At 41.2% G+C, this 72,089-nt stretch overlaps 1 protein-coding gene and 1 long non-coding RNA gene across 2 annotated transcripts; one reads left to right on the forward strand and one right to left on the reverse strand.

Moving 5' to 3' along the window:
* Positions 1-18,447: 18,447 nt before the first annotated feature.
* Positions 18,448-19,122, reverse strand: LOC124545568. The gene has a single exon (XM_047124516.1). It carries the CDS (start codon positions 19,120-19,122, stop codon positions 18,448-18,450), a length of 675 nt encoding a protein of 224 aa, XP_046980472.1.
* Positions 19,123-27,432: 8,310 nt separating this feature from the next.
* On the forward strand, positions 27,433-55,642 carry LOC124545971. Its single transcript, XR_006967644.1, has 3 exons — positions 27,433-27,562; positions 43,678-44,223; positions 54,753-55,642. It is a non-coding gene; the product is annotated as an uncharacterized LOC124545971 (long non-coding RNA).
* Positions 55,643-72,089: the final 16,447 nt, after the last annotated feature.

The following is a 72,089-nucleotide window of genomic DNA, read 5'->3' on the forward strand; positions in this document are numbered from 1 at the left end:
CACTGTGCTGCATTATTTAGGACGAGTCTGCATGTCTGTACTGAAATTATTTCGGTAAATTAGGAGTTGTTTGCGTGTCTGCAGACTGTGTATTGTGACCCCAAGCACATCAGGGCGACTGTTTTGTGTCAGTGTCATAAATATACTCCACCCCTAAATAAAATGTTCCAAAATAAATAGAGTGCACTCCTTCCTTACTCTCCCCAGCAGTCCAGCGCAGGCTGAGTCATTTTCGCGCCATTTTCCCCCTACAGACCACCACCTGAGATTAGGTCACAAGAGGGATGACAGTACCCTCTGGCGGCAGTAATGTGCACTAGGTCAGCTGGAGTCTAGATCTCGTGGTGGAGACATTGCTTGCAAAGTGAAAACTTATGTCCATCATAGACAGAGTCGTTTTCCCGCCATTTGCCCCCACCATCTTGGATGACATCATGTTCCATGCACGTTAATACACGTTAGTGCATGTTAGTACGCGTTAGTGCTCGTTAGTACAGTTTAGTACACGTTAGTACATGTCAGTGTACGTTAACCTGACAGCATGGGCTGGTAAGGGGACATGGCGGTCTTTTACTATTTCCTTCCAAGTCCAGGTGGGCATGTTATTCGCTAAATTCATTCCATGTTAGCACTCTCTGGCGGTGTCAATATGTACTAAGCCTCATGGTGAGCACAATGTATGCCGCCATCTTGAATAACGGTAGTCGCGTCATCAGATGACTTCATGGACGACAGCGCCCTCTGGTGTTGGTACTGTGTACTAAGTCAGTTGGAGTCTGGGGCTCATGGTGAATACATTGTATGCCGCCATCTTGGATTACGGTACCTGCGTCATCAGCTGATGTCACAGTAGCGCCTTCTGGCGGTGGCGCTGTGTACTAAGTCAGTTGGAGTCCCGAACTCGTGGTGAACACACTGGATGGCTGTACTGCATGAAAATGATTAAATAAAGACTTATGTCCAAGTCCTTTTCCCACGAATCCTTAGGAGGAGGTGGCGGTCGGGAGACTGAGATTAGTACAAGCGTCCTTCATTTCACCCCATTTTCTTAGCTTAGTAAAGATATTCGAATTGACCTTTGTTTACCACCAAAATCCAAACTTGGTGCCAGTTCATAGGAAGAAGTGACGGTTGGATGATCTAGGTTAGTGGAGATAGGCCAAGTGACCTATGTTCCCGCGATTTTCTTAGGTTAGTTGAGATAACTGTGGTGTGATGCAGTATCCTGTTGGAATTTGAACTTCCCGCCGGTTTTCTGGGGGAGGGGAAGGGGTTAGGTTAGTGGAGGTAGCCCAATTGACCTTCTTCCTGCCAAAATTCAAACTTCCCGCCTAAATCCACCATATTAAATGGCGTCATGGCCGCCATCTTGGATGACGTCATCTCCGCCATCTTGGATACATCTGGCAACAATTGAAAGTGAGGCCATACCCCCTTGTTCCTATACTGGTTTGTCTTTATACATGTGATATAGTGTCTGAGTGGTACAGCATTTTTCATGCACTGATGCTTCGCTGAAGTACTCCATTAGACCCTCCCACTGATTAAGTACACGTTCAGAGAGGGGCTCAATTGAGATCCATAGTGTTCTCGAGATTTTTAGTATCTTCAAGGGATCCTCAATATAATGTGTATTATACAGATCATTGTAGGTCTTTTGTCCTATCGAGGGGCGGTGAAACCAATTTGTATTTCTGAAAAAACGAATTTCAATTGGGCTGGTAATTCTTCTTTCCTAGCATGACAAAGGGCCAATTGGGAAGAGTGACGGGGATTAGGTGTGGAATTTCTTACTTAAAGAGAGCCATTAACTCTGTTGTCTATTCTGATCATAACAGATGCATTATCTGTTCCTACACCACTCATTTTCTGATAATTCAGTTCAAAGTTAGTTAATATACTGTAGCTTTCACATCTTCAACAATTGTTTTGCGTCACCTGAGTCAATCTCTAGCAGTTTCAAAAATGTTAAAACTACATACCCCTTTGTATTCTAAGAAGCACAAAATACAAACACCTAGCCTTTTCGTCATAGTAATGTCGATGCTCTCGTTCACAAGTATGCTATACAAACTGTCACCAATATCAACAAAACATCAAAGTAAAGTGTGTATATACTACTTTTTTTTACACTTTGTGAGTAGGGTTGCCAACTCGAGCCAAATACCGGACAACTCACAAGTGTGTTATTATTATTATTCACATTACACAATACATACATTATAGCTGTAACAACAGGAAGTATGCATTTATTAAACACTATAATCACTGTTAATATTGCGAATCCAGCGATTTCTGCAAACCTCTAGTTTCATTGCTAGTTATATTTTTAAGTTATACTTCTTTTCTGACTTCACAGCTTTAATAAGTTCTTTCACATTGTCAGAGGTGACAAACTTAGCAAATTTGGCAAATTTTATACGGTAGTTAAAATTCACAAATAGTTCGGCTTTCACCATTTCCACTTTCAGACTGTTTCTTTCATTGCTCCAGACATTTAGCATCACACTGAAAATCCGCTCTACGAACGGATTGGGACCGATGACCTCGCTGTTTGGTCCCTTCCCCCAAATTAACCAATTAAACAACAAACGCATTGGACAATGGCAGTGCTAGAACATGTTTAACGGCTTTCACCAAATTATGTGCTTTGCATCTCTTAAAATGTCACCCGTTTATCTGAAATGTCTGGTAAGACCTTAATGAACGACAAGTAGTCAATCAGTGCCATAACTCAGAAAATAGTTCTTCATCATTTACGTTTAAATAATCTGTAAGTTTCATTACGTTCTCAATTACAAACGGCTTTTAAAGGTTTAACTGAGAGCTAAGCTTGAAAACTGAATCTTCACTGAAGACAAACCATTTTTCGACATATTCCAGAATCAACTTGCTGACCTTCTCTGCCAAATTTTGCTTGTTCATGTTTTGGACATTTATCATGTCTTCCAATACCTTGAACCTGAAGAAATTGTCTTTCTGTCTATTAATAATTTCTGTATGCAACTTCAGGAATGTAGAATGTATTTCAGTTATCTGTATATTATCACTTTCGATGTGTTTTATGGTTGTATTAAATAAATGCATAACATTGTGGACAAAATAAATATAGATCTCTGGGAGTGTTACTTGATCGTCCACTTCACTCTTGTTTTCATGGGCTACGAATATCCAAATAAGTTTGGCAGTATTTTCTTCACCCTGGCTTCGAATATACGACTTCAACAATGGCCAGTTTTGGAGAAATCTATCTAAAGCAGAAAAAGAGAGTCAAAAGGCGTGCAGGCACATGCCGGAGTAATGTGGAGCACACAGACTGCATGAACTCAAAAAAGTTCTTCAGCTCACTCAGCTTCTTCGCACTTGAAGAAAACTCATTAAATACCTTAATCACTAACGATTCAATATCGTATGGCGTCCATATTTCGCATTACTGCGCAATATATGCATGTGACAATGTCCTGCAGTGATACTTCAAACATTTTTTTCATCTCCACGTAAGCAAATTGGTTTCTCCCGTAATTGACGGAATGGTTGTGCGCGCCATAAGCAACTACAGTATTTGCGATCTTGAAAGACCAGTCTTTATGATGCTACCTTTAAGCTTCTTGGCCATAGAAGTTGATGTTTCGTCAGCGTCTTCGCAAAAATGTATGACAGCAGAAGTCGTTCCCGTTTCTTGGTCGATGTACCGGTAACAACTAGAAATAATTTCATATTGCCTTTATTTGAAGCATGACTTGCAATCGAGAATGGAGTTGTACCAACTTTTTTTTCAGAATTTGTTGCAGAGAATGTAGAGCCAACACATTCTTTACTATAGCTTTGGCTTTAGTCCGTCCACATTGAATTTTGGATGATAGTTTCGAATCTTGAAACAAAAAGTGAGGTAGGAGAGTATTTCCATAGTCTTGAGAAAGGTGACGGATAATATTTCGCCCCATATGTTGATATTAGCTGCGTTGCTGACACTTACTCTTGCTGACTGGTTCCCACTGGTACGAAATACTTTTGAACGGTGGCATTTCCTAACACATCCCGCACCTATATGAAGATGGTATCTGTTTTTTTCGGACACGTCCTAAAGAACAGATACCATCTTCATATAGTTAAAGCTAACCGGCCGTTGACCTTCTTCTGTGCGGATGCACACGTATTGTCCGAACTCTTATGGGATTCGGTAAGATTGTCTGCAGGGAGTAATGAGTGTAATGGGTAGGGGCACTACGAATGTAGTGTGTGGACATTAAGTTGGGAATGTGGGTCTCAGAGGGAGCGTGCGAGGGATAAGTCCCTGCAGTGGCCCTATCCTCTGTCCCTCGGTGGCTCAGGTGGATAGAGCGTCTACCATGTAAGCAGGAGATCCAGGGTTCGAGTTCCGGTCGGGGCACACATTTTCAACTGTCCCCGCTGATTTATACCGCCTGTCGGCAGCGTAGGGTCTTGATTTAATTATCATTCATCTCGCACCTTATCAAAATGAGTCTTGGTACTAGCATAATGCTTTACCGCTTTCACTGAGTCGTACTTCACTGTAAAACTTACACGGCCTGTTTTACAATATCCAATATACAGTGGTGGAAATATTTATTGCATCACCTCTTACAATTAACAGTTTTTGTTACAGTCATTGATTAACTGAGCTAAATTTGCCTGATTTCTCTTGATTTCTATCAGAAATGAATATACACAATTATTTTTGTCAATTTTTTTTTTACTCTTCATTTCTGTTTCTATAAAAATGTTTGTTTTTTATTATTTAACCACTTTCTTGAAAAATGAATGTAAGTGAATATGTCAGTCATTCTGAAAAATGAATACTAATGTTAAAAGGAACACTGCTTATTAATGTTGTAACCTAACACTGATGGATTTTAGTGTTTGTATTGCCTCATATGAACACGCTGTTGCATTTAATACTTCGTTGCTCCACCACGCGCCTGAATCACCGCTTGGCATCGTGAACGCATTGAAAGAATTAACTTCCTAATGTACTCCTCACTAAGTTCATGAAACCACACACACGCAAGGGTCTCCAACAGCTCCCCTTTATTTCGTGGCTCCTTTTTGGTGATAGCATTTCCCATAACCTTCCAACAGTTCTCAGTAGGATCGAGATCAGGGCTGTTTCCAGGGCACTCTAATACTCGAACCCCATTTCTTCGAAGGAAAGATTTTACCTGGCATGTAGAAGTACGTGATAATTGACCAAGAAAGTAATCTGCTTCGTGTCTGGTACAAATATTGGTCAGAGGATTCACCTTCAAAGCTCTGTGGCAAGGAGCGGAGTCATCCTGAAAAATGCAATTGGAAACATCTCCAAGCTGATCTCTAATGGTTGGTATAAGCTTCCTTTCAATAATGTAGGCATCTGCGTTGACAGTGCCATTGATGAATTCCAGACGGCCCACTCCGTGACTGGAAATGCACCCTCGGATCATCTGTCCTTGTGGGTGTTTGACTGTATGTGTTGTGCATGATGGCAAAAATTCTTCACCTTTTCTTCGACGCAGGTCTTAATTTCAGCCGGGACGCGCCGGAATGCGTTCGGCATCTCCCAGAGACCCCTTTTTTTCTTTTTTTTTTCTTTTACAGTTCAGCACCGGAGATTTGAAATAGTACGCGTGTATTAAATCATAACGTAACTATAAGTTACAAGTTACAAGTGAACGCGACAATGGGCCGCCAACGTGTTGTGACGGGCAGGAGATACTGTGTGTGTGTGTGTGTGTGTGTGTGTGTGTGTGTATACGCACGTACAGTATACCCAAGATACGTTGAGTATCATTTTAAAGTTGTGATCTGTACATATCGCCTTTTGTTTACGACTGCCAACAACCTTAGCGATGTAGTAGCAAGGCGACGTCTCATGTTACGTGTGTCAATGACAAATAAATAACGAAAGCCGTGTTTGAATGTGAACGTCTGTATAATGTGCTTTCACGAAATCATTTTATACCGTGTCGTAATTTATGTCACAACTACTAATCAGATTTGTGTATGGAGCACGCATGACTAAAAGTTGGCAGCATTTCGGGCCGATACGTCCCTTTGTCCACGGCACTCTTGACCTTTCAATCTCTATCTGCCCGCACCCTTGTTAGAATATGGTTGACGCTAAACAGTAGAGGGGAGCCCCCACAGGGGGCAAATTTGAACTACCTATGCAGAACGGAGGTGTATGTGTTTGACCCCTAAGTCTGTCTGCCCCAACATAGTTCTCAAAAGAAAGTTCCAATTTTAAAGCCGGTTTTTTATTTGAAAGCTGGTTTAATCGGAACGGTTCTTAGCTATATTTCTCAAAGTCTGTTCAGCCGTTTAAATTTCATCAGGTATATGAAGTAAAAATGTTTTCCGCCGGCGTGCTCTCTTGAAATACGTTACGTAGTCCATAAGAACTACATGACGTTATGTAGTACCAGACTGTAGAGCTCAAAAAGATGTACCTAAATAAAAGATTACGGTTGAACGATAATGCTGATTTTTGTCTTCTGAAGTCACCTGTTTCAGCACCCACAAAGTAAAAAATGTGTGATTGTGACTCTCGCCGAATTTTTGTGGTTCTTTTTGAGGTCTACAATTCATTACCAAATCAAATGATTTTGCTCTAATAGTTTAAGCAGCGTACTGCAAGAGAGCGCTTTCTTGCGACTTGACTTACAATTATAGCCACAGCTTATTTCTTGTGCTACCTAAAGTAGCTAAATATATACTAATAGAAAGTAAATGAATAAATCTACGAGTTAAATAAAGAAACATGTAAATCGCGTAAGTGGTTCTCGAGTTATAACTGCCTATCTGCATGTCTGTTTGTGAAATCAGTCTTTGTAGTCCACGATTCAGACAGATCGTGTCTACGGCTTTTTCAATTTGAGTCAATTTACCTTGGTAGCCATCGCTGCCTCACAGAGAAGCCAACAAACAATCCAACGGGCACTTTTGGTATTCACGTTCAACAAGCATTGTTTCGGTTTGTTTGTAGTGTTTATTTACACATTGTGACTGCGAGTGGACACGAGAGTTTAATAGTTGTGTATACCTCTACAAAAATTAGTGACTTCTTTAAACCTAAGAGTTAGTGAGAGCAATGAAAACCGCAGTTTAGATGTAGAACCCACGACTTCAACTGTGGCTGGAGAAGAAGATGCAAACAGCAAAGCAGACGATCCTTCTCCTACGTCGTCGTCGCTAAATGAAAATTTCTGTAAGCTGGTGGATACGGATACGGACAAAATATCCATACACAGTAATGATAATTGTAATGATGATGAAAAGCCAGATTCTTGGTCTATCGAACAATGTACAGATTATAAAGCTAAAAACCCGTGGTTAATTATTAAAAAAAGCTAGGATGACAAGTTTGTAGAAGTGTATCTACACTACGTGCTGAAAAAACGAAAGGGTTAAAACTGAGTGAGCAATGGGTTTTAGGAACTGTAAGCTCATATGGGACAAATAAAAAAGATCAACTAACGTCTCTTAGGAAAAAACTATTTGATCACCGCACATCTCAAGCACACGATTTAGCGAACAAAATCCAGACTAACGCAGAAAAACGTCACATTCAGAACTCAGTTGTTTCCATGTTAAAGGAAGAACACGTTGTTTCTGAGCGTGTATTTCGCACAGCTTATAAGCAAGCAAAGTTAAATAGGCCGTTTCATGAGTTTGAGACAGAAATTGATCTCCAAATTAAAAATGGTTTGGATATGGGACGAATTCTACATTCAAATGTTGCTTGCTCTAATATAGTGCTTCATATTTCTGACCAGATGACATCAGATCTAATAAATAATTTAATAAAGATGACTCCAAATTTTCGCTTCTTTTGGATGAAGCCACTTCTCTTTCAAACAAAAATGCTTTGATTGTATACCTTAGAACCTTGTTAAAAGGAATGGAAAATCCCATGACAATTTTTGACGATTTTTGAGCTAAATGACACAGCAGCATCTGGTACCTTAAAAGAACTTTTAAAGCAGTTGGAATCACTAGGTCTATGCTATGGCTTTTTGAAAGACTATTTAATCGCTTTGACTTGCGATGGAGCTTCTGTCATGTTAGGAAAAAAGTCTGGCCTCGCAAAGCAGGTGATGGAAATGTTTCCAAACTTATTCATCTGGCATTGTTTGAATCATCGTTTAGAACTCGACGTGCACGACACGATAGAAGAACTGGCGCGAATTAATCACTTTAAAATATTCATGGATAAAGTTAGAAATATCTTCAGCAGCTCTCCGAAAAACAGCAGGGAGCTGGCAGTTGTTGCTAAAGGTTTGAAGCAAGAAATTTTAAAAATCGGTCGTGTCTTGACACTCGTTGGGTGGCCTCCAGTATATTGGCAATAAACGTTGTATGGAAAGATTACAGGGATCTGTACAATCACTTTTTAGAAGTATCAGAGGACACGAAACGTGACTCAAAACAACGGCCTACTTAGAAACGGCTTTGTAATACATTGTCATCCACATCTTTTGTCTCCAACCTAGCTGTAATGTATGATGTCTTAGAAGAGTTGGCCGATCTGTCCCTACAGTTTCAAAGATCTGTGCTATAGACAGAGAAAGCATTTCTTTTGTTATGCTCGGGAAGCAAGATACTGAAATATTTGAATTACATGGCCTTTTCCATAACTTGTTTTCGTTTAGAACAAAAACCGGTTGGTGCGTTTTTTATGGTCAGGCATATTGCAACTTAACTGCATTACAGTTTTGTTATAGAACTAATTTTATTTAAAGTAATTTCTGTGGGGTCATAATAGCCTGTGTTCTGTGTTTAGAATAATGTATATTCAATGGCGCGAGCAGAACGAAAGGTAATGTTTATTGAGCGATTTGGTAGATAGTACTGACAAAGTTGAATACAATGTTTTGACGTCGCGCAGCGTCACAACAGCAGTTAGGCCTACATTACGTATAGATCCAGAATTACTTTCCAAATTACAATGCTTAACAAGTTTCACTGGCATTTTCAAGCGCGCTTCATGTTTTAGTTTGATTACAGAGAAATAATCAGCAGATGCAGAAAGAAAGAGACGGAAATGACGTTCTGAGGTAACTGCAAAAGGCCTCCCCACGCGACACCACCGAGAAGCGGTTCTCTGCGCGCCCGAGCATTCAAAAGGCACGGATCAACACGCCACCACTGGCAACGAGTGCTGCTGCTCCTGTGAGCGGTCTGAATGCCGCACGACCAGCTTTTATGCTGCCGCCATTGTTACTACTATGCTAGGGTGTCCATTCGTCCCGTTTTTCCCGGGACAGTCCCGTTTTTTACCAAAATGTCCCGCTGTCCCGAAAGTTTTTTTGGGGACGCTCAAATGTCCCGTTTCTTTTATGATTCCGCTTGGCTAGAGTATTTTACGCTACTGGTTGTTTGACTTGCTATTAACTGCGCAATTATTTACGCTAGGAAGCGTGTGATGACTTTCAGCATACCCCAAACATGTACCGAACAGCCGGCCGGTGTGGCCGCGCGGTTCTAGGCGCTTCAGCCTGGAACCGCGTGACCGCTACGGTCGCAGGTTCGAATCCTGCCTCGGGCATGGATGTGTGTGATGTCCTTAGGTTAGGTTTAATTAGTTCTAAGTTCTAGGGGACTGATGACCACAGATGTTAAGTCCCATAGTGCTCAGAGCCATTTTTGTACCGAACTGTCAAAAATCGCAAGTAATTTTAAAGGCACTATAGGTTACGAATAACAGAGAAGGTTCTTCTTTTCTAAATCGATCCACTGAATCCGTCCTTTCGGTCCAGAGATACTCTACACCACTGATACTTGCTCTCTGGCTTTCGTCATCACACTGTTAATGTTTTACACTGTGCAATCACTGTTTCATTATGCCAAAACGAAACTGTAATTTTAATAGCAATATAAAAAGCGAGTTTTCTTTTTATCACTGGTAGTGGAGAAACTGTAGACTGTACGTTGTGCAGATCAAAATTTGCTATTGGTCATGGTGGAAGGTCTGACACTGTGAATCACATTAAGACGAAGAAACATCGCATGAGTGATCAAACGAAAAGAGCAAATAAATGCGTGAGTGACTACTATGTAAACTTAAAATCAGCAACAGAAATGGATAGGCAGTTGTCAGCAAAAAAAGCTACGTTTGCATACCACAGTGCAATGCATAACCATAGCTTTAAGTCAATGGACTGTACTACAGTAGTTATTAAAAAAACTTTTCAATCCTAAATTCACATGTGGACACACAAAACGTAATGCAATCATTTCAAATGTTATTGCACCGTATGCAGTTCAACAGGTTTTAAATGAACTGAGAAGTGTTCGATTCATTTCTGTAATGACTGATACATCGAATCATCTGGATTTGAAGTTGGTTCCTCTCCTTACCAGGCATTTTCACCCTGAAAATGGCATCACGGTGAAAGTGCTCGAATTGGTTAATTTAGCTGGAGAAACTTCAGGTTTACTTCAGAATTATGTGCTGGAGGTTTTAAAGAAATATGATCTTGAGGAAAAGATGATTTCAGTTGACCTAAGATGTTAAGTCCCATAGTGCTCAGAGCCATTTGAACCATTTTGATTTCAGTTTCTGCAGACAACACTAACACCAATTCTTTCGGTAAGCAGAGGAAAGGAAAAAACAATTTGTTCTATAAACTGCAAAAGAACACAGTGAATAATATAATAGGTGTTGGATGTCCAGCACATGTGGTGTACAATTCCTTACAAACTGGCTCAGATTGCCTACCCATCGACTGCCAATTAATTGTAAACAAAATCTACCAGCATTTCCACATATAAACAGCAAGAGTTGAATCTCTGAAGTCATTCTGTAAGTGTACTGAAACTGAATACAAAACTGTACTTGGGCACAGCATGGCGAGGTGGCTATCTCTGCTACCAGCATTGGAAAGAATTGTAGAGATATTTCCTGCTTTGAAATCATATTTCATTTCCCTTGATAAGCGTCCTGTTATCCTTAAACAATTCTTTGATAACCCTGTGTCTATTGTTCTTATACATTTTCTTGTTAGCCAGCTAAAACCTTTCTCCACAACAATTAAATGTGTTGAGAAACAAGAAATCACAAAAGTGGAAGTTTATCAAGAAATAAACAAATGATTGAGCATATTACAATGTAGAAAATCTGAAAGATTTCTCACATCCTTTGTGTATGAGACTCTAAGAAAGCTGGAAGAAGAGAGTGAAATTACTGTAGAACAATTTCATACTTATACTGACATCTTCTATGACTCTTGCATTGAGTATATTAAAGAATGGTGTTTACCATTTCTCACACCTTTTAAAGCATTTGACTGGGTTAATGCTGAAAAGGAGCAGCTACAGTGGAAGTATACTCAGGACTGTTGTGTTTTTGTTAAACGTATTGTACCAAATTTTCCTGTTGATGAAGATTAATTGTTCGATGAATTTTCATGTGCACAGAACTTCATAAAAAGTGAAGAAGGAGACAAAGAAAGTGTTAGTGCAACGTGGTGTAAAATATTTGCTTATTTCAAAAGTAAAAACATTAACATGAAAAACATGATTCGTTTGGTGGAGTTTTGTCTGGCAATTTCTGGGTCAAATGCTGCTGTAGAACGTGTGTTTTCGTTAGTGAACTCTTTGTGGTCATATGAAAAAAACAGAATGAAAGTTGAAACAGTGAGGGCCTTGCTCATTGTCAAAACACATTTAATGGTATATCGTGTAATGATTTTTATGATACAACTTCAAACGAAAATGCACTTTTTGATAAAGTACATAAAAGTGAAAAGTACGGTGATAGTGTGGCAGAATAATTGAAAAAAGTGATTTGGGATCATCTCAGTGCACGTTGTAAAGGTAAACTTGTGTGTGTATTAAATTTAGTCAATACAATATTTATGTCCTGTTTTTTTCTTCATTGTCCCAGGTTTTTCTCTGATTTATTTTAAATGTCCCCTTTTTCAATGAAAATGAAATGGACACCCTATACTATGCTGAAGTCACGTGCCGATTGCTCATATGCGGCGACCCGCTGCTTAGCCCGGGCAGCGGCGCCACAGAGTAGAGTTGTTTCAAGGCCGCCAAAAATTATAAACAACAATAGTGGTTTTTCAGTTCAATTTCTACACGTAGAGTCTCATGTTAATTAAATGGTAAAGACCTTTCTCTTTGGCTAGTAACATAGAAACTACTTAATTATTTCACGAGTGTAAGTCATATATATTTTTTATTCTATTAGTTACATTTTACATTTAGAAGCGAATTTATTTATTACCCGTATAAATAAAACGCGATTTCTTTTTCAAACACTCTCGTGAAAGTTTCAAATGACAAAATCTGACTGAATAACATTACATATAGTCCTTCCCCATGGCAGTGTAACATGATGTGGGGAGGAGAGGAGAGGAAGAAGATTACGGCAGTCTCAGGGTGAGGAGGGGGAATATTTTATCTTTGTCTTGCATTGTTATCAACTCAGGCGAGACGTAACGATCAGCTGCTATGGTACAAAATGCACACGGAATTAACATTTCGTGAAGACGTGGGAAATCGGAATTGTACGAGACCCAGATGGAGCAGGAATATCTTCATCGTCATTAACCGCTAAATGCCTAGTTGATTAATAATGAACACACGTTCATAGAGCAGCTACAAAGCAACTGTTCGAACGTTGCGGCTGGCAGCATTTGAAAACATAATGTCATAATCACGAAGACTACAGACTTGTGCCAATACGTATGAAGCAGAACTATGGAGCAAAGTGACACTGGTACGGCGACAGCTGTTGTTTATATTGGAACTTTGTGGTGTTATGTTTTTGATTATAAGACACTATGGTTTAAAAACCAGAATTTCAGAACAATATTTTCTAAAAAATGATTTCTCATGGTACGTCTTATCACAAGCCTCTCCCTGTGGCCGGCGGAGGGGAGGGGAGTGGTAGAAGGGGGCGCGTTCTGACACCTAAAGCCCGCATCTCGTGGTCGTGCGGTAGCGTTCTCGCTTCCCACGCCCGGGTTCGATTCCCGGCGGGGTCAGGGATTTTCTCTGCCTCGTGATGGCTGGGTGTTGTGTGATGTCCTTAGTTAGGCTTAAGTAGTTCTAAGTTCTAGGGGACTGATGACCTAAGATGTTAAGTCCCATAGTGCTCAGAGCCATTTGAACCATTCTGACACCTAAAAGTTTAGAAATTAAGCACTGCGACGCACTAACTCTTTTCCATCTGAACCACGCAGGTTAAATTTGGACTCGTCTCAAAAGATCACTTTGTCCCACATCTCGGGTGTCCATGTCGCATGTGCGTTTGCCCATTTGTCACTGTTGTCACGTTACCTTGGTCAATAAAGGCTTCCTTCTAGGACGACGGGCTGGGAGTCCTGCCTCCAGTAGTCTATTTCTTATAGTTCTACTGGTTACCGAGATGTAGCACATTTCTTCCCAGTCTCGCTTTAGTCCAGTTGATGACAGCCGACGATCGTTGAGCGAAATCATCTTCAATACCCTGTCCTGTTTGGCAATAGATGCCCTTTTCCGACCTCTTCCTTTCTCAAGATCATTTCCTTTTTCCCGGTATTTTTTCAGTAACTTCGAAATCGTAGACTGATTAACTCCTGTCTTAGAGGCTGAGACCAACAGACGAATAAGCAAGTATAGCAGCTTTCTTTTCTGGCGTTCATTCAACTGACCTGCCCATCTTCTCACTGCAAAGTCTCAACTCAAAATGGCAGTATAAACACTGGTTTCATTGTAAAACCAAACGACAGCAACAAACAGTTGTGTATTGTTGGAAAACATACGTGAAGAAGTCAGATTATTAAGGCAAGAATATGTCAATAAAGTTTAGCAACAATGGGACTGGTATAACCTGAAGCAAACTGCTGCAAAAGACAAAAAGACGAAGTAATTCCTGGTGATGCAATAAATATTCATCTTGTTTCCGAAGCCACCACAAAAAGTCTGTTTCTTGCAGCCATTTGTCATTGAAATGACATTGCACTGTTTATTAGCGTGCTGCATTTGAGAAGCTCGCTATAATACGATGTTATATAAGTTCACATATCACTCAGTCACTGCAATGTCGCTCTTAAACACTACAATTCTAAACTAAACGCGTGCCGTGTGCTGTTCACTTGATAGAACCACGGCAAAATATTTCATTACACCAATCAGCCGCACGCAACAATGGGCATTGTTGGCGCGTTCACTTGTTCGACAGCGATATTCCTTTTAAAATTAATCGGTCTTAATTGCAAGCACCGATAATAAAATGAAAATGCGATGTTATCACGGCTTGTTTCATTTGTTTGTTTTTTGCCGCTATATAACTGCGCAGAAGAACAAATGGACATAAACTAATACTGTAACTCCGCTTTATCGCCCACATGGAAATGACAAAGATCTGTCATTACAAAATACAACCTATTACTGGCCTGCTTTTCCTAGTTTTTTGTTGGTGGATCGGTCTTCAAATGACTACAACAATGGACACCGCGGTGTAATAAAAATACAAAGCCTATTTGACACGGCTTGCCTAGCAAATGAATGCGCCACCAACAATCAGTACGCCGGGAAAGCTTTAAACATCACAACAATGCGCCAACTTATATTAAAAATACATTGGAATTCGTTGCGCCAAATCCACAATGATCCCAGCTTGTGACACGATCTCATGCAAGATATTGCAAACAAAGAATAATCAAATTGAAAAGTTTAATTGACTCTATTTTCATTATTTCGCTTCTGTAAAAAACTTTTAAAAGATGAAATTAGTAAATGTGAATTTAGCCTAATTTAACAGGGGCCCCAAGCCAAACTTTTGACGTCCGGTCGGGACGTTCGACTGGACACCACAGTTTTTATTTAAAAACCGGACAGCTGGCAACCCTATTTGAGATGTATTTTCGGATCCATTAATTGGAAACAGCGTTTGTTCAGCCTGTTGAGGTGATGAGCGCACAGTATAGCACTACGCATACTCACAAATAAAGTCATTTCGGCTTCGGCTGTAGTTGTGACTGATGGAACGTTAGGCTGAAAATTCAATTTAGACTATGTACCACAAGAAGATTATTTAGCCGCTTTCACATGTATGTCGCATTTAGAATAATCCCTCGGCACCGAATACTTGCAGCTGAGAAGGCAGTGACAAAAAGGACATCTCATTTTTCTGTTATCTGTCGGCAAATATTGAATCCAGTCTTTTAACTCTTCATCTTTTAACTATTGCTCTCTAAATTGTTGCTCATGCGGAAGTTTCTTCGACATTTTAACAGAAAACGTACACGCGTCTAGGAAAACTTACTTTTTATTGAAAGTGAAAATAGTTTAAAAATGCACTGAAAGCGATTAGAGAATGCTGCTAATGTATTGTTGATAATAAGAACGGCTGCAGTAGGACTGTAGGTTGTATTGTAGCCAGTGTGCGATTTGTGCTTTTACCAGTGGGGGGGATGTCTTAGGGGGTTAGTATAATTACATATGTTACTTGCTTGGACCGTGGCGTTACCCATGGTTAAACAGTTATTTATAAATAGATGTTAATGCCGAAACTCACTATTCACGTGTATGCACTACCAGAGAAGCCATCCCTTGTTATATCTTTAAAAGTACATTATAGGTAAAGCTTATTTACAAAATCATCTACATACAGGTATACGAGGGAAATTCAAAAAGTAAAGGCACATTCGTGAAAAGCTGTACTTATTCTGATGATAGAAAACTGAAACATGCGTAATTTTTCTAAGTAACCTCCCTGGACTTCATTGCAGTTTTCCCGACGTTTTACGAGTTTTTTTATTTCATCAGAAAATACGTTTTTCGGTTGCATCTGTAACCAATTTTGCACCACAGAAATGACGTCTTCGTCACTTTCAAATCTTCTTCCCTGTAGTGCTTCCGTTAAGGGTCCAAACATGTGAAAATCGCTTGGACCCGGGTCTGGACTGTATAGTGGATGTTCCAGCACCTCGAATCTTAACTCCTTTACTGCGTCGGCTGCCCGTTTGGCAGAATGTGGGCGAACGTTATCTTGCTGACACCTCTTCACAGTTTTCCACGACGTTTGGGTCTGATTGCAGGTTTTAGTTTGGTACGCAACACATCACATCCACCACACAATACAGACCTGGCTCTAAAGCCTCGTTTACGCTGGGGCGACGTCTTGCAACACTGTGGCATGCTACGGAAATGTGGCGTGCGTCGGCTTGTCATTTAGCTCTAAATGTTTTGAAATGCTTAACTACTGCATAACACTTTTTCAAAATTAATAAGCAAACATATTAATAGTATTAATAGTAAGACTGTATTAAAAACTTTCAGTGTTCGGCTCCACAAATTTAAATTATATGTAAAGTTTTACTCCAGTGCGTGGGAAATAAACATCCCAGGTTGGGATGCATAAACTAAAACCAGAAGAGGGGATGGTCTGATGCAGAGAGGGTGAAATCCCCCCCATCCCCCCCTGCAAATCGCACACTGATTGTAGCAAGTGCGACTGTTTACTCAAACGACCCACTTTGGTCCCGCTGCAGTCTGTTATTGCATCGGACGTCATACAGTAGGCGATTATAACCAGAATATTGATTGTTAAACAGTGTATTAAGGTATCTGTTCTAAAAGTTCATCCAAAATATTAATTCCATTGTTAACTCAATGGTATTTCTTGTTTGAACGTCAATATTTTAACAACTATGTGAATTAAGTTGAGTAAATTATTTAATTGTATTTAATTTATTAAAATACAGAAATAAGAGACATCTGCCAGATTTTAGGCTGTCATCTGAAAAGAATATTTCCCAGCCTTAACGAATACAAATCAGAGTTGGCGGGGACCCTCCCAAACACCGCGCTCTGCAAGCAGATCAGCCGTACGACAACGTGGCGGCTGGTTGTCGCCGTGCAGGGGTTAGAAGCGAAGTCGTACGATCTGTCTACTGCGTGACACGAATACTGAAAAGTTGACAGTTTAATTTATGAACGCAATTCGTTATGGACTAAAGTGGTGGAAAGAATCACTGAACCCAATCAGTGTGTGTTTTTAAGGTTTGCCGTGTAAGTCGTTAACAGGACTATTTTGAAACTGATTTTTATTGCACAACATTACAGTGCAGAATCTGTATCCGGTATAATGCTGTTAAAATTTTTTTGCCACAGCTGGAACACATCAAGAGCGCAAAGCATCCACTGCAAAACTTAAAGCTGTATCCATGTTTCACATTATGCAACTTCCCCAAAATTTCGATTTTACATGTGCGTCGCTGCTGATAGTCTTCAAGCAGATATTGAATTCTTGATGTTACCTGAACGTTCAGCTCTGCTGGACATCTGCATCTCTTTCCCTGAATAAAGTAATTGTTGAACGGATCTCTTATGTTTTAGTTGTTTGTTTGTGGACAACCACACGTTCACGTGGAGATATGGTTTCCGGAAAGGTTGCCACACTTTCTTGGGGGCATGTACTCGAATGTTTACGGAGTCACTCTAAAATAACTCGGACTCTATCGGGATTGTTACTTAAGCCGTTCTTCTTTTACACGTTAACATTTCTATGGAACAAATCTATTATGTCAACTGGTAAACAGACGACAGTCTGACGAACACGCGTGCCACGTTCGATCTCAAGTCGCACCACTCACGTCGTACTGAGTTGTGGACAACTAACTACATAGTACATTAGGTTTCGAAGATTGGCGCCGCCTCGTGTGAAGTGTCGTTTCGCGTTGGAAAATGGACGTGGGGAAGTTTGGCAAAGACAAATTGAACATCCATCTCGAACCCTGTTATGTACATTAGAACAGTATCTAATGCCGCGCGCAGTGACTGAAGTTGAACTTTGTCGGGCGGTTAGCACTACACGCGACACAATCTGTTGGGTGGAGGGTTCGGCTGTCGGACGGAACCCGACCGACATACCGACAAGAAATCCTCCGTCAGTTTGTCGGTCAAAACGCCTTTAGTAGGACAGCTTTGCAGCCTTACGTTCCGCGCGCCCTCTGTATCAAATCCGCAAGCACTGACGAATTTTAGCGTGCTGGCCGGACATGTGTAAACCGCCGCCCCCCCCCCCCCCCCGCGCGCGCACACACACACACACACACACACACACACACACACACACACACACACACACACACAAGCCTGCGGCCCCACGTCCTCAGTTTGCGCAATTTCCGTTCACACGCTATGATCTGTCCTCACCGACAAACGCCGCGTGAGAAACGGCCTTCGCACAATATTTTGTTTATTTTGCTTCTAAACTTTGGTGGTTTTTATTTTTCATTTAATATTTTAAATATTTTTATTTACATTTTTAATTTTTCCATGTCTTATTCTTAGAGCAAACAAGTAATTTGTTTAGGAATTTTGATTCTGTTGTGACACTGTTTATTTAGTCACATGGGGAGGGAGCTATCTTAGAGTTTTGCATTTTGGGGGCAGCTCTGGCATCCACAGAACAACCTGCGGAAAGCCTGGCCGGAGCTGGCCCGCCTTTTACTTGGTCGCTTTGAGCAGCGACTCCAGGACGGTGGCAGACAGCCTGTGGTCGGTGAAGAGCCTCCTCAAGTCGGCAATCACCTGCTCCTCCAGCTGCTTCAGGCTGCTGAAGCCTCCTGCCACAGCTGGTGCTTGTTCTGGCCGGCTCCCCCCTCCACTGCCACTGGCTCCGTCTTCACTGGCATGGGGGGAAGCCGTTGCGTATTTGCGGCGCCTCCTCCGTTTCTTCTTCTCGCTCACTACGCCTGCTGTTTCTTCCAGTGGCTGCTCCACGGACTGAGGCGCGGCTTCTTCCTGTGGCGGAAGAGCGTCCGCACATTTCCCGCGTCTCCTTCGGCGCCTCGTCTTCTTGGCGTCTCGGTCACAAGTAGGACCCGCCTGCAGCGTATTTTCGTCCTGAGCCTCTTCACTACACTTCGCCTGCTGCGTGGTGCAGCCATGCTGCTCCCCATTAGAATTCGCCTGGTCGGCCGGATCTGCTAGCGCCGGAAGAGGGTCGGCAGGTTTCTTCCTTCTCTTGTAGTCCAACTCGTCTGAGTCATAGTACTCGTCGCTGTGGTAGTGCTCAGCACAGCTGCACACCTTGTCTGCCGATTCTATGGGCGCGCCCGTCGCGACTACCTTTCGTCTATTCGACTTCTTTCCACGTCTACCACGTTTGTTCTTGCCCATGATAAGAGAAAAAACGAAAAAATTTTTTCCCGGTCGGTCGCAGAAAAGCAAAACAAAACTTCGCTTAAGAGAGTACAACACACGTCCACGCGATTTGCACTCCCCGACTGAACTGGCCGACACGTGCTTCCAGATCAAGTGGGGGACACCCTCGGGTTTCGTCGGACTTTTTCGGCAGCACTCGGAACAGCTGAAGTGGCGCGTGCACGCTTCCAGCGCTGTCGTGTCAATTTCGACTTCGACCACATCTCAAACATGCGCAAATTTCCGGTGATGTGGATCGACCTTATTTCCCAGGTCTGTCCACTCGTCCGTTTAGTAAATACCATGTGAGCTTTTTATTTTGCACTCAAAAGGCCAATGGAAGTGACATCAAAATTATGTAAAGCTTTCAGAATGTATAGTCGATATCTCGATCAGCGAATCCGAGTACAAATCGAGTTGACGTGAAAGGGGCGTGGCTGGAGAAGTAGTCGGTTCTGTGTGTATGTGTTTGTCACATGTGACAGGAAATTGTTATGGAGAATTCTGTGAACGTGCTGACCGTATTATAGAGCAGGGATTAGACGCGTTTGAGGTATTGGTGGGACGATCGCTGTAGGAGGTACACGCCTTGGTAGTGATGGAGATATCCCTGGAAGATGAGATTAAAAAAATTCTGAACAAGCTAAGTGGCTACGGTTATGCGTACTTAGTGAGAAGATGCGTGTTCACTGCCAGTCCCTTCAGGTATGCTTAAACGTATGTAAGGGACTAAATTCGCCAGAGATTTAACACAATTATATCGTTGTTTTCCGTTTATGTCCTTCGGCTTCGTTAAAAATAATCATATGTAGTAAATGATGTTGGTTGCAAATCAAGAGCTTTTTTTGCGTTTCTGGGTCCAAAAATTTGTATCTCCTCTCATAACACATTCATATCGCGTGAATAAATCATTGTCTAGGACGGGCACCCTTAAACAAAATTAATGAACATGCAGCAAAAGAAAGAAATTTGACTGTGGAGGTGGGTAACTAGGAATGAACTAAAAAAAGAAAAAGAAAAAAGGGCATTACAGTTGCCCAGGTTTATAAAAATGAAAGTTTTATCAAATTAATTTATTATATAGCGGTAGTGAGAAACAAGGTAGAAATAACATGGAGACTGCGAATGTAGGAAATAAACGAGATGGTAGAAACATCGTTATATGTATTAAACTATAAAATTTAGCTCTAGTGTAAACATAAATACACCTATTTTTCATTGAACATATATAACAGCGTCCACATTCCAAACGCCAATCTTACTACTTCCCTCTGTAAGGTTCTTTGTAACGTACAGTAAACTTAGCGACTACACAATGTTGTATATTGGCCGTTAAGTTTTTAGTTCCTATATAGTTGTAAAAAAAATAAAACTGTTTATTTCACAGCTAACGACTCATATCACTCCCACCACACTGTTTGCATCTCTATGTACGAAAAGCCGACTACTTGCCTCGAATAGTGAATTATATCCATTTGTGGATGACAAAATTGAATTTGATTGTGCTAGTTATGACCTGTTGGGACAAGTTAATTGGCTTTTGCACTAAATTCCGTTTTTGGTATTTCATAATTCTATCATATATAGTGTATAGGCATACTACAACTTTTTACATCCATCTGTGGACAAATCCATTTTCATTTATCGGTAACATTATTGTAGAATAATTAAAACTGTTTTTCCAGATGGTACAGGCTTCTAATATAGCCATGTGAAGGCAATATGCTAGTTGAATTTTTTGACCTGGCGTTTTCAATAGAACCCCTTTCCAAAAATAATATACTGGCACTCTTGTTTGAATGAACTGGATAAGAGATTGCTGTTGCAGCCACTCTGGTAAGTAAAATCAAGCTGTAGTAGCTGTTATAAATATTCCCAATCAGAAAGCATAGTTGCTGGCAAGGACTTGTTAAATAAATTTTTTCGTTCATTTATACATAAGGGTGGACCAGTTTCAATCCTAAAAAGATGACTGATAGTGGTCACAAGGAAGAAAAGATGGTGAGCAACACTTGATGCTAAACGTGTCTACACAATAAAAATCAGCAGAACATTTCGTAAAAGTGAGTATCCAATTGAATAATGCAATTGAAGGTGCATTTCCTCTGCCTATAGTTTATCTTTGTTCAATTCTTTGTCTGCAAACATAACAATGATAACTCAGCAAGAAGGAAAATTTGGTTGTGGCAGCAGATATTGAGCAAATTCTGGCCCTGTGGGAAGACAATCTTGGCTCATAAGGGAAAAAAGTTCTTAGTTGGTAAATTAAAATTTAAAACTCAGGAATTATTTCTTAAAAATCTCAGTGTATTTGATTATGGTAATAAACAATGTCTATCACTATTTAAAGGGTTTTTATTCAGGCACACAGCAGATAAGTCACTGATGTTATTAAAGTTACAGCAAATCACTTCCTCCTTAGCCTCCTTAAGAAGTATTGTGCTGAAGAATTCAGCAAGCAAGTCTTGTAAAAGAGAACCATCATTTCTTGCATAAGACACATGAATTTGTGAATTGTGTAATGAAAAAGTATCCTTAAGTGCAAACTGAACTTGCCAAAAGCTCAATGGGTGATGGATCGTTTCCTGTAGTAAACTGTTAATATAAGGTTAATTTTGCAAAGCCTAATTGCATGTGTCAAGATTTCCAAAGTTGAAAATGCCATTGCAAGCATTACTCTCTCTCTCTGTGTGTGTGTGTGTGTGTGTGTGTGTGTGTGTGTGTGTGTGTTGGCGTAAGGGAGTTTGAGTAGTGTGTAAGTCTAGGAACCAAAGACCTCAGCAGTTTGGTTCCTTAGGAATTCACCCACATTTGAACATTTCATAAATTAGTGAAAACTACTGGAAGAGCCTTTTATTTTGTGATGATGAGGCGTGTTGATTTGGCTTGACTGCAACAGTTGCTCTGCACTTGCCACCCTTATATTACAAACTTCAGAGGATAGCAGGTATCAGGAGCCAACAAACCAAGGCAGCAACAATCTTAGAAGCCCAACTTCCTTATGGTAGGAACAACTTGCAAGGAAGTTAGCTAGACAATTTACAAATCTGGCATAATAATGGTAGAAATGGAGAAGCATTAAATGGAATAATCAATATACTTCCACAATGTGTGGAAGATTTAGTCATCAAACACAGAAGCTGATGGTCTTCTATTAAATCATGCAAGTCTCTAACTCAGGTTGCATGTCAGGACAAAAACGAAAATGGACAGAAGGAAGGAATAAAAGATGGATTCCTTGCTTGTACAAATGGGACCTGAAGTACCCCATCTGTCTGCCAAAGCAGATTTAGCTGCAAGAATACGTAAGTACAAATAAATCATACTGTGCACTATAACTATGATGTCAGTGAAAGAACTCTACTTGCAGTTGATAATGCCCACACAAATAACCTGTGTATGATTATATGACAGCCAGTAGGGGACAGCAAGATCAGCATAAATACAAATTAGTCACATGAATCTGTGAACAGAGCCATACAAGAAATAGTATATATTTCATTTTGTGTAAATATAACAAACCAGTGGTAAACACAATTTTGATTTTAAGTAATTGGTTCACAATATGCATTTCTTCTACATAACACTGGATTCTCTGGCTTACGCAGGTTCCAGCTCTGTAGTCTGTTAGAAATAACTGTTTAGCCCCCCCCCCCCCCCCCCCACACACACACGAAAGCGTATCCTGCAAATCTTGCCTCCAATACAGATTCTTTGTCTTGCCTTAACTTCATTACAGTTATTACTTAAGGGTACTGAGGGGCCTGGAATGACTCAGTCTGTATTGTCTGCTTTTACCATAACGTGATGCACAATTGGTCTTCTGGCTTGAAAGTTTGGTGATACTCTTGTGAAGTATCAAGAATTTCGTGTCTAAAGTTTGGTGGCAATCTGATGACAGCTCTTCTTTCAAGGTAGTTAATGGCTCATCATGTAGTGATTTGCCATTATTTCTTGTAGTTCTGTACACAATTCCCAAATGTTATTCAGTTGTTCTACCTATATGTATATCGAAATATAAATTCATATATATAGTTCCAGTAGTTATTAATGGTATTGCTATATTCATCATCAGTAATATTTTTCCAGTAGCTATTTTCTCACAGCGTAACAATCTTTTTGTTATATCAGCACCCTCCTCAAGCCATCTACCTATGTTATCTTGCCCCTTCCTGTTCCAACAGTGAGGTGGTGTAGTGCCTAGTGTACTTCACTGAAGTTGGGAGGTGCAGTTGGAGTTTCCAGTCCAACCATTCAAATTTGAATTTCCTGTGGTTTCCCCGATTTCTCCTCCAGTCGGATGCCAAGATGATTCTGTCAGAAGACCAGTCACTTCTTTCCCTAACAAAATCAGAGCAAATATGGTCTCCAATGACCTTGGTTGTCCTGGTTTGAGAAGTATTGGTTGGGCATGTGCGAGGTTGTGTTGTCGTACTACTATTGTTTTAAATCCGAAGCGTCCCATCCCAACTGTTGGCTTTGACCAGTGATGTAAGGCTGTTCTGGTGTGATGTCATGATTGCACGGAGTTTGGTTTGTGAGTGTGGCGTGTTTGTAGGTGTCGTGTTGCTGTTCGTGATGCTCTCTTGTGGTGTGTTTAGGGGTTTCGTGTTGTGTGGTGTATTGGGTTGTTTGGTGTTATTGCTTGTTCTGGGTGGTTCTCATTTTAGCTGTGTGTGGAGATGAATTGTTTTCAGTGAGTTAACGATTTAGTGTTGTGTGAAAGTTATTGTAGTGCTTTTCACTGTAGGCCATATGTTAATTTGAGTAAATTAATTTGTTGCTGCTCTTTTTAGGGATGGATATGATGGATAAAATTAAGTGTGCGTTTGCATGCTGAGTTGGGGGTGAGTCTGTTGGAGTTGATTAAATTTCTGCAGCTGTTTGGCTTGTTGGCGGAGATTGTGAAGTGTGCTGTTTGTGGTCATGACATGAAATTGGCAAAAGTTTGGGCGTCTTGGACCAGAGACGGTTATATATGGCGGTGCCGTAGGGATAACATATGGTGCTCCATATGTCACGGTTCCTGGTTCGAGAAGTCTAGGTTGGGCATGCACTAGATTGTGTTGTTGACGTACTACTTTTATAAATCCTATGTCTTTGCACGCACGAGACTGGTGTGAGAGGAGTGTGCTTGACTGGTTTTTATTTTGTCGTGAAGTATGTTCTAAGTTCGAGTACAGGGGTAAGTTGAGTGGGCCTGGGGTTGTGGTGGAGGTGGTAGAGTTGCAGTTTGGGAAAAGGAAGTATAGGAGGGGTAAGTCTGTATTTGGTCTCTGGGTGTGGGGGGGCTGCTGTATCGGGGGTGGGTGTTTGGAATGTGTTTTTAGGGTTGTGGAGGGGCGGTCTAAGAGGGAATTAGTGGGGTTAATTGAGGAGTTTACAGAACTGGATTCTATTGTAGTTTCTGATGCTTTTTCTTATGGGGGACTGGGTGAGAGGGGGTAAAATCATTTAGTAGTGCACCATAGTTTAGAGTTTAAAAATTATGAGACAGGGGTTTGTACGAATACCATGGAGGGGATGTGGGGGGCCATTCAGTCAGTTCTTGGGAGGGGGAAGAGGCACTTTTCTAACCTTCAGTACCATTTAGATGAGTAATGTTGGCAGAAGAGCATCCCTGAGGGCTATTGTTTTATTTATGTATTATTTTTTTTTTTTTTTTTTTAAAGGGCTATCAGTAAGATGTACAGGCCAAAAGTGGTTGGTTTGTGTGGGTGAGTGGCTGTGGCTTGGGGGGGGGTTGTTATTGGTGGTGTTTGTGAGGGGGGGGCAGAGTGTGTTGGTTTGTGATTTAGTTGTGGAGGATCTATTTTGTTGCAGGTTTTGTTGAGTTGTAGTGTGTGATAGATTTATTTTTTGTTTATTGGTATTTTATTTTGGGGTTGGATTGGGGTGGGGTGGGGTGTAGGTGTGGGTGGGTTGGGTTTTTCTTTTGTTTTGTTTTGTTTTGTGTGTGTGTGTGTGTGTGTGTGTGTGTGTGTTTCGTTGTATTTTCATGTTTATTGTCATGTTTATGTAATGTAATAGGTGCCATATTGGAGTCGTAGTGGATGATCATTTCTGCCATATCTGTGACGTCATGGGTCAAAGCAGATGGGTTGAATTGGACACTTCTGTATTTCCGTAAATCTGTTACATATGCAGTTCTGGAAGCCTGTAATTATTATACTTAATGACAGAATGTGATACGGCAAAGGTTCCCTGTGTGGTTTTCTCATATGAGTCTACTTCTCATTTGCATTGACATATAAAGTGCAGGTATAGAAAAATGAGAAATGGAGACATTAATCTGTTTTATAGTACTGCTCATTGTCTGCAGGTAATTTGTCATTTTATCAGATCATTGTATACAGAATGGTGGGCGCATGGTAGAAGTTGTCACAGGCAGAGTTTGATTTTTTCATAGTAAAATTTCCGTACATGTTACATTTGCAATTTGCAATTAAATACTTCTGTAATAGCTTCTTAAGACTATCCAATCATGATGTGAATTGTGGATACAATAAATAATTTAGACTGAGTGTTGCAAGGGAATCTTCGATGTTTGTGGTAGTACCACAATAATTTGCTAAGCCCTTAGTTACTGGTGAAAAGTATTGTGTGAACTGGAATGTACAAAATGAAATCTGTGTATTTTGGGAGGCATTGTTCTAAACTTTGATAAGACAGACTGACATATTGCAGCTAATATTGGATTAACACAGTTGGAGAAACCACATAAATTTGACATTCACTGTCAAAAAAATTAGAAACTGTATGGAGGGAAAATGTGTTGAAGAGTGTAGATTGAACACTTAAGTTTTATCAACACTCAAGCATTTTATTCACCATGGATCATTTTACAATGATATAGCAGAGTTAATACAATAGAATATTACTGCTCTTGTAGATGTTACATGCAGCCTGCATAAGTAAAATGAATCTCTGCTGTATACCACTTTTAATTAGTATACATACAGATTACTGTGTTGAAAAGGACATTTTTCTCAACACCTTGTTGGTCATACATAGATTGTTGTATCTCCAAACTGCAGTCTCACTTTCATTAGGTTGTTGGCAGTGTAGAAGAACTAATCCCTTTTGCAGTCAAACATGTAGTAGTAGACATCTACACATGAGTAAAAAGTCACCAGCTGATTTGTTCAGTGAAGTGTCAAAAAAATGAGTGCGTTGGCCACCAGGAGCGCACTGTGACTAAATGTATCTTTGCTGTAGTGTGATGCTCTGATTGTTTTGTTCCGACACTAACTTCAGTTATTTACCAATTATCATTTCGTGTTATTTCGTTATAAATTTGGATTGTTCTGCATGTGTAACAATGATCTAGTTTGTTTTAAAATAAATCGTGAGAGCATTAGAAGAGTTATGCCCTTTTTCAGTTAATCAAGTTACATGGGTAATTTACCACTAAATATTCAACAATGGAAAATCCAGGATGGAGTGTAACAATATTATGAAAAGAATGGTTTGCTACTCACCATATAGTGGAGGTGCTGAGTTGCAGATAAACACAACAGACTGTCAGAAAACTTGCTTTCGGTCTAAAACCACACACACACACACACACACACACACTGCAGTCTCTGGCTGCTGAGGCCAGTGTGTGTGTGTGTGTTTGCTCTCCCTTTTTGGCTGAAAGCTCATTTTCTGACAGTCTTTTTGTTGTGCCTATCAGTGACTCAGCATGTCCACTATTTGGAGAGTAGTAACTATTCTTTTCATAATATTATCACTAGATAAGAATTATTAATCCTTTTTGTATTTCATAGGTAAAAAAATTATTTTACCGTTGACAGGTACAGTGGTCATCTTTCTCAGATGCTTTTAAAAGCAACGTCCAGGGCAGCTTTTTTGGATGTCTCTTATGCTGTGTGTAAGCAGTGAACAAGACAAAGTACTGTTCACGAAACGAGATTGCAGTTGCCGATTGTCTTCTGTGTAACTCAAGATAAGTTGCTAGCTGCACTGATTTTTAAGATATCACTTTAGAGCAATGTTATTTAAAAATTTAAGACATTGTATTCTTTTTCAGAAGACAGTTGCCTTCTCCCAGTTGCTAAAAGGCAATATTGTGCTCGCTCTTGTACCTCTTCCTCTTGTGGGAAATGTAATCAACACACAGTGCATGCACAGATGTTGTAGGTCCTACTGTTACAAAGACAACTGTGGTGCATTACCTGGTTAGGAAACATCATGGTGTGTTAAGTGATATTTATTTGGATTTGTGCATATCTCTTACAGGAAAATTTTTAAAAAGTAAATTTACTTTGTTCTCTGCTTAAGGCAGACCGTATCAATCAAAGGAAAAATATGAAGATCATAAACAAGAGAAATTGCTCAGCTACAGTTGCAGTTAAATGCGTCAGTCTTCGCCAAGTTTTCTATTCGAGAAGCAAATAACTGGAAAACAGAAGTGAGTATCCAGTTCCTGAACTATACGTGGAGAAACAGGTTATCTAAGCCCTTCACTATCAATAATAATAATAATAATAATAATAGAATAGGCCTCCGGTATGTTCTGCCAGTCGTAAAAGGCGACGAAAAGAACAAACCACTAATAGGGCTAACCCCCCTTTTAGTGTGATTACTTGGTTCAGGACGGAACTAAAGAAGCCTCGGACAAGCGCCGTCATGGTTGGGGACGACGCTTGAACCCTATGCCCGCCCACAATGGTAACGACACTGCTAGCCAACTGGAAAATGATTTAAATCCAAATAGAGGTGTTTTGCTGGATGTGCTTCCTGCAACCACCCTAGAAGGAAAACAGACAGAGGATGAGATGGTCAGATGAATTTAATAGACACCTCATGTTCTGTTATTACCAAGCAACAAACCTAGGAACCAACACAACTAGATACAGATCACAAGTATACACAACATTTATTACCAGATACCCGGAATTAAAATTTTTAACAGAACAACGACTAGCTGATCAGATCCGTGTAATAATAAAAAATAACAGGATACCCCAGTCAGAATTGGAAAACATCAAACAACAAGTACAAAAAATACTGGAACAAAATAATGTGCAATCAGAAGAAGAAGAAAATACAGTAATGGACTCAAACATCCCAGAGAAAACAAACAAAGAACAAAACGCGTCAATTAAACAATCAGAGGAAAACGAAATCTTAAGACAGCCGCCAGAACAAGCACAAATAGAACACGAAGTGACACACATATTAGATATAGAAGATAAATCTCAGCTGACATATATAGAATACAAAGACACAAATACAGACATTAGGTCAATCTTGCATAGACCACCAAATAACCCACAAGTCGAAACAACAATAACAACTATCAACACAATTATACACAACAAAATAAATGAAAATGTAACTATGGAAGAGTTACAACTACTGGTTTATGTAGGAGCACTCGCTACACTAAATATACACACTAGGCAGAGATCATAACCAACCAACACACAGAAGAAACACACAAAGCCAGCATGGCAACACAGGCTACAGATCAGAATAGAAAAACTGAGAAAAGACATCGGACAGCTAACACAATTCATAAGAAATTAAATATCAGACAAAAAACGAAAAAGATTAAGTAAAATCTCACAACAAGAAGCAATAGAGCAATTAGATGAAAAGAAGCAGAAATTACAAGCATTGGCCAAACAACTTAGAAGGTACAAAAGAAGTGAAAATAGAAGGAAACAAAACCAAACATTCAACACAAACCAAAAGAGATTTTACCAAACAATAGATAACACACACATTAAAATAGACAATCCACCAAACATGACAGACATGGAACACTTCTGGAGCAACATATGGTCAAACCCGGCATAACAGGCATGCACGGTGGATACAAGCAGAAACACTCATACAAGATGATACCACAAATGCCGGAAGTGATAATTTTGCAACATGAAGTCACCCGAGCAATTAATTCTACGCACAATTGGAAAGCCCCTGGAAATGATAAAATAGCAAATTTCTGGCTAAAGAAGTTCACCTCAACACATTCACATCTAACTAAATTATTTAGCAATATGGTTATAATAGAGGGAAACATTCCACGTAGGAAAAATATATCTAAAAACAAAGATGATGTGCCTTACCAAATGAAAGTGCTGGCAGGTCGACAGTCACACAAACAAACACATACACACAAAATTCAAGCTTTCGCAACAAACTGTTGCCTCATCAGGAAAGAGGGAAAGACGAAAGGATGTGGGTTTTAAGGGAGAGGGTAAGGAGTCATTCCAATCCCGGGAGCGGAAAGACTTACCTTAGGGGGAAAAAGGACGGGTATACACTCGCGCACACACACATATATCCATCCACACATATACAGACACAAGCAGACATATTTAAAGACAAAAAAAAATTATTTAACAGTTACATTGCAGACCCATACACATTCCCTGATACACTTGCACATGGAATAACCTATCTGAAACCTAAAGATCAAGCAGACACAGCAAACCCAGCTAAATATCGCCCCATAACATGCCTACCAACAATCTACAAAATATTAACTTCAGTCATTACACAGAAATTAATGACACGTACAACACAGAACAAAATTATAAATGAAGAACAAAAAGGCTGTTGCAAAGGAGCACGAGGATGTAAAGAGCAACTGATCATAGATGCAGAGGTGACATATCAAGCTAAAACCAAACAAAGGTCGCTACATTACGCGTACATTGATTACCAAAAAGCTTTTGATAGTGTACCCCACTCATGGTTACTACAGATATTGGAAATATACAAAGTTGATCCTAAATTGATACAGTTCCTAAACAAAGTAATGAAAAACCGGAAAACCACACTTAATATCCAAACAAATTCAGATAATATCACATCACAGCCAATACAGATTAAGTGTGGAATATACCAAGGAGACTCATTAAGTCCTTTCTGGTTCTGTCTTGCTCTGAACCCACTATCCAACATGATAAATAATACAAATTATGGATATAATATTACTGGAACATACCCACACAAAATCACACATTTGCTATACATGGATGATCTAAAACTACTGGCAGCAACCTATCAACAACTCAACCAATTACTAAAGATAACAGAAGTATTCAGCAATGATATAAATATGGCTTTTGGAACAGACAAATGTAAGAAAAATAGCATAGTCAAGGGAAAACACACTAAACAAGAAGATTACATATTGAATAACCACAGTGACTCCATAGAAGCAATGGAAAAAACAGATGCCTATAAATATCTAGGATACAGACAAAAAATAGGAATAGATAATACAAATATTAAAGAACAACTAAAAGAAAAATATAGACAATGACTAACAAAAATACTGAAAACAGAATGAACAGCAAGAAACAAGACAAAAGCTATAAATACTTATGCTATACCAATATTGATCTACTCATTTGGAGTAGTGAAATGGAGTAACACAGACCTAGAAGCACTCAATACACTTAAACGCTCACAATGCCACAAATATAGAATACATCACATACATTCAGCAACAGAAAGATTAACATTAAGCAGAAAGGAAGGAGGAAGGGGATTCATCGACATAAAAAACCTACATTATGGCCAGGTAGACAATTTAAGAAAATTCTTTCTAGAACGAGCAGAAACTAGCAAAATACACAAAGCAATCACTCATATAAATACATCGGCTACACCACTGCAATTTCATAACCACTTCTACAACCCTTTAGACCCCATAACATCAACAGATACGAAGAAAGTAAATTGGAAAAAGAAAACACTACATGGCAAGCACCCGTATCATCTAACACAGCCACACATCGATCAAGACACATCCAACACATGGCTAAGAAAAGGCAATATATACAGTGAGACAGAAGGATTCATTATTGCAATACAGGATCAAACAATAAACACCAGATATTACAGCAAGCATATTATTAAAGATCCCAATACCACAACAGATAAATGCAGACTTTGCAAACAACAAATAGAAACAGTAGATCACATCACAAGTGGATGTACAATACCAGCAAATACAGAATACACCAGAAGACGTGACAATGTAGCAAAAATAATACATCAGCAACTTGCCATAAAACATAAACCAATAAAACAACAGGTTCCCACATACAAGTATGCACCACAAAATGTACTGGAGAATGATGAATACAAATTATACTGGAACAGAACCATTATAACAGATAAAACAACACCACATAACAAACCTGACATCATACTCACCAATAAAAAGAAGAAATTAACACAACTAATCGAAATATCCATACCCAATACAACAAATATACACAAGAAAACAGGAGAAAAAATTGAAAAATACATCCAACTGGCTGAGGAAGTCAAGGACATGTGGCATCAGGATAAAGTTGACGTTATACCGATTATTCTATCAACTACAGGAGTCATACCACGCAATATCCACCAGTACATCAATGCAATACAGCTACATCCAAACTTATATATACAACTTCAGAAATCCGTAATTATTGATACATGTTCAATTACCCGAAAGTTCTTAAACGCAATGTAACATATACCGTACAGTTAAAAGGAAGTGACGCTTGATCAAGGTCCGCGTCACTTTCATTCCGAACCAGACCTAAGGTCTGAGAAAGGAAAGGTAATAATAATAATAATAATAATAATAATAATAATAATAATAATAATAATAAGGCCTCCGGTATGTTCTGCCAGTCGTAAAAGGCGACGAAAAGAACAAACCACTAATAGGGCTAACCCCCCTTTTAGTGTGATTAGTTGGTTCAGGACAGAACTAAAGAAGCCTCGGACAAGCGACGTCATGGTCGGGGACGACACTTGAACCCTATGCCCGCCCACAATGGTAACGACACTGCTGGCCAACTGGAAAATGATTTAAATCCAAAGAGAGGTGTTTTGCAGGATATGCTTCCTGCAACCACCCTAGAAGGAAAACAAAGACAGAGGATGATATGGTCAGATGAAGTTAATCGACACCTCATGTTCTGTTATTACCAAGCAACAAACCTAGGAACCAACACAACTGGATACAGATCACAAGTATACACAACATTTATTACCAGATACCCAGAATTAAAATTTTTAACAGAACAACGATTAGCTGATCAGATCCGTGTAATAATAAAAAATAACAGGATACCCCAGTCAGAATTAGAAAACATCAAACAACAAGTACAACAAATACTGGAACAAAATAATGTGCAATCAGAAGAAGAAGAAAATACAGTAATGGACTCGCACATCCCAGAGCAAACAAACAAAGAACAACATGCACCAATTAAACAATCAGAGGAAAACGAAATCTTAAGACAGCCACCAGAACAAGCACAAATAGAACACGAAGTGACACAGATGTTAGATATAGAAGAAAAATTTCAGCTAACATATATAGAATACAAAGACACAAATACAGACATTAGACCATTCTTGCGTAGACCACCAAATAACCCACAAGTCGAAACAACAATAAAAACTATCAACACAATCATACACAACAAAATAAATGAAAACACAACTATGGAAGAGTTACAACTACTGGTTTATATAGGAGCACTCACTACACTAAATATACACACTAGGCAGAGATCAGAACCAACCAACTCACAGAAGAAACCCACAAAACCAGCATGGCAACACAGGCTACAGATCAAAATAGAAAAACTGAGAAAAGACATCGGACAGCTAACACAATTTATAAGAAATGAAATCTCGGAAAAAAAACGAAAAAAGTTAGGTAAAATCTCACAACAAGAAGCGACAGAGCAATTAGACGAAAAGAAGCAGAAATTACAAGCATTAGCCAAACGACTCAGAAGATACAAAAAAAAGTGAAAATAGAAGGAAACAAAACCAAACATTCAACACAAACCAAAAGAAATTTTACCAGACAATAGATAACACACACATTAAAATAAACAATCCACCAAACATAAGACATGGAACACTTCTGGAGCAACTTATGGTCAAACCCGGTACAACATAACAGGCATGCACGGTGGATACCACAAATGCCTGAAGTGATAATTTTGCAACATGAAGTCACCCAAGCAATTAATTCTACTCACAATTGGAAAGCCCCTGGAAATGATAAAATAGCAAATTTCTGGTTAAAGAAGTTCACCTCAACACATTCACATCTAACTAAATTATTCAACAGTTACATTGCAGACCCATACACATTCCCTGACAAGAGATAGGAATAGATAATACAAATATCAAAGAACAACTAAAAGAAAAATATAGACAAAGACTAACAAAAATACTGAAAACAGAATTGACAGCAAGAAACAAGACAAAAGCTATAAAGACCTATGCCATACCAATATTGACCTACTCATTTGGAGTAGTGAAATGGAGTAACACAGACCTAGAAGCACTCAATACACTTACACGATCACAATGCCACAAATATAGAATACATCACATACATTCAGCAACAGAAAGATTCACATTAAGCAGAAAGGAAGGAGGAAGGGGATTTATCGACATAAAAAACCTACATTATGGCCAGGTAGATAATTTAAGAAAATTCTTTCTAGAACGAGCAGAAACTAGCAAAATACACAAGGCAATCACTCATATAAATACATCGGCTACACCACTGCAATTTCATAACCACTTCTACAACCCTTTAGATCACATAACATCAACAGACATGAAGAAAGTAAATTGGAAAAAGAAAACACTACATGGCAAGCACCCGTATCATCTAACACAGCCACACATCGATCAAGACGCATCCAACACATGGCTAAGAAAAGGCAATATATACAGTGAGACAGAAGGATTCATGATTGCAATACAGGATCAAACCATAAACTCCAGGTATTACAGCAAGCATATTATTAAAGATCCCAATACCACAACGGTTAAATGCAGACTTTGTAAACAACAAATAGAAACAATAGATCACATCACAAGCGGATGTACAATACTAGCAAATACAGAATACCCCAGAAGACATGACAATGTCGCAAAAATAATACATCAACAGCTTGCCTTACAACATAAACTTTTAAAACAACACGTTCCTACATACAAGTATACACCACAAAATGTACTGGAGAATGATGAATACAAATTATACTGGAACAGAACCATTATAACAGATAAAACAACGCCACATAACAAACCTGACATCATACTCACCAATAAAAAGAAGAAATTAACACAACTAATCGAAATATCCATACCCAATACAACAAATATACAAAAGAAAACAGGAGAAAAAACTGAAAAATACATCCAACTGGCTGAGGAAGTCAAGGACATGTGGCATCAGGATAAAGTTGACGTTATACCGATTATTCTATCAACTACAGGAGTCATACCACACAATATCCACCAGTACATCAATGCAATACAGCTACATCCAAACATATACATACAGCTACAGAAATCCGTAATTATTGATACATGTTCAATTACCCGAAAGTTCCTAAATACAATATAACACATACCGTACAGTTAAAAGGAAGTGACGCTTGATCAAGGTCCGCGTCACTCCATTTTTAACCGGACTTAACGTCTGAGAAAGTGAAGATAATAATAATAATAATAATAATAATAATATTTATTCAACATCGAATAATCAAATACAATCCCTAGAAATAATACAGTTTCAGGACATCATACAGATTATTCTTCTGAATACGTTAGTCATAATTTATTGATACCTTTGTATGGTGTTATCGGTTTTTCTGAAGCAAGAATAGGCTATTTTCCTGTGTCAAAAATATGGTTTGGATGTTATTTAAATAGCATTCACAGTCCATATTCTCCCAAACATAACTGTTAATTTTATGTAATAAAAGCTTAAAAATCATTAAATATCAAGATTTGGTCATGTGATCGAAAACGCTCTGTAAATGGTGATGCCACAGACTAAGAGTAAGATGAAGCTATACGTGTGTTACAGGAGTGTCAGTCAGTTACAAATATTTTACGTACTTTCTCTGTAAGCAGTTTAGCAGTTCAGTAGTTCAATGATGTAAAGAGCAATTACAACTTTAAGTATCAATAGAAAAGAATATTGTGAATGCTGATAGTGGAAACCTTGCAAAAGTTGATGTGATCGTGCTCCACCCGTGTAGAGCGGATATGTGCAACAATGGATATTCTTTCCCCTGCTCAGTGCAACATCATAAAAACTTGCTCAAAAGTAAGGAAATGTAGAACTTTTGCAAATGAATCTGTATATTATAACTAGTTTGTTGACTATCAGTCTTGGCACAAGCACAATAAAATAAATCTTGGTATAAATCTTCATGCTGATTTCCTGTATAGAACATACTTGGTAGACGTACTACTGGCAACAAGTGCTTGGTGGCACAACGCAGAGTGCATTTGATCATAGATAATGAGATCACATGTTCGATTCCTGGTGAGAGCATTTTTTAAGTTTTACATGAAATATGAAAATAGCATTAGCAAGAACTGATTGTAGTGGTTGTTTTGATTGTGGGGTGTATTATTTATAGCTTCACATTAATCTTAGTCTGAGAAATGGCCAACAGAGGATGAATGCATTTACTTTGTGAACAAACAATTTACTGTTTTGAAAAGCATTGCTAGTAGTGAACCTATCGCCACAAGCCCACAGTACGAGGTGTAAGACAATGAGGTTTTCTATACAAAGAGGTATAAAGCACATACAACTTGCAGGTAACACAAACGTGAGGGCTGCGAAGCTTTAAAGTGTAAACTAACATCAGTGTCTGAAACACTTACTTCAGCTTTATGTAAGGTGACGAAACTTCAAAAGTTTGCCGGCCGAAGTGGTCGTGCGGTTAAAGGCGCTGCAGTCTGGAACCACAAGACCGCTACAGTCGCAGGTTCGAATCCTGCCTCGGGCATGGATGTTTGTGATGTCCTTAGGTTAGTTAGGTTTAACTAGTTCTAAGTTCTAGGGGACTAATGACCTCAGCAGTTGAGTCCCATAGTGCTCAGAGCCATTTGAACCATTTTTTTCAAAAGTTTAAACAATGAGGATCTTAGCCGTACAGTACAAAGATTTAAAAAATGTTTTTAATAAAGTAAAAAATGAGTTGTCACGGTAACCATAAAATATCCTTCTGAACATGCTGTGCGCCGAACAGCAATTGCATATGTAAGTGCATGTAAACTGCAAGGGAAAAAACAATATTCCATTTCTGATCGGTGTGGTGAAGCTTCCAAATTATGATTTGGTTTTCATATGAGAGGGCTGTCAGTCATTTTATAAAGAAGTTAAAATATTATTCTGGGTTGGATTTGAACCAGTGATCTATTATATACATCATCTTCTAAAATTTGATGGACTACTGCTTTAACAACTGAGCTACTGAAGAATTTATATTTAGTTGGGTAAAACAGCAGCTTTCATCAATACTTTAGTTTTGTTGAATGACACTATCCTTCCTTGTAACAGTGCAAGAGCATACCTCTCAGGTAAATTAATGTTGACTTCACTGTGCAACACATTTTTAATAAAGTTTGTGAACTTGTCCATCAATATGGTGGCAAGTTGCCACTACAGTGCAACCATATTTTATGCATTTTTCATTTTCTGGGACACTCAAAAACAACTTTCCAGGAGTTTTTATAGATGTATTTGCACAGTATGGCATTACAAACCATTTGTAACCCTTTTTCCAAAACGAAACATGACTGTGAATTAACATTGACAGGAGGAGGAATATGTCACAGGCATATTGTGCCCAGCTTATTCTCCGAAGAATAAATGCTACTCTAAAGGAATTTTCTACACGTTTAAATAACTTGGTACACCCGAGAATAGTTTGAATTCAATCTCACTGTATTTTCATATAATAAGTTTTCATACATTAAAACATTTCCGGTAAGCTCGACACCTTCCAGTCCGACAGAACCTCTTACAATCATCTTTTTATAAATACAGTCTATAAATCTCTTAGTCTAACAAGACAACTGTCCATACATTACGACAGTATGAGAGAGAATGAATGAAAAAGTCCCTTCTTTACTTTAAACAACAATGAAATGTTCGTACAATAATGTTTCACGTCACACAGAATACAAGGAGTTTATTCCTTGAGCGGGCTGTGTAACTTCTTAGGCGGGCTCGGCGGCTACCTGCTCGCGCCGATCATCCATCCGATACACTTCTGTCCTGCACACCCACAATTGTGGGGCAGTAGGCATAGTTCTACTTTACCACGCGTATCTCTAAAGTAATGCATGTCAGTGGCATTGTGTGTCTCTAGAATCGAACGCATGGTATTTTATACATGTTCATTACGTACATTAATATTGTATTTGTATAACATTACTTTATGCTTCCAACCGTTTTCCTTTTATCAATTGTGTAATATATAACTCTTTTTCCATTTTAATACCATTATTATCATTGATCTTTTGATAAATTTAAACTTTGAAAGGACAAGGATCTTTCTGTTCCCTTTCCAATCGTAAATTGCTGTTATTTGCTCTTACTTCACGTACTACTTTCTCTAAGTATGGATTTTTTCACTATTTATTACAATCTGGAGGAACTCTGGGTCAATAAAGGTGTTCTCTTCAACACATGTCACTTCACACAAATATAACAATGTGAGTGGAAACAAGAATCCAAATTTAGTAGAATAATCTCTCCAAAATGTGACTTTTGTTCCAATACTGCCCTTTTCCTTTAGGCACAGTACCTATACCTCACATACGGGTTGATACTATGAAAACACCTTCTCCTTCCATTATGGTAGGTATGCCCCTTTAAACAAAGTCCTAATACACTATGGTACAAGTCAGTCCCCTTCATGGTGCCCCTCCCCGCATAGTATAGGTCAGCCTTCCTTGGGTCTGCCTACCTGCCCTTTTTCATCCAATTAATTCTGGGTGCACTCTCCTTATCCTTCATGAGTAGGCATCAAAGTCCATTGCCCTAGTATACATCTTTATGTACACTGATTCAAAACTACCTGGATAAATTAATATCTTACTTTACCCCTCACACTTGCTTCACACCACTTCCTTTAACCCTTTTTGAGTCCTCCATTTCTCTTCCAGTCCTAAGTTTCCAGGAGACACCATACTTGGGAATATTATTTAATATATCTATATTCTTACTTATACTCTGCTTGTTCCACCGTCACATAGTCATTAGACTCGCATCAAATCCAAATCCATTATCCTACAATTTGTCAGAATAGTTGTTAGACTGACACCAATTCTGCTCACTTAAATATACGCTGTAACATGTTCTCCTTCTCCAATGTACACCTACTATGATGTTAAACTGGTATGAAAGGGGTAGTTTGTGTTGTTGCCCCAGATGATGATTATGCGAATATTTTGTCAGGATTTGTAAGTGGTGGGTCCTTGAGGTATGGCAATATGCGAACACGAGAAGTAAGTTTAAACAGTTTTATTAACAAAGACAGATTATAAAACATGCATGCTATGCACGCCCATCATCACTTTGTCTGACATCATAACACCGGCTAATTACGGTTGTATCGAAAGGCTCCATGGTGAGCTAAGGCAAGAGACACATTCGCGCCCGAGGCCACACTAGTTAATACTGCGCGCTGCGGACGGCGGCCAGTCGCATACTCCTCCGCCTCACACTGTGACCGGAAAAGCATATCCACTGACAAAGCATATTGTCAGCATTCCCGACAGGTCAGCTGGTGAGCGCGTGTTAACGTACCGTACTGCTGCGTGCAATCTGTAGACTCTTACACTGTCATCATAACCATGAATACTCTGTTATTTCCTATATAAATATCCCTGTACATAACCATGACCACATACTTCTATGTGATGTGGATGTGTCAACTCGCATAACCATGTGTGCATACCTATCATTAGGCAAATGATTTTCCCCCTTCAACACATGATGGTTCCCACAGTACCTTAAACTGTACTCTCTTTCTGTTTGTGTCTTTGTGTTTCACTGTGTGTATGCGTATATGTAGTCCTGTAGCCTGATTCTTCGACCAGCTTATGTAAAATAAGTTAAAGGTTATAGAAAACCATGGAAATTGATGAGGACTTCAGTGATAGAAGTGTATGCATATGAACAAAGGGAAAGGTAGATTGGTATTCAAAAGAGAAGTAAGAAAGGAAAAAGTAGAAATGGTGGCTAAGATCGAAGTAGAGAGAGAAGATAGCCCCAAAGGCAGGAAACCCTTCCCACCCCATTCCCCAGGATCCCCACTTGGTCGTTAATTGAGTGAGAAGCCGGAGTAGGTATGATGTTAATGTCTCCTGCAAAATGGACATTCTCACCTTCACCTTTGAAGTCCCCGAAGAAAGATCTCCTATGGAACAGCAAATGGTGAAGAATGTCATACTTGCGTGTGAGGGTTTTTGTGCGCGTGCATGCGTGTTAACCTTGGGTACCTACACTACCCACCCCCTTTCAAAATCAATACAAACCCTCCCCATTCATATGATCTCACCAAAAGTTATAAAATAATTATAAAAATAGAAAATTATACCCTACAACAAAATAATTATTTTACCAGTTAGCCACCTCACATTATATCTTATACACACATAAAATACCCTGTTCACTTTGTCATCTAGGTATCATTCTTCTTAAACAGTACCATCATATTATATCTTCTCCTAGAATGTTATTCTGTTATTTTTATACCTCATCCTTAGAGGTCACTGGTTACCGTGACTCATTAAATTAGTCATAACTGTGCAATCATAATCAGTCACTTAAATACTAATATGATAAGATAGTTTAAGAGATTATAAATAGATTATAGAATAGTCGAAGATTTGGAGGGAATTCGGTGTAGGAAAACTAATGTGGAAGTAACACCGAACCCAACTTGGGAACCGACTGTCGTCACTGCGCCCATTAACACAGAATGTTAAAGTCCATGAGGAGTATACCACTTTATATGTTTAACATTATATTTTCCTTTTTTTTTCTCCAGTTGTAAGATCCACTAAAAATAAGGTTTTTGGGTGGATTACTGATTGTACTCGGTAAGGCCCCACATACTCTTGAAAAAATTTGAGTTTTTCTTCAGTGCAGAGCTCTGAAGATCTTTCACTATGACCAGATGATCTACCTTATATTGAGGTTCTATAGCCTCATTATGTTTGCTTACTCGTTGTCGTGCTCTCTTAACTAAGTTCTTAGCAACTATTGTTTGATTCAGTTTGTCATCAGTAGCAGTTTGTTCTGGCCATGTAAAACGTGTAATAAGTGGTTCACCTATAAAGGATTTACCTACTACTTCCAATGGTGTTAGTCCAGTTGATAAATGAGCCAACTCATTTATAATAAGCTAAATCTCTAATTTTTCTCACCCATCATGTATGGTTTTCATGGCATAATTTCCCAATTTCCTTCATAACTCTTTCACACAAGTTAGAAGAAGGATTGTAGTTGGTTATTAGTATTTGATGAATCCTTTCCCACGCTAAAAATTCTTTAAACTAGTTACTAGTAAACTGAGGTCTGTTGTCAGAAAGAAATGGTTTTGGTTTGCCTACTTCGAGAAAGTACTGTTGTAGACAATGTGTTGCTGTTGGTGTGTTTGCTTTTTTAATTGGATAGAATTTAACATACTTTGACCAACACTATGAGGACAAAAATGTAGGCCACTCCTCCTTTTCCTTTTGGAATTTGTTCAAAGAAATCTGCAGCAGTTAGATCGTGTAACACTTCAGGAATAATTGGGTACATCTTATATTTAATGTGAGAGTTAGCCTCTTTTACTTTCTGACAAATCTCAAGCCTTAATGACTAATGCCACTTTATGTCCCAGCTTTTTAAAGTAATAGAACTTACTCATATGTGCAATGCATTTCTTTATACCGAAATGTCCATAACCCTTATGAATGTATCACACTAACTCATCTTCCACTAGACTTGGTGTACATAAACGCCAACATTCAGTTGTCTTACTGTCTCTCCGGAACAGATTATATCGCACAATCTTCCACCTTCCCTGTTGATTAGGTGGTATTGATTTCCTAACGCAGATAGCAAAGATATCTGTAAAATAAGGGTCATGTTGGATGTTCTCTGTAATTTTCTGAGCTATCTCCTGCACTTTGTTGTGTGAATATTCTAATGTTCGAAAATTAATTGCAAAGATTAAGACAGGTCCTTCTGAACGTTTTAATTCTTTCATCCCTACTGGTACCAGAGACAAAGCATCGGGTACAATATTCTCTGAACCCTTTATATAATGGATCTTAATGTCATACTCTGGAAGAAACAACATCCACCGCATTAATCTACTTTGTAGTAATTGGCTAGTCATTAGAAATGACATAGCTTCGTGATCTGTATAGACATATATTTCGGATCCCCATATCATTGTTTGGAATTTTTGTATACTCCATACTGTGGCTAATAATTCCTTTTCTGTTGCCGTATAATTTAATTCATGTTTGTTGAGACTCCGGCTAGCAAAAAAAATTGGCCTGTGGTCTATACTGTTCAACCCCCATTCACCTTGGAACAGGTCTGCGGCTATGCCATAGTGTGATGCATCGGTTGAAATCCTAAATGGTTCACCCATTACTGGATGATACAGTATCAGTGATTCTGATATAGCTTGCTTTGCCTTTTCAAATGCATCCTGTGCCTCTTGGTCCCAACACCATGGTACTCCCTTTTGTAACAAATGCAGAACTTAAGAGTTGTTAAACTATTTACTGTGTACATAACATCTTTACTTTGTACATAACATCTTTAATACCCTGCCATTCCAAGAAATCCCTTAAATTGTCTTATATTTCTAGGTGGTCGACGCTCCTTAATAGCCTTTATACATTCTGGATTGGGCTTAATTCCTTATACACCTATGATATGTCCTAGTAATCAAAAATTTTAGTTCTTGGCTTGCAAAGTGTGACTTGGACAACTTTACTGTAATACCTCTTTCTTTAAAATTTTTAAGTGGTTTCTTCAAGATTTGGCAATGCTCTTTCCAGGTGGGTGATGTTATCAATATATCAACTACATATGTAATTAAATCCTTTAGTAACACTCTACCTATCGCTTTGCCAGTGCACGTATAGACACTGATACCGAGATAGTTCATCCAAATAACACATTAAAATGATATGATTTTCCATCAAATAAGAATGCTGTATATTTCCTTGAATCTGGATGTAACCGGATCTGCCAGTACCCAGCAGTCATGTCCATCAAGCTAAAGTACTGTGCTTTCTCGAATTTGTATAATAACTGGTCGATGTTCGCGGGTCTATCTCTTTCGGTTTCTATATGTTTGTTCAGGATGCGCGCATCCAGCTTGAGCCGCACACCGCCTGTAGCCCTTTTCACAACTACCAAGAGATTATTTATAACACTTGTACGGTGTTCTATTATCTGCCATTTTATTTACTTCAACTGCTTCTTTTAAACTCACTGGTACAGTTTACAGAAAAATGGTATATCATCTTTGATCTTAAACTTACATATGTAGTCATTAATACTACCTGTACTATCCAAAAATACCATCTTGTATTCTAATAGAATTTTGGCTAAATATGCTTTCTGATTGTTGGTTAATATTGGGGATCCATTTACATTATTTTGTATGTCAGCTTGTTGTGATGTATAACTTGCGTTTTCCATCTCCAGTCACAATTGATCTGTCACAGTTAATTGTATACTCTGGTGTTAAGTTGTTTCTGTATCAACATAACTGTCTGCCAGAAACTTAATACAATATTTATCTTCCCTGAGTCCGAAATAAAGGCAGCTCTCTTCAAAATTCAATATAACATTAAACTCAAAGAGCCAACCTAAACCTAATAATACCTCTCTATTAATATTTTCTACTACCAGAAGTGTTTGCTGGAATGTAATCTCGCCGATGTTATAGCTTACTTGGGTTTCATATTTAACAACCTTACTTTTAGTTCCATTTATACCGATTATATATACTCCAGTTACTGGTAATACAGCTAAGTTATTGCTAGTTCTTAATGTATTAAAGAATCCACTAGAAATAAGTGATACTTCACCACCAGAATCAATAAATGTGTCCACTTGAGAATCTCCTACTTTTCCAACTATAATCGGTTGTGGATTAATTGTAGTTATGCTAGGTTCTTCTTAGTAGTAACCATTCTTTTGTTGGTACTTTATGCGTAAAGGAAACATAATCATTTTGAGGTAGGCCTCTTAATGTTTCTCTACAACCTGAGTCCTGGCCCTGGGTCCAGATCGCCCTACGTTTTCCTCACTGGCTAGTTACTAAACCTTGGTGTGACATTTCCATTTTGAGCCCTATATTCGTAGGTGGATGTCCTTTCTGACAATTTTTATTGCCCCTATAACACTTATATCTGTGTACAGTAGTCAAATTTGTCTAGTGTCTTTCAAAATTACTAGAGTTTGAATATTACTCCTCTAATTTTGATTCTCAATCTGATGCACATTTTCATTTCGGTCTTTTTTGTCTCTTTAAGTGCGTCTACAAAGGATAATATCTCTTGTAAAGGATGAGCCAGACAATAGGAGATTTTACTTCATTGTATGAGCCTCCAAACGGTAACTTCATTTTTCCATTGTGGTCAAGCCACGGCTGGCAGTGTTACCTGTCTCTAATTTCTTTCATCCCACAGTCTAGTAACAGGAAGTCAGCATCGAGGACGGGCACATTGGACAGGCGCCCCTCTCATGTGCTTACGAAGTAACGCCACCCCAGGTGTCGCTTAGCAGGCAACGCTCTGGAAAGTTCCATGCCGCCCGCATGGTTTGCTCGGTCCTGACCAATCAGGGCGGAGGAAGCCGCATGGTGCGTTGAATATACCCAGCCGCGCACTGCAGCGAGGCAGCCCACGCTACTCAGCCATGTGAGCTGGACGCCGCTGCGCTGCCCGTTGCCCGAGTTCAAGAGGCCTGCACTGCACGACCAGCTGGGTCGCCGTCATCCGTCGACGCGTCACCCGCCGTTGTCCACCACCGTCGTCCGCCGCTGTCACCGACGCGCCAGGGGCCTGCCGCCATCGCAAAACGACTGAGCCAGCGCCAACCGCTGCCAACACATTTGCCACTGCCCGAGGGTCTGGACAACTCCGCCGCCGCTGCTGCCAGCCAACCACCGCCCGCCACAGCCACTGCACCATGCCGTCGCCATCACCAATGTGTCGCACCACTTGTATCGCCATGTAAGTCGCTGCGATGCTTTCAACATTAGCTTCGGCGATTGTCCGCTGTTGGGTTAGGAAACTCTGTGGCCATCCTTTTCTTGTAACAATTATTACTTTTTTGGTCACTAACATCCCATAAATTCGTAAACATGCCGATAGGAACATGAGCGACAGAACAGGATACTCCAGCAGGGGCACCTGCCTCGCAAGACCCGCTTGAGGCCATAAATGCACAAATGCGTCAGTTATTCGCACAAAATCAAGAGCTACTTGAACAAAACGGCATCTTAAATCAGATGCTGGAAGCTAGTGCGCAAACTTCCATACCTGTGGCTAGCTCCACTCCTGTAACAAATGCTCAAACAGTGGCAACTGACACTAATTCTGTCTCTATTGCTAATGCTACAATTTCTGCTAACAAGGCAACCGTAAGCAATTTTCCTGCGGCTGATTTCATTCCCACTTTTTCTGGGAAGTCCCACGAAAATGTGGCTATGTTCCTACAAAATATTCATTATGTGGGTTGCACGTGTGCCTGGCCGGATGATCTATTGGTCAATGTAGCCAGACTGAAGTTGACAGGGGAAGCCCGAATGTTTATAGAAACGGTGGACGAATTGCATGACACGCATGTATTTGAAGTATTGGCCCGTGGATTGACTATGCGTTATTCCGATACCGGAGGTACCGGATATTACAGAAATCTATTATCAACCCTTAGGCAGAAGCCTAATGACGATTTTGATGCCTTTGCAGATTGCATATGAGCAGTATCTTGTCGTACCTATAAGCTAGGCGAAAGTACCAGTGAAAACAGCATTTTGTGCTCAGAAGCGGAAGCGCATGCAGTTGATGCATTTGTTTGCGGTATTGACCCCCGCATCGGAGAAGAAGTCAAAGCAGCCTCCCCCACTTCTCTGTTTGAAGCTGTTTGTTTGGCAATGGTATGCGAAGAGGTATTGCATTTTTGCGCTGCCGAAATGCGCCCACCGAACCCAGTACCGGTCCCAGCAAAAGAAGTATTTTGTCAGCATTGTGGGAGGCCCAACCATACGGCAATGTGCTGTCGCGCGTTGTATTGCACCATTTGCCAGACAGTAGGCCATGCTAATGTTTGCCTCACAGTCACCATTTTCTAATCAGATGCGCGGTGACCGCCGCAACGCGGGGTCAAATCAGGGAAACGCATGGGGGGGGGGGGGGGGGGGCAGGTTCCGCCTCTCACCCGCGCCCCCGACAAAAATAATACACCCGGTTAGGACCGAAAAATGTAAAGAGGTGGAACACATTAGTCTAGTTGGCGTACTCAGGAACAAAATAGTTAGAATTTTAGTTGATACTGGTGCTCAAGTTAGTGTATTGTTTGTGGAGAAAAATGATCAAAGGGTGTTGCAGCCACCCCAGTACCATATCAGTGGCCTTGGAGAGGAAGTAATTGTCCCTGCACGTTCGTGTGTAGTGAATCTGGAAATGGACGAGGGTAAATACAGACAGAAGATGGAAGTAGTAAGACTAAAGAAGGGTGAATTTGATATCATACTAGGAAATGACTTCCTGCACCGTTATCAGGGGATAGTGGATTATCGAACGCGAACTGTGCAGTTCGGCGAAGCAATTCACCGATTTGGCAGTGCGCATCCCCATCAGATGTGAGGGAGCTGTGAAAGGCGCCGTTCAGTCTCCCGTAAAACCACAGATGTGGGCAATAAAAACCACTAACCCTGTGAGGATAAAAGGCGGAAGTGGAAAGATTATCTGGATAGATGACAAAAATCAAGAACAGCCTAAGAGACACTCTGGTTGACCCGCTCACCCAGAATGATGTTTTAGATTGCCAGTCAGTACATATAAAGAGAAGTATCTGCTGACCAGAAAGGAGACAGAAGGGTTTTGCGATACCAGTAATTATAGATAATTTTGGTGTAAAAGATGTGATACCGAAGGGTACTATTGTTGCCAGTGGACAGGAAAGTTTTGAGGAAATAAGAGGAAGTCAGAACCAGCGAGTAAAGATGAGAAAGTAAGGAGAAGAAAGAAATCTTCAGTTAGAAGTGCGATGTGTCTCGTTGACGTTAAGGAGTCAGTTAGCAGAGAAGTTAGGTCATTTCAACAGTGACGAGAAAAGGATGTTGCAGCCATTATTAGAGGAATTCTCGTGGTTGTTTGAAGAGAGGCAGTTTCTACCGGCTACGAATTTGGTTCAGCACGAAATTCTGACTGGAGAAGCTCGGCCAATTGCACAAAAACCTTACCGTATACCATATCATTTGCAGTCTGTAGTTGAAGATACGATTCAGCAGCAATTAGCGCAGGAATCATACAACCCTCCTCGAGTGCGTGGGCGTCTCCTGTGGTCGTTGTGCCAAAGAAATCAGTAAATGGGGGGAGAGCCTATCGCATCTGTGTCGATATGCGGGCAGTAAATCAGGTAACCACCAGACACTTATCCGTTACCACACATTGATGAAACATTGGACCGATTGGGCAACTGTAAGTATTTTACCACCCTTGATTTGCGTTCTGGGTACCATCAAATACCTGTTGCACCCCAGGACTGCCATACAACTGCCTTTGTTGTACCTACAGGATTGTATGAATTTGTAAGGATGCCATTTGGCTCAAGAAATGCCCCTGCCACTTTTCAAAGATTTGCAGATTTTCTGCTGCGTGGGTTGAAACCCACAACATGCTTGGTGTATTTAGATGACATTATTTTTTCTAAAACGATAAAAGAACATGCAGAAAGACTGAGCGATGTTTTGCAAAGGTTAAAAGGGCTCGTTTGAGTATAAAATTAAAAAAGTGTGCTTTCACCCAATCACAAGTGCAATATTTAGGTCATATAATAAGTGGAGAAGGTGTCAAACCAGACCCCTGTTTGACCACCGCAGTAAAGGAATTTCCGACACTGACAAATGTCAAGGAACTACAGTCATTTTTACGCCTTGCAAACTACTACAGACGTTTTGTGAATAATTATGCTACCCTTGCTAAGCCTCTGACTAATTTATTGAAAAAAGGAGTTAGTTTTATTTGGACTAAAGAATGTGATAAAGCTATGCAACAAATTCAACATGTTTTAACTAGAGCCCCTGTACTAGTGTACCCGGATTTTGAAAAACCATTCATACTGTCAGTGGACGTCTAAGATTATGCTGTAGGAGCCATTCTATCACAAGGGATAGATGGCGAAGAACGACCAATTGGTTATGCATCTCGACAGCTTAATAAAGCAGAGTCAAATTACAGCACAACTGAGAAGGAACTTCTAGCACTCATGTTTGGTGTAACTTATTTCCGATGTTATTGGTATGGGAGAAAATTCACTGTCATCACTGATCACGCCGCGTTACAGTGGATGTGGAGCTTAAAAATCCTAGTAGTAGGCTAACTTGTTGGGCTTTGAAATTGAGTGAATTAGAGTGAGGTAAAACACAAACCGGGCAAGTTACATCAAAACGCCGACACATTAAGCCGAAAAGTCAGTGGTTGTAGCTAATGACGTTTCTACTGAAGAATTAAGGTAAGCAAAGCAGAGAGACGTCGAATGTCAGAAATATGTGGCTTTGTCTGAATTTTCTGTTGAAGATGGAATTTTATATCGAAAGACCCACTTGGGTAAACAGGCAGTAATCCCGAAAGAATTACATTCCAAGATTATTGCACAATGTCTTGATAGCCTGCAAGTATGTCATAACGGCCTACGCTCCACAAATTGCCGAATAGCTGCCCGTTATTTCTGGGCAGGAAGACGGAAAGACGTGCAAAAGTATATTCAAAATTGTCTACCTTGCATTAAGAGGTCATTGCCACCTAAAACGAAAGTGCCTTTACAGCAGGTACCAGAAGCCACTTACCCCTGGGCAGTAGTCGCAGCAGATATTGTCGGTTCTTTCTCTGTGAGCCCCCAAAGTAATCAGTATATTCTGTCCCTTACAGATAATTTCTCAAGGTTCTCGATTATCATTCCTATACCAGATATGTCCGCTGAAACAGTAGCGCGTGCTTTTGTCACCCATTTGGTGTTACCATATGGAAGCCCTGAAGCTGTACTCACAGACAAAGGTATAAATTTCATATCTGCAGTGTATACCGAAGTTTGTAGATTATTGCGAATTAAAAAGTGGTGAACGACGCCATTCCACCCAAAAGTGAACGGTCACCTGGAGTGAGTCCACCGCACTGTTAGGTGTATGCTGTCTTACTATGTTAATAAACATCACTCTAACTGGGACAAGTATGTTCAGTATGTTACATCAGCATATAACAGCCGTGTCCATGAAGCTACAGGGTACTCATGTTGTGCAGCAGTATATGGCCGCCCTATGAATTCGCCTTTTGAAATTGACAAACTGCCCCCTGGAATTATATCCAAAGATGTGAAAGGTCTAGCACGACGTCTAAAAGCCATTTGGAAAAAAGAAGGAACAACGCCTGAGCCACCACCCAACAGTTAAAGAGAAATAATCAAAAAGCAAAAATGTGCGAGTACAAGGTAGGAGACCTAGTTATGTTGAGCAATCCAGTAGTAAAAAAGGGAAGAACCAAAAAGTTTACACCTACTTACGAAGGAGCGAACTGTATCATCTGGCTTACTTCACCAGTAAATGCGGAAATTCAATTAGCAGAATGCACATTGATCGTTAATTTTGACAGATGGAAACTGTATAAAGGACGCGAGCCACCCCCACCTAACAGTGAAACCAGGCATATTACACCAGTAGTTGCACCCAAAAAAAAAGCAAGAAAGAAGGTAATACAACCGCCTAGACAGCAACGTAGATACGCTCTAAGGTCAAACCCCTATGATTTACGTTCGAGAGAGTAGATCTGAGATGGTATGTAAACGGTTGGAAAAGTGCTGCATGCAGCAAGAGAATTAATTGACGGAAAACACCGCTGTTACTATACATTTAATTAAGTTGTGCATGTTAGTTATAAGTAGACATAAGAATTGGCAACCATTGGTAATAGAATTTATGATGTCACATGTTAATGGAAGTGATTGAAGTTACATAATCATTTAACATCTCCAGCAATGTTATCGTAGCAGTCGAGAAGTAGAAACACAAATATTCTTTAATCGTGGAATTAAGGGGATAGTTGTCCTTGCCAATAGAATATGCTGAATTATGACTCGGTTACTCTTGTATATCTTAAACGGATTCACACTTCACCTGTTGCTTTAGGAATAGCGCATGAACACAGCTGTCAAAGCTTTACCATAAAAATTTGATAGTAACACACCTTTATAACTGCCAGTCGATCAGTGACTACATGCTGCCATCTACCTGTCCTTTGAAATACGCCATATTACATGTATGTTTTGCTAAATGATCACACAACGATAATAACAAGAATAGGTACGTCCAAGTTAAACAACAAATATGTTACTCTAAAGTAAAAGGAGTCTTCCTCAAGTGCTGTTTTATTGTTTTCATGATGTGATGTTGAATGGACAAAAGGTGTTTTCTTGGTGCCATGGAAGGAGTCTCGTAAATACCGCCGCTGTTGTCTACAGCTGTACACATGCGGTGAGTCCCGCCCCTCCCTGTCAGCTGGCGACGCGGCCCCGTTCCCTTCCCTCCCTCCTGCGGCCGAGAGCGGCCATTGCAGTTCCCCCTTTCCCAGCCCGTTGCCTCTGTCTTTGGCGCGTGCAGCATCTGCACCTTTCCCCTCGCCCCTCCTCAACACTCTCCCTTCGCCCTGCAGGCCATGTGCCCGAGCCACTCTACACCTTCGTACATTTGTACGTTGCAGTTTAAACAGCAAACCTAAAGGGATAGTTATAGAAATAAATTCACCAGCTTAGTATTTCCCCACAGATTTTACTAGTCTGATCTAAAGATGGGGATCTATTTGTGTTGTCTATTTGAATTTTCAGTAAGGAACAAAATCGTGAGAGAACTTTTTCTCGGGACGCATTGTCTAAACCATCAGGATTAGTAAACGTTGGATTTTAGATTGATCTCTGGCTTTGTTGTATCACCACCACGGTTAATAAAAGGATCTATATGGCGTCAAGGAAGCCGGCACTTGCCGCTATATCTGTTGGAATTCCATCGCAAAATACAGTTTATTTACAAGTCTAAAACCTACCAGTTACCTAAATCGTAGGACAGGGTATCTAAATAAATAAATAAATGGGTCATGATCATTTCGCGAATTTCAATGATTGCGTTATGAGTTCCTTCCGATCAACACAATCTGGAACCACAACACCCTAATTCAGTAGTTAACCTTTCCTCCAAACCTCTCTCCCAATCCGAAACCTCTGTCCTATCCAAAGGCCTCACCTTCAGCCCCACTCCCAGATTCAACCAAACAGCCCTCGTCAAAGATTTACTGTCCTACACTCGTTCTCTCTGCTGGAAGTATCACTTTGCCACGAAGAAAAATGATCCTAATCCTACTCCTAATGATCCGACTCCTCAAGACACCATCCAAATTGAACCCTGCCTGGAACAATTCCGTCCTCCGTCACAGCGGGACCCACCTCCTCTTCCTCAAAATCACCCTCTCCAAACCTTCCAGGAATTTCTGACTTCCAGCCTTGCATCTCAATCCTTCTTAAAAAACCTTAATCCTACACCCAACATCACCACTGCTGAAGCCCAGGCTATCCGTGATCTGAAGGCTGACCGATCCATCGTCATTCTTCTGGCGGACAAGGGTTCCACGACCGTGGTACTTGATCGTCGGGAGTATGTGGCTGAGGGATTGCGTCAGCTTTCAGACAACACCACATACAAAGTTTGCCAAGGTAACCCCATTCCCGATGTCTAGGCGGAGCTTCAAGGAATCCTCAGAACCTTAGGCCCCCTGCAAAACCTTTCACCTGACTCCATCAACCTCCTGACCCCGCCGACACCCCGCACCCCTACCTTCTACCTTCTTCCTAAAATCCACAAACCTAATCATCCCGGCCGCCCCATTGTAGCTGGTTACCAAGCCCCCACAGAACGTATCTCTGCCTACGTAGATCAACACCTTCAACCCATTACATGCAGTCTCCCATCCTTCATCAAAGACACCAACCACTTCCTTGAACGCCTGGAATCCTTACCCAATCTGTTACCCCCGGAAACCATCCTTGTAACCATTGATGCCACGTCCTTATACACAAATATTCCGCACGTCCAGGGCCTCGCTGCGATGGAGCATTTCCTTTCACGCCAATCACCTGCCACCCTACCTAAAACCTCTTTCCTCATTACCTTAGCCAGCTTCATCCTGACCCACAACTTCTTCACTTTTGAAGGCCAGACATACCAACAATTAAAGGGAACAGCCATGGGTACCAGGATGGCCCCCTCGTATGCCAACCTATTCATGGGTTGCTTAGAGGAAGCCTTCTTGGTTACCCAAGTCTGCCAACCCAAAGTTTGGTACAGATTTATTGATGACATCTTCATGATCTGGACTCACAGTGAAAAAGAACTCCAGAATTTCCTCTCCAACTTCAACTCCTTTGGTTCCATCAGATTCGCCTGGTCCTACTCCAAATCCCATGCCACTTTCCTTGACGTTGACCTCCACCTGTCCAATGGCCAACTTCACATGTCCGTCCACATCAAACCCACCAACAAGCAACAGTACCTCCATTATGACAGCTGCCACCCATTCCACATCAAACGGTCCCTTCCCTACAGCCTAGGTCTTCGTGGCAAACGAATCTGCTCCAGTCCGGAATCCCTGAATCATTACACCAACAACCTGAAAACAGCTTTCGCATCCCGCAACTACCCTCCCGACCTGGTACAGAAGCAAATAACCAGAGCCACTTCCTCGTCCCCTCAAACCCAGAATCCCCCACAGAAGAACCACAAAAGTGCCCCACTTGTGACAGGATACTTTCCGGGACTGGACCAGACTCTGAATGTGGCTCTCCAGCAGGGATACGACTTCCTCAAATCCTGTCCTGAAATGAGATCCATCCTTCATGAAATCCTCCCCACTCCGCCAAGAGTGTCTTTCCGCCGTCCACCTAACCTTTGTAACCTGTTAGTTCATCCCTATGAAATCCCCAAACCACCTTCCCTACCCTCTGGCTCCTATCCTTGTAACCGCCCCCGATGCAAAACCTGTCCCATGCACCCTCCCACCACCACCTACTCCAGTCCTGTAACCCGGAAGGTGTACACGATCAAAGGCAGAGCCACGTGTGAAAGCACCCACGTGATTTACCAACTGACCTGCCTACACTGTGATGCATTCTATGTGGGAATGACCAGCAACAAACTGTCCATTCGCATGAATGGACACAGGCAGACAGTGTTTGTTGGTAATGAGGATCACCCTGTGGCTAAACATGCCTTGGTGCACAGCCAGCACATCTTGGCACAGTGTTACACCGTCCGGGTTATCTGGATACTTCGCACCAACACCAACCTATCCGAACTCCGGAGATGGGAACTTGCCCTTCAGTATATCCTCTCTTCTCGTCATCCGCCAGGCCTCAATCTCCGCTAATTTCAAGTTGCCGCCACTCATACCTCACCTGTCTTTCAACAACTTCTTTGCCTCTACACTTCTGCCTCGACTGACATCTCTGCCCAAACTCTTTGTCTTTAAATATGTCTGCTTGTGTCTGAATGTGTGGATGGATATGTGCGTGTGTGCGAGTGTATACCTGTCCTTTTTTCCCCCTAAGGTAAGTCTTTCCGCTCCTGGGATTGGAATGACTCCTTACCCTCTCCCTTGAAACCCACTTCCTTTCGTCTTCCCCTCTCCTTCCCTCTTTCCTGATGATGAGGCAACAGTTTGTTGCGAAAGCTTGAATTTTGTGTGTATGTTTGTGTTTGTTTGTGTGTCTATCGACCTGCCAGCGCTTTCGTTCGGTAAGTCACCTCATCTTTGTTTTTTTATATATATATATATATATATATATATATATATATATATATATATATATATATATATATATATATATATATATATATATATATAAAAAAAAACAAAGATGTGTGTGTGTGTGTGTGTGTGTGTGTGTGTGTGTGTGTGTGTGTGTGTGTGAGAGATGTCGAGTTTTAAGAAGAAATACGTAGGAGTATCTTGAAGACGCAGAATTGTCGTATTCACAGTTAAGTAGGTGATACCGTTGTGTCAACGATGCACCGTGCACTATACCTTCATAAAGGAAAAGTCCTTCAGAAATTACACTCAATGTAGTCTTTTCTAATTCAAACACTTACACTTTCTTTGTCCACTGTGGAAATCTCTAGATTTTCGTCGAGTTTTGTTTTTCAACTTGTTAGCAACATCGTTGACATCCAATGACACAATCTACGACCCACCTGCACCAAACAGGTGTCACTTTTCTTTGTCAATTTCACTTGATGGTGTTTAGCAAACACATTGAAACATGAGAAACTGCCTCTCAAAATGTGAATGTTATAACTCTTGGATGGTCAGCCTAAAGATGCTTTTAATTTTGTTTACTTATTGATATAGCATATTTAGAAATGTAATATGATATTTGAGTGCTTCATTTTTATATTTTCATGTTTTTGTAACAATTATGTTTGGGCTAAAATGGATTTCATAGGACCTATGTTACGGGGTTGTGACGTATCTGTCACTTATGAACCAATTTACTAATGCATAATGTAATTTAAACAGAACCCACTGCAACAACTCGTCTAGCTTGATGTCACGTGTAATCCCACTTCTGTTTTGTTGGTCATCTGTGAAGAAACCATATCTATTACGCACATCTACTACCCTTTATTCAGTGACAGTATACCCCCTTTTTGTGACATTAGTATTCGTCACTTTGAAGCACATAAATACGCTCATCGGGTGCAGGAGCCCAAGAATGTGTGGGGAGAGTGTAAAATACAGACAGTGCAGTGAATCAGTGTCGGTAAGCTTCATCTCTCTCGCTCTCACACCTGACGCTTACTGTGCAGCACACGTGTGCCCTGCGTACGGCATTTGACAGTTGTAGCCGCTTCGGCTTTGCCTCTCAGCTGCCGCGTACAGCTCTGACACGGCGCTGGCCTTGGAAGTTATCTGCCGCATGCGATTCTGACGCAGCGTGAGATTCGGCCTTGCAGTCAGCTGCGACTCTGACGTAGCCTCTGCGCAGATCTTCAGCAAATGGTTCCTGTTGGAACACCACTTATAACCTTTCATACCACTACGGCTTACTCAATATTCGTGCTCATCTATTTATTTTTTTGTACTTGAAAGCCCATTCGTGATTTTTCTGTCAACTGATTTGCCTGCTTTATCTAATAAACCAAATGATCACCTCCTATTGTCAATTGAGGACCTGCTAAAACATGAAAAAGGACAAATTTCTTATGTTCGACTGTTGGCACACTTAAATGAATGGCAAACAGCCACAAACTAAACTAAGCAATTAAGCAGAGAACCTATCAGGCATGTGCCCTCCCTTAGTTTTAAGAGGTGCAAGTCTGATATCAACTAATGTGGAAAAACTAGTGTAGTGTAATGAAGTGTTCCCTTAGTGATAACTCCCTTTTCAACTATGTTTGAAACGTGTGGACCTCCCCTCATACCCTCACTGCAATGAGTTCCAGTGCACGGACCTGGCCACAGCCACGCCCCCTTCCCGCTGGCAGCCTGCGCGCTGCCCGCTGAGGACAACACACCATGCCACCTCGCTCCACTCGCCCCCGCAGTGACTCATCAGTAGTGATATGTTTACATTTTCAACTCATTTAAACAAAAGCAAATAGACATTTTTACTTCATCTTAGCAACAAGAACACATGGCATGTTTACCTAATTCACACTGTTATGTTCTGTTCTCATTTTGTTTTGATATTTTATGATGATTTGATGTTTTATGATGATTCTTGTATACACACAATATTGTTGATGTAAGTCCCTTTGCGACCTCTAGGAGGTCTTGAGTCACTACACCTTCCCATAGGTTAAGACCTCTGCAGTCTCCCATGAGGGCCATTCTTAATAAAGTGATGTTTACTTTGTTTCGCAAGCTAAATTTGTTTACATTAAATAATAATTACATTGAGCGAATTCACGTACGTTCTCTGCTCCCACGGAAGGGGGAGGAGTGTAAAGGATGAGCCAGACAATAGGAGGTTTTACTTTATTATATGAGCCTCCAAACAGTAACTTCGTTTTTCCATTGTGGCCAAGCCACGGCCGCCAGTGTTGCCGTGGACACGCGCCCCTCTCGTGTACTTACGAAGTAATACTGCCTCAGGCGTCGCTTAGCAGGCAACGCTCTTGAAAGTTCCATGCTGCCTGCACGGTTTGCTTGGTCCTGGCCAATCAGGGCGGAGGAAGCCATGTGGTGCGTCGAATATACCCGGCCGCCCGTTGCCGACCTGCTCTCTGGCATTCTTGCTCACCCACAAGCTGGATGCGCGCCCTGTAGTAGCGAACAATGTTTCACCAAACTCTAAGCTCTGGCTCACCCTCACCTCCCTAGGCCTATGTAACCCCTTGCAACATGCTTTCGCCAATAAATGGCCTTTCTCTGAAAATAATCCTAATCATTCCATAACACCCACCGCCTGCCCATACGCCCATCCTGTACACTCTTCTACTGTCTTCCACCTGCTACATAACATTTTTCCTAGTATAAGTGGGTAATCGTCTTATCAAAATCCATACCAAACCCTCTCTTCCATTTATTTATGTAAATATTTAGCTCTTGTTAAATGCCAGTCGAAATACTTTCTCATTGTACCCCACGTACTGTTGTAATACTTTGGGTCCCATAAATCCGATATTAATTTCTCCTGGGCACTAGATGACCAATATTTCTCCTTAAACTTTCTCTGAAAGTCCACCAAAGACGAGAAGTTTTCTGTATTCACTGTGCCCCATTTGAAAGCCTCTCCTAAAAGGTAACCTACTGCAAACACTTTTTATCTTCCCTATTTTTTTGGTAAGGCCTGATTAAATGGCTTTAAGAAATGGTTTGGGTGCACATCTCCATCTTTTTTAAAACTGGGCAATTGTCTGGCGAGTCCAGAATTTGCTTCCCATTGTAAATCTGTTACTATTTTACTAGTCAACACTACATTCTGTGAAGCTACCCCTTTCTCTACTTTATTCTGGATAAGTTTAAATTCCTTCCACAAATCATCTATGCCTTTCTTAGTATTGTCATGTTCAGACGCTAAATGTGATGAAACGTTATCTATCTTTTCCCTCTCAGCAACTTTCTGATCGATTAATTCCTATACTTGTTCCTCCAGACCACTTATGTTTATGGTGTCTGTGGTTGCTAACTTCCCCTTAAAATTTCTCTACCACATCTACATTAGTGTTGACCCCTGAAATTCGCGAATGGAAAATAGGGATCAGTTTTTCCTGTCTTTCAATGGAATCATTTAAAGTATGTAATCTTTGTTTCGCTGCGTTGAATGTAACATTACACACATTTTGAAATGATCGTAATTTTTCATTAAACTCTGACTCTACACTACTACACTGGTCTTCATTGTCAAATTCTAGTTTCTTGGTCAAATTCTGTAATTTCTCTTCCTGTCTTTGGTTAAATTCAGTAAATAATTGAGTAATATGAGTGTTTAAAGAACTGGATAGTTCACTCTTTAAATCTACTTTCAAATCCTTGACTTCATAATCCAGGGTATCAAATTCAGTCTTTAGCAGGCTTAAACTTGTTGCTTCATTGTTCAAGATTTCACTTTGGCTAATTAAAACCTAACTCTGAGCATGTAATTTGATGTTCAATTGTGTATTTACTGCATTTAATTGAACACTCTGAGCTTTGATTAAGTTTATTACTTCGGACAAATCTGGCATGTCTTTGTCCAGTCATGCCATGGCTGATTCTACAGTCTCTGTAGGTTGTTGTTCCTTCTCCATAGTTGTAAATTTTTTCGAACTTGCAATCATTGAAAAAATATCACCTCTGTAAATAATGACCAGCCTAGTTCACATTCAAGTAATCATCATCTTGAGCTCATCTGGCATAGGATTGTAGGCGGAGTCAGTGAGGTGTTGGAATGGCACCGGTGAACCACACAGGTGCTGGCAGCATGAAATGTTGGTCGTCGTGTCGGCGGGTGCAAAGTCAGCAACTCAAATAGCAACCAGCACTGATGGCATGTTACTGTGACTGCGTTGGCATCAGCTGGTTACTGCATCGGCATTGGCTGGTTACTGCGTGTGAGAGGATTGTTTCCTCCCCACGACCAAATCTTCTTGATCAGATCTTGCAGACCAATTTCTTCATCTCGTTATTGTGTGTTGCTATGGCAGCTCTCAACTTTTTCTTATCTCCATCTTCTTCAAGAAAATTCCTCCTTTTCATGCTCTGCTCACTTTGGTTGCCACATTCCGGCAGTTTCCGGTGATTAAGGGTGGCAGTTTGGTGCTGATGTGAAAGACTCCAACTCCCCCTTGGCTTTTGAACTTATTGGATTTGATATGCCGATCTTCTTTCAGGATTGCCGGGTGTAATATTCTGCGCAGCTCGTTCTCCAAAGAATAGATGATACTCTAAAGGAATTTTGTATACTTTTAAATAACTTGGTACACTTGAGAATACTTTGAACTCAGTCTCACTGTATTTTCATAACACACAAGTTTTCATACACTAAAACATTTCCCATAAGCTCAACACATTCTGGTCCGACAGAAGCTATTACAATCATCTTTCCATAAATACAGTCTATAAATCTCTTAAAGTTTAACAAGACAACTGTCCATACCTTAAGACAGTGAGAGAATGAAGCAATAAAAATCCCTTTTTTCTTTCAACAACATTCAAATGTTCACACAGAGTACTACGTGTTTATTCCTTGAGCGGGCCGTGTAACTTCTTAGGCGGGCTCGGTGACTACCTGCTTGTGCTGATCATCTGTCTGATACCTGTCCGTCCTGCACACAAATAACTGTGGGGCAGTAGACACAGTTCTACTATACCACACTTACCTCTAAAATAACATGTGTTTGAGACGGTGGAATTAGAGGTGACTCTAGAATTTACCACGAAATTCTAGAGGCACTATGACCGTCACATGCATCACATGATTCGAATGGCGCATTTGAGTGGGTTTTCAAATTATATGAAATCCATTTGTGTTTATAAAAGAATACTGAAATTAATGAGGAAAAAACATATATTAAAAGCATAAAATGACATAATCATTTAAGACAGTTCCCAGCCTATTGAAGTTGATGTAAAAGTGATGCTGGTGTTGAAATGAGATTCAGAAAAAGACTACTTCTGAATTTTTGTTGCTGATACTGCTACGAGAACACAATTTTCAGGAATTGAGAACATAACTTGTGCACATTCTCTTAAGTTTGCTTATCTACATAATGCTCCTCAGTTTCTACTTTTGGATGCCAGATTTATAACTTGTGTACATAACTCCTTCGTGTCTTATTGCTCTGATGTAAAGACTGGGCTTTGGAGATTGTCCCTCCTTACTGCTGGTATCGTCTGAACTTTGTAACACATGGCTATTATGTGCAGAATAACTGCTGTGCAAGACAAACCCGTATCTTGCCAAGACAAATTAAAGTGTTAATTTATAACTTTCATTCAGCTCACGAAATCCTCAGTTTTGATAATAAATCAAAGTGGCAAAGAAATGTATATTTCCACCTTTAAAATCATAATGTGCAATTACATTTTGCAAAATGTACTATGTGCAACACTATCAGGATATAACACATTTGACATAAAACAGTCCCTCATCCATTTGTCTCACTGAGGGTTTAAGTTCAGTTTGTGCTGAAGAATTTCCTTTCATGATGATCCACAAATTTGTGTTTCTTATTGTGGAAGAAGGATCTAACTGTTGTATGATTTGATTACTGAATTCTTCAGGCAATATATCTTAAACATAGTAGGTGGTCATCATTTACTAAAACTTTAATAACGCCTGTCATTGCTTTATTTTCTGTGTGCCTAAGTAAAAAGTGTTCCACCCTTTCATTCACTGATTCTCCACTGTTTGTTGTATTACTATTCTTTTCTGTGCCCTTACAAACTGTTGCCCACCTTGCAGATATTGATATTCAAAATTAGAAGTTGAGGTGTCAGGTCAGAGGGGTATTCTGAACACAATTTCGACACAAAGCAGCTCAATAGGCTGTGGAGTGCAAGGGTAGGCTAGCAATAGAACAGTGCATCACCATTGACTAGACACTCATTTATTGAACACACAAGTCAGAAAGTAATGCACGTTCACTAGAGAATTGGAAGAGTCTATAAAATTGAGGAATTATAGGGGTATTACAAAAAGAAATACTTACATTCCGAAGTAGACGAGTAGAACAAAGCACTCGCAAGGTGGTAAACTGAATGCTGAACGTGTTGGGACCTATTTGAACTTGTCCTGAGAGGCAGAGAGGTGCGACTTAAAACGAACTTTGAGCAGCATCTGTCGGAAAAAGGTGCAACTAGAGAATAAATGTCCCTCCCGCCACCTCATTACCTTCGTGGAGTAAGTATGGCGCGAAATTGCAAAAAGGCGGTCACTTCACCGCCCGCGCGAGCGCGTGAGGGTTAAGATCATCTTCAGGATGAACGGTACGACACCAACAGAAGTACATGACACAAGACTTCCTGGCTGAAAACTGGAAACTGTGGGCTAGAGCCCATGAATGCACTTTGTGAATGACTCCCTGTAGGCACTGCTCTGCAATACCAGTACTGGAGGAGCAATATGAAATGCAGAAGTCATCTGCACACAGAGAAAGGGAAACCGACAGCCCTACAGCTGCTGCTAGGTCGTTAATGGCCACTAAAAACACACACACACACACACACACACACACACACACACACACACACACACACTCAATACAGAGCCCCCCAGAATGCCATTTTTCGTGAATATGGGGAACTATGGGAGGCAAAGTTTGGACATGGAAAGTACGAAGCGACAGGAAGTTTTGGATAATATTCGGGAGCTGGTCCCGAAGACCCCACACATGCAATGTGGCAAGGATATGATGTTGGCAGGTTGTGTTGTATGCTTTACACTAGTCAAAAAGACGGCAACCAGGTGTTGGCGTCTTTAAAAGGCTATTCACATGGCAGACTCGAGGGACACAAGATTATCAGTGGTAGAGCGTCCCTGGTGGAACCTGCCAATATGGAGCCAGTAGGCCACGTGACTCCAGGACCCAACCCAACTGCTGACACACCTTACGCTCCAGCAGCTTACAGAGAATGTTGGTGAGGCTGATGGGCTGATAGCTATCCACATAAAGCAGATTTTTACCAGGTTTTAACACCGGAATGATGGTGCTCTCTCATCATTGGGATGGGAAGATGCCATTGCACCAGATCCAGTTGAAGATTACAAAGAGATGTCACTTGTGGTCATACGACACATTTCATGTGGACTGTGGATCCAATCTGGCCCAATTGCTGTGTCAGAGCAATGTGCAAGGGCGTTACAGGGTTCAGTGTGTGTAGTGAATAAGAGGACTTTCCTTTCCATCCGCTGTTTGAGGGTACGAAAGGCTGGGGGGTAGTTCTCCAATGCAGAGGCTCTAGCATGGTGCTCAGCAAAGTGATCGGCAATTGCGTCTGCGTCGGTAGGGAACACGTCATTGACGTTAATGCCAGAGACATCTGTTGGGGTCTGGTACCCAAAAAAGATGTCTGATCTTCATCCAGACTTGGGAAGGTGACATATGGCACCCAATGGTAGACACGTACTTCTCCCAACACTCCTGTTTCCGTCGTTTGATAAGTAAGCGAATGCAGGCACGGAGCCGCTGAAAGGCTATTAGGTGCTCCAGGGAAGGGTGTCGCTTATGCCACTGTAGAGCTCGCCGACACTTCCACCAAGGAACTGTCTTTTCCTAGAGAATGAGGGATCGCATTTTCCGCCACAGAAACTATCATTGTAGTGACCTGCTCAATTACAACATCTATGGCACCACGTGGAGGAGATTAAATGATGACATCAGAGGTGAAGGCTACCCAGTATGCCTTGTTTATAGCCCATCTGGGCAGGCGTCCGTGGACATGAAGCCAGGGGAGTGACAGAAAGATGGGGAAGTGGTCACTACCACACAGGCAGTCATGTGCTCTCCAGTGGATAGATTGGAGAAGTCCTGGGCTGCAAACTGATAAATCAATGGTTGAGTAACTACACTAATAAAATGTGTGGCGGCCCCAGTATTTAAGAGGCAGAGGTCGAACTGAAACAGCCAAGTTTTCACATCTCTGCCACGGCCAGTAAGCATGGTGCCACCCCACAAGGGGTTATGGGTGTTACAAGTAGGAAAGGTTTAGGGCGCTGATCAATCAGTGCAGCCAAAATGTTCAAGGGTACTGCACCATCTGGAGGGAGATACACGTTGCAGACAGTTATTTACTGCATCGTCCATATCCTGACAGCCACAGCTTCAAGAGGAGTTTGAAGGGGCACAGATTCACTACATATCAAGTTCAGGACATAAATGCAAACTCCACCTGACACTATTATATTTGCTACGGCTCCAGTAATATCCCCTGTAGCAGTGCAGGGGTTTGCATTGCCGGGAACCAAGTTTCCTGGAAAGCAATGCAGGCAGCAGGTCTAAAGCTTAACAGTTGCTGTATCTCAGCCAGGTGGTGGAAAAAACTTGAGACTGGGAAGGCATGAAACTCAATGAGGTCACTTGCTGCCAATATTTATTTCCTGAATAGGTTATATCCATTATGTCTGAAGGTCTGGCAAGATGTAAGTCCTCAACAAACGCCAGCTCTTCACCTCATCACCAGACACAGAGCTCGTGCAGTGGTGGTGTGGGTGCCACCGCAATTCCCTTGGTCTTGTGGGGTCGTCTTTCTGGATTTCTCTCTCTGATCCTTGGGTTAGGGAAACCCAAGGATCAGCGAGGGCTTCACTGATTCAGTCTCTGGGACCGAGAATGAGCGTGAAGCCATACGACCAGCTGCCTTTGGGCACTTCAGCCATTGGTGGGTGTCATCTTTCCCACTAGCAGATGCCTGGGAAGGGAGTGACCCAAGGGACCTCTTCCTAGCAAGAGGAGCCGAACACGACTTGCACTTCTCTATCTAAGAAGTGGGGACTGGCGTCCCCAGTGGTTAGGGGGACAGTGCTCCCAAGGTATATGGTGTTGGAGTAACAGAGAGGAAGTGCCCCCACTATCAAGGGGGCAGATGTAGTCTTCCAGCCCTGAGAGCCGACTGGAACTCGCAGAACTGATGGGGCTACAACTGTTCTTGTAGCAGCGGTGTAAGAGGTGGTCATAGCCATGATGTAGGCGATAAAATTTCCTCTTGGCCTCAGTGTAGGTTAGTCAAAATGGCTCTGAGCACTATGGGACGTAACTTCTGAGGTCATCAGTCCCGTAACTAACCTAAGGACATCACACACATCCATGCCCGAGGCAGGATTCGAACCTGCGACCGTAGCAGTCGCGTGGTTCCAGATTGCATCGACTAGAACTGCTCGGCCACCCCGGCAGGTGTACGACAGTCAGTCCAGGGTCTTGTATTCTTGGATTTTCCTTTCACACTGGACAACTCTGCAGTCTGGTGAGCAAGGTGAATAATGTTCTTCGCAGCTGACACAGATGGTGGGCGGGGCACATTGAGTATTGGGATGGGCTGGACATCCACAATCTCAACATGTTATGCTGGAAGTACAGCAGGAAGACATATGGCCAAACTTCCAGCACTTAAAGCACTGCATCAGGGGAGGGATATAGGGCTTGACATCACAGTGGTAGACCAGCACCATGACCTTCTCAGGTAATGTTTCACCCTCGAAGACCATGATGAAGGCACTGGTGACAACCTGATTATCCCTTGGAACCCAATGCATGCGCCAGACGAAATGAACTCATCGCTCTAAGTTGCCACACAGCGCGCACGCCCTACTTCAGAAGGAGAACTTTACCTGAAAACTTTGATATTTTAACACCCTTTTAGATTGCAGCTGTCTTGCTACTCAACACATCCTACATCCATATTCTTATTACTGATGTAGAAAGATATTTGGATGTCAATGGATCTAAAATTGTCATGTAATTTTCAGGGATAAGACAGCTTCATAGGCATTGGTCTCCAAAAAGAAAATGAAACTAAAATGGCTCTGAGCACTATGGGACTTAACATCTGAGGTCATCAATCCCCTAGACTTAGAACTACTTAAACTTAACTAACCTGAGGATATCACACAAATCCATGCCCGTGGCAGGATTCCGAACCTGCGACTATAGCAGTCGCGCGGTTCCAGACTGAAACACCTAGAACTGCTCGGCCACAGCAGCCGGCAAACGAAACTAACAAGTGTGTTAAAAATGAGATCAAGTTTTTTTAGCACTACCATGTAAAAGACCTGAAATTGAGTTCTGTATATGCCTGATGAACATCAGACCATTAGGCATTTACAGGACATTCACAACATGCAAATAACAGTAACCTCTCACAATGATTGAAGTGTACTGATACATGTTTAAGGTTACATATCTCCCTTTTTTTTTTTAATTCAGGGTGTGATAAATGTAAACCACTTCCTATCAGTCCAGAACAGTTCAGAGCAAATGGGATAAACAGTGAAATTTACTTCATCACTGTAGAAGCACCTTACAGCAATGTCTGATTATTTAGTATCTGAAACTCTCATTGGAGACCAGAGATATTTAAAACTGTCAAGGGAGAATCACTCTAGCAAAATCCTTACTAACATTCGAAGTTTTCAACAATCATTTGTCATTACCAGATACACATTCGCTTGGATCAGCAACACAACATTACACTGTCGAAGTTCTGCAGCCCAAGAACAATATTACTGAAAGTCCTAATAGCAATGTAAATGATGCTGAAGACTAATGAGTGTATTTGTAGAGTAACTGGCCAAAATCTAGAACAAGGGCACTGCCAGCAAAGGCTTTTTTACTGTATGTCACATAAAATAGCAATGTAGAGCAAGGTATTGTGAGTGCTGAAACTGAAATCTTCATATTCTTCACAGATCATTTGCGATTCCACTGTTTTGTTTAAAAATGTCACTAAAATTGCCACAGCACAGCTTCCAATATTTTCTACATTTTCTTTCGAATGAAGGCTATGGTGATACATTGGCCAGAGTGGACAAAGCCAATGAATCTGAGGTCCTGGAAGAAAAAAATATAATAAAATAAAAAATCTCCACTATGTTTACTGAATAGTTTCAATAGAAATTTGACCTGTATGTCACATGACATTCCTACAGTGATATTTTGCCAACTTTTGATGTTATATCCACAGTTTTTTTTTTCAGTATTCAATATTAGTAGTATTGAATTTATTCTCTTCAAAAAAATCCCATTCTGAATAATTATATACCTAGTGTCTAGGGGCTAGAGAGATGTCAGAAGAAAGGTCCCACCACAAGCTCAGGAGGGAGATGCCAGGTATGGGAAACTGCTTTGAAGTGGACTCCTCACCAGAGTATCTACCATCATTTTAAATTATCCTTGTCCTCTTCTTGTGAAGTAAGCACAAGTTTGTTAGGTTACTTACATTGGTGAGGCACCACCATGAGTAACTACTTCATTTTCATATCTGTGGATTACAGTGGTCATTTCACAAGACATTAAGAACACTGTTCATAATTATTGCTAACAAAATGTTTTATTACCCACAATAAGGAAAATATTAAGCTTATTTTTCATTCAAAGAGCATAACTGCACAATTTAATTTGTACTTCAATTCATGCACACAGTTCTGTTAGATATAAAGTTGAAACATTTGGAATACACCAACATATACAATATCATCACACTATTGTTTCCAAAAATCTCAAAGCTCTTGACCAATTTATTTCAAATATTCATACGATACTCTAATAAAGATTCTACTGGACATCAGCTACATATTTTCTTTAGATACAAATGTACAGAATTTCTGTTAAAACCTACCATGAGAAAGAAAACTCTGTGCAGTGGAAGTGTGTGGATTAATTTTCTATCTCTCACTCAGTCTTAACTACAACGTTACGAAAAGGATAGTTGCTACTTGTCCTATAGCGGAGATGCTGAGACACAGAGAACCACAATCAAGACTGTCAAACAAAGCTTTCGGCCAAAGAGGCCTTCATCAGAATTAGACAAAACTTACAAATGCACAGAATTGCAACTCACACACATGACCACCGTCTCTGGGTTGTGTGTGTGTGTGTGTGTGTGTGTGTGTGTGTGTGTGTGTGTGTGTGTGTGTGTGTGTGTGTTCTAACTATGATGAATGGCTGTTTGGCCAAAAGCTTTGTTTGATAGTTTTTGGCCAAAAGGTTTGACACTCGTTTTGTTGTGCCTATCTGAAACGCTATATTGTGAGTAGCAGCTACCATTTTCATAATATTATCACTATTCCATCCTGGATTTTCCATTGTTTCAGTTTTAATGACGATGGCAGTGTATTTCAACACTTAGACAAATGGTTTCTTACATCAATATTGTGAAAAGGATAGATGCTACTCAAGAAGACATATTTGTTAACATCAAATATAGATTTAAGCGTCAGGAAGTATTTTCTGGAAGTATTTGTATGGAGTGTAGCCATGTATGGAAGTTAAAACGTGGACGATAACTAGTTCAGACAAGAAGAGAATGGAAGCTTTCGAAATGTGGTGCTACAGAAGAATACTGAAGATTAGATCACCTAACTAATGAGGAAGTACTGAATAGAATTTTGGAGAAGAGGAATTTGTGGCACAATTTGACTAGAAGGGATCGATTCGTAGAACACATTCTGAGGCAGTAAAAATCTTAGAGGAAGACCAAGAGATGAATACAGTAAGCAAATTGAGAAAGATTTATGTTGCAGTAGTTACTTGAAGATGATGATGCTTTCACAGGATAGAGTGGTATGGAGAACTGCATCAAAGCAGTCTCTGGACTGAAGACAACCACCACCACCAATGTTGCTACTCACCATATAGAGGGGATGCAGAGTCACAGATAGGCACAATGAAAGGATCACGACATGGCGAGGTATCCCTGCCTGTCATAAGAGGTGACTAAAAGGAGTTTCACACATTTCAGCCTTTATGTGATGGTCCCCTGTGGGGTTTGACCTCCATCTTTCTAAATTTTCCCAAAGAGCGAGCCAGTTGGGGAAGAGCACATAGTGTTCATCATGCATTGAGATCTTAAGCCCACTTTCTCGTTGTCACACTGCAGTCACACTCATTCTCCATCTCTACATCTACATCTACATCTACATTGATACTCCGCAAGCCACCCAACGGTGTGTGGCGGAGGGCACTTTACGTGCCACTGTCATTACCTCCCTTTCCTGTTCCAGTCGCGTATGGTTCGCGGGAAGAACGACTGTCTGAAAGCCTCCGTGCGCGCTCTAATCTCTCTAATTTTACATTCGTGATCTCCTCGGGAAGTATAAGTAGGGGGAAGCAATATATTCGATACCTCATCCAGAAATGCACCCTCTCGAAACCTGGCGAGCAAGCTACACCGCGATGCAGAGCGCCTCTCTTGCAGAGTCTGCCACTTGAGTTTATTAAACATCTCCGTAACGCTATCACGGTTACCAAATAACCCAGTGACGAAACGCGCCGCTCTTCTTTGGATCTTCTCTATCTCCTCCGTCAACCCGACCTGGTACGGATCCCACACTGATGAGCAATACTCAAGTATAGGTCGAACGAGTGTTTTGTAAGCCACCTCCTTTGTTGATGGACTACATTTTCTAAGCACTCTCCCAATGAATCTCAACCTGGTACCCGCCTTACCAACAATTAGTTTTATATGATCATTCCACTTCAAATCGTTCCATACGCATACTCCCAGATATTTTACAGAAGTAACTGCTACCAGTGTTTGTTCCGCTATCATATAATCATACAATAAAGGATCCTTCTTTCTATGTATTCGCAATACATTACATTTGTCTATGTTAAGGGTCAGTTGCCACTCCCTGCACCAAGTGCCTATCCGCTGCAGATCTTCCTGTATTTCGCTACAATTTTCTAATGCAGCAACTTCTCTGTATACTACAGCATCATCCGCGAAAAGCCGCATGGAACTTCCGACACTATCTACTAAGTCATTTATATATATTGTGAAAAGCAATGGTCCCATAACACTCCCCTGTGGGACGCCAGAGGTTACTTTAACGTCTGTAGACGTCTCTCCATTGATAACAACATGCTGTGTTCTGTTTGCTAAAAACTCTTCAATCCAGCCACACAGCTGGTCTGATATTCCGTAGGCTCTTACTTTGTTTATCAGGCGACAGTGCGGAACTGTATCGAACGCCTTCCGGAAGTCAAGAAAAATAGCATCTACCTGGGAGCCTGTATCTAATATTTTCTGGGTCTCATGAACAAATAAGGCGAGTTGGGTCTCACACGATCGCTGTTTCCGGAATCCATGTTGATTCCTACATAGTAGATTCTGGGTTTCCAGAAATGACATGATACGCGAGCAAAAAACATGTTCTAAAATTCTACAAGAGATCGACGTAAGAGATATAGGTCTATAGTTTTGCGCATCTGCTCAACGACCCTTCTTGAAGACTGGGACTATCTGTGCTCTTTTCCAATCATTTGGAACCCTCCGTTCCTCTAGAGACTTGCGGTACACGGCTGTTAGAAGGGGGGCAAGTTCTTTCGCGTACTCTGTGTAGAATCGAATTGGTATCCCGTCAGGTCCAGTGGACTTTCCTCTATTGAGTGATTCCAGTTGCTTTTCTATTCCTTGGACACTTATTTCGATGTCAGCCATTTTTTCGTTTGTGCGAGGATTTAGAGAAGGAACTGCAGTGCGGTCTTCCTCTGTGAAACAGCTTTGGAAAAAGGTGTTTAGTATTTCAGCTTTACGCGTGTCATCCTCTGTTTCAATGCCATCATCATCCCGTAGTGTCTGGATATGCTGTTTCGAGCCACTTACTGATTTAACGTAAGACCAGAACTTCCTAGGATTTTCTGTCAAGTCGGTACATAGAATTTTACTTTCGAATTCAATGAACGCTTCACGCATAGCCCTCCTTACGCTAACTTTGACATCGTTTAGCTTCAGTTTGTCTGAGAGGTTTTGGCTGCGTTTAAACTTGGAGTGAAGCTCTCTTTGCTTTCGCAGTAGTTTCCTAACTTTGTTGTTGTACCACGGTGGGTTTTTCCCGTCCCTCACAGTTTTACTCGGCACGTACCTGTCTAAAACGCATTTTACGATTGCCATGAACTTTTTCCATAAACACTCAACATTGTCAGTGTCGGAACAGAAATTTTCGTTTTGATCTGTTAGGTAGTCTGAAATCTGCCTTCTATTACTCTTGCTAAACAGATAAACCTTCCTCCCTTTTTTTATATTCCTATTAACTTCCATATTCAGGGATGCTGCAACGGCCTTATGATCACTGATTCCCTGTTCTGTACATACAGATTCTAAAAGTTCGGGTCTGTTTGTTATCAGTAGGTCCAAGATGTTATCTCCATGAGTCGGTTCTCTGTTTAATTGCTCGAGGTAATTTTCGGATAGTGCACTCAGTATACTGTCACTCGATGCTCTGTCCCTACCACCCGTCCTAAACATCTGAGTGTCCCAGTCTATATCTGGTAAATTGAAATCTCCACCTAAGACTATAACATGCTGAGAAAATTTATGTGAAATGTATTACAAATTTTCTCTCAGTTGTTCTGCCACTAATGCTGCTGAGTCGGGAGGTCGGTAAAAGGAGCCAATTATTAACCTAGTTCGGTTGTTTAGTGTAACCTCCACCCATAATAATTCACAGGAACTATCCACTTCTACTTCACTACAGGATAAACTACTACTAACAGCGATGAACACTCCACCACCGGTTGCATGCAATCTATCCTTTCTAAACACCGTGTGTACCTTTGTAAAAATTTCGGCAGAATTTATCTCTGGCTTAAGCCAGCTTTCTGTACCTATAACGATTTCAGCTTCGGTGCTTTCTATCAGCGCTTGAAGTTCCGGTACTTTACAAACGCAGCTTCGACAGTTGACAATTACGATACCGATTGCTGCTTGGTCCCCGCATGTCCTGACTTTGCCCCGCACCCGTTGAGGCTGTTGCCCTTTCTGTACTTGCCCAAGGCCATCTAACCTAAAAAACCGCCCAGCCCACGCCACACAACCCCTGCTACCCGTGTAGCCGCTTGTTGCGTGTAGTGGACTCCTGACCTATCCAGCGGAACCCGAAACCCCACCACCCTATGGCGCAAGTCAAGGAATCTGCAGCCCACACGGTCGCAGAACCGTCTCAGCCTCTGATTCAGACCCTCCACTCGGCTCTGTACCAAAGGTCCGCAGTCAGTCCTGTCGACGATGCTGCAGATGGTGAGCTCTGCTTTCATCCCGCTAGCGAGACTGGCAGTCTTCACCAAATCAGATAGCCGCCGGAAGCCAGAGAGGATTTCCTCCGATCCATAGCGACACACATCATTGGTGCCGACATGAGCGACCACCTGCAGATGGGTGCACCCTGTACCCTTCATGGCATCCGGAAGGACCCTTTCCACATCTGGAATGACTCCCCCCGGTATGCACACGGAGTGCACATTGGTTTTCTTCCCCTCTCTTGCTGCCATTTCCCTAAGGGGCCCCATTACGCGCCTAGGTGAGGACACCTTCCTAGGTGCGTTTTTCACCATGCACTGTGCAGTGTCGCTTTCTGTGCTGATGATGACCATGGACTTCTTAGCACCTCATATCCAGCATGGTAGCCAGTCGTTGTAGTGGGGCCACCATATACCCTGTTGGTTGTACCCCCTTACAACACAGGGATCGCTCTGCTGATGCCTGTGCCATTAACTCCCTACATATGCCAAAGAGTAGAGCCCATCTCCTTGGGGCATCAAGACTCCCAGCAATGGCCATCCTGCCAGGTGGCCCTTGCTGAGGTTGCGTGGCACCCATGGGGAGGGCCCCTGGTCAGAGTGGGTGGCATCAGGGCGGATGACACACCATGAAATGTAATACGTCGTGTCTTGCTGGTGGTCCACCACCAGCAGTCTCTAAGTGGGCAAAGGCTAACTTCAGTGCTAAGAAATATGACCCCAAATCATTACCCTCCCTGACCACACCATGGGAGGAACACCAGGCTAAGGATGGCAGTGAAGCTTATTCGCCCTGGTACCTTGTATTTACGAGAGTTGATAGGGAAACTTTCATGTCCATGAAGTCTCAGTTTTTTGTGGAGCATTTGGAGGACAAGTCTGGGGAGGTGGAGGGCTTGTCCAAAATGCACTGTGGGTCCGTCTCGATAAAAACAGCATCCTCTGCCCAGTCACAGGCATTACTTGGTTGTGACAAGTTGGGGGTCTTCCTGTTACCATCACACCTCATGAGAACTTAAATAAGGTCCAGGGTATTATATTCCACAGGGACCTTCCTTTTCAGTCTGACGACGAGCTGTATGCCAGTTTAGAGGGGTGAGATGTTCATTTCGTCCGGCGCATCCATCGGGGTCCGAGGGATGATCAGGTTGCCACCAGTGCACCAGTGCCTTCATCTTGGCCTTAGAGGGTGAAACATTGCCTGAGAAGGTTAACGTGATGGTCTAGCACTGTGACGTCAAGTCATATATCCCTTCCCCGACGCAGTGCTTCAAGTGGTGCAAGTTCGGCCATATGTGTTACCACTGTACTTACAGCATCACATGTCGAGATTGTTGACTCCATCACATCCCAAACCTCCATGTGCCCAGACTCCCATCTGTGTCAACTGCGGAGAGCATCATTCACCTTGCTCGCCAGACTGCAGAATTTTACAGAAAGAGAGGAAAATCATGGAATGTAAAACCCTGGACCGACTGACCTACACTGAGGCTAAGAGGAAATTTGAGCGCCTACATCCTGTGGCCATGACCTCTTACGCCGCTGCTATGAGAACAGTTGCCACCCCATCAGTTCCTTGCATTCCTGTCGCCTCTCAGAACCAGAAGACTACGCCTGACCCCTTGATGGTGGGGGTGCTTCCCTCCCTGTTACTCTCGCAACACCTACATCTGAAACACCAACCCCCCCCCCCCCCCACCCCCCAACCATCAGGGATATCAGTCCCCATTTCTGAGTCGGAGAAGCGTAAGTCTTCTTCGACTTCTCTCGCTAGGAAGGGGTCCCTTGGGTCACTCCTTTCCCAGGTTTCTGCTAATGGGAAAGATGACACCCACCAATGGCTGAGGAGCCCAAAGGCAGCTGGTCGTAGGGCAGCACGCTCATTCTCAGTCCTGTAGGCTGAATCACCGAAGTCCTCCCAGCCAAGGAAACCTGAGGAGCAGCATGAGAAATCCAAAAAGAAGGTCCTCAAGACCAAGGGAATTGCGATGGCACCCACACCACCACTGCCTACAAGCTCTGTGTCTGAGGATAAGGTGAAGATTCTGGAATCCGCTGAGGACCTAGATCTTGCCAGACCGTCGGACACAAGGGATATAGACCACTCAGGAAAAAAGTCTGGCAGCAGGTGGCCCTGAGGTGTAAACAGCCTCATTGACCCCCCAAGGGCGTCCACGACTTTTTTGTGGATACGTACGTGGCGAGCACGGGGCCCCGAGCTAGTGCAGTTCTCCTTCTTTTCTGGGCTGCCCTACCCACCTCCCCCATCCCTCCTCATACCCAATCCTCCCCCCCCCCCCTTACCTTCCCTCCCCTTAACACTCTTCTTCTAGGGAGTAATGTATCAAGCCTTCGTCCAGAGACGGACGTTTCAAAACTCCAGGATGCTGTTTGCTTTGTTTTTCTCCATCCTCACTCTTTCTTCCTGTATTGGTCTTTCTCTACATTCGCTCTTCCCCTTGCTTTCATGCCCTTACTTCTATCTCTGTGTCATTCTCCTTGCCCTATTCTCCTTGTCTTCTTTTCCGTGTTTTATTCTCTGCTTCGGTGTTTGAGATTCTTTCTTCTATCCCTCTATCCCTCCCTCTTTCCTCTCTTCTTTCCTCTCTGTGCATGTCTGAAGGC

The sequence above is a fragment of the Schistocerca americana genome, chromosome 8, assembly GCF_021461395.2.
Source record: "Schistocerca americana isolate TAMUIC-IGC-003095 chromosome 8, iqSchAmer2.1, whole genome shotgun sequence".
NCBI classification, from domain to species: Eukaryota; Metazoa; Arthropoda; class Insecta; order Orthoptera; family Acrididae; genus Schistocerca; species Schistocerca americana.

Excerpts from the sequence above, each read along its gene's own strand:
- LOC124545568 (XM_047124516.1), bottom strand. The coding sequence starts at position 19,122 with ATGGGCAAGAACAAACGTGGTAGACGTGGAAAGAAGTCGAATAGACGA.